The 72,089-nt window shown below is 37.3% G+C and overlaps 2 protein-coding genes across 6 annotated transcripts; one reads left to right on the forward strand and one right to left on the reverse strand.

Moving 5' to 3' along the window:
- Positions 1–9,122: 9,122 nt before the first annotated feature.
- On the forward strand, positions 9,123–50,236 carry LOC149815499 (histone deacetylase 6-like). 5 transcript variants are annotated; one of them, XM_089989373.1, is made up of 6 exons: positions 9,123–9,707; positions 12,071–12,511; positions 12,604–12,746; positions 40,296–40,386; positions 40,487–40,626; positions 50,052–50,232. In XM_089989373.1, the coding sequence occupies exons 1-6, from the start codon at positions 9,153–9,155 to the stop codon at positions 50,080–50,082; spliced, it is 1,401 nt and encodes a 466-aa protein (XP_089845499.1). In that variant the 5' UTR covers positions 9,123–9,152; the 3' UTR covers positions 50,083–50,232. The 5 variants fall into 5 exon arrangements, with proteins under 5 accessions (XP_089845499.1, XP_089845500.1, XP_089845501.1 ...); XM_089989374.1 differs by lacking the exon at positions 50,052–50,232 and adding an exon at positions 48,392–48,877; XM_089989375.1 differs by lacking the exon at positions 50,052–50,232 and adding an exon at positions 45,987–46,134.
- Positions 50,237–52,613: 2,377 nt separating this feature from the next.
- On the reverse strand, positions 52,614–59,030 carry LOC149815500 (pyrophosphate-energized vacuolar membrane proton pump 1-like). Its single transcript, XM_089988932.1, has 8 exons — positions 58,756–59,030; positions 57,171–57,745; positions 56,371–56,750; positions 56,189–56,275; positions 54,828–55,158; positions 54,279–54,689; positions 53,664–53,723; positions 52,614–53,091 (listed from the first exon to the last, which is right to left on the reverse strand). The coding sequence occupies exons 1-8, from the start codon at positions 58,997–58,999 to the stop codon at positions 52,885–52,887; spliced, it is 2,295 nt and encodes a 764-aa protein (XP_089845058.1). The 5' UTR covers positions 59,000–59,030; the 3' UTR covers positions 52,614–52,884.
- Between the last annotated feature and the right edge of the window lie 13,059 nt (positions 59,031–72,089).

Consider the following 72,089-nt stretch of genomic DNA (forward strand, 5'->3'; position numbering starts at 1 on the left):
TGTTTTGAGTGGAGATAGCATTTTTCTTCGGCAATTCATGCTTAATGCACACAAATTGGAACATTCAATAATAGAATTTGGCTCGATATCAACGAAATCTCATCATCCATACATAATTGACTGATATATTCATATTATTCTAATAATAAGATAGAAACAATGTTAATGTAATGATGATAAACACATTTTTGCTATGCTACTAAGACTTGCTCTTCTATTCTGCCTAAGCCTAACTAAGGAAGAGTTATGGAGAATGAAACACACATATGTTGATTCAGATCGGGTGTATTATATTTAATTATTATCGATAAATAGTAAAGTCATTGCATTTCAATAAAAGATCTACACCCGAGTTTGGTTGGATGTATAGGAATTTGTTTATGGCAAGAAGTAATGGAGGTTAATATATAATCAAAATGGTTAACCCCATCTATGAAACTTGTACATTGAGCCCTATTTTCTCCGTAGTTCACAAAGATAAAATGTAGGACTCGTGGCAACCGTTCATCATGGAAGAAAGGATTCACCAAGAAGGGATAATAGAAAGAATTGTCTTTTCTATCTACTTTTCCCGATTTTGTTGCTACCATGAGCCTTGCATAAAAAAAACTAAGGGTGTCAATGGGTTGGGTTTGGTTCAGACCTAGGTGAAACCAAACCCAAACTTGATTTAAGATGATGGTACCGTGTCCGAACTTGGGTTTAATTGGACTCACCATAAGAGAAACCATACTCAAATCCTATAAGGATTTCATGAACTAGACCTGAACCATACTTGATAAAATAAAAATTTTAATCTTTTTTATATTAAAATTGTGATGATCTTAGTCGAAACTCGGGTTGGGCTCGGGTTTGGTATGAAATTTCAAAAACCATACTCAACTCTATATATTAATCGGACCCTTTGGGTCTAACCCAAATTCTAAACGAACCTTCTTGTTTATCACCAAACCTCGCTATAAAGTATGGTAGGGGTCAGGTCCGGGTCAAAACCCGACCCATTGACATGTTAGGAAAGTTTTAAATTATTAATGGTTACTACCAAAAGTGTTTTGAAAAAGTTTAGTCCCATATCTAAGAGAGAAAAGTTTTTCAAGAGGTTTAAATAGAGAGTTTGTAATCTATTCTTTACTTTGGTAAGCCTTGAGTATTTAGGTGGATTGCGGACGTTGTTGCGCATCATGCAGCAACGAACGCGCCGTTCGCGCACACGCGCGCGCGCGTGCATGCGCAAGGGCGCTTGAGGCGCAATGTGGCATTTTGATGGCGCACTTTGCACTTTGCACTTTGCACGCTCGCAGCGGTGCGAGGTGCATATGAGGCGCAAATATCCATTTTGATTTTTCGGTTTTGAGACATCTGGCCCTTTGAAAGGTTTTAATAGCATTTATATTGAGTTTAAGGCGCTTTGTGACTGTTGGACGGTTTTGGAGGCCTTTGATTGACAGTCAAAGGTGGGTGACCGTTCAGGTACCTTTCATCCTATTTTCAAACTGTTAGATTTATGGCCTTTAATCTCATTTATCGCAAAACGTTTTAGCCTCTCTAAAAGGTTATAAATATCTTCTATTTTTCGTCTTTTGGATATCAGAATTTCCGACTCTCCAGTTTTCTCATTTCTTTCTTCTCAGTTTGGCTTGCAGAGTTCATGTGTGGGAGAGGTCATCTGTTCTTGCGAATCAGTGACTCTCTTGAGGTTCAAGCCTAGTTGTATCCTGGGAACTCAGTCGTAACAAAACCCTTTTTCGCATCTTCGGAATTTTTGGAGTGGGGCGATTGAAGTTCTAAAGATAGCGATCTTAAGAACGTGCCTCTAGGCTTGAAATCTCTTTTCTGAAATCCAATTTGCACAAGGTTGGAATAACAATTTTAGAACTTCATTATGGCCTCTGGTTCGACATCCAACTCCATCAATTTGCTTAGCCGTGACCTTGAAAAACTTGATCGATTTGATGGGTCAAACTTCAAGCGGTGGCAATCAAAGGTATCGTTCTTGCTGTCTGAGCTGCATATCGACTATGTCCTCAAAAAGTCATGTCCCACTGTCGTTGCTGGAGAAGTTGAGACAAAAGAACAGAAGAAAGAGCGAGAGAAGTGGCATACTGACAACTACAGATGCAAAGGGCATATCCTGAACACTTTAGCCGATTCACTCTTTGACCTGTATTCACCATTGGAGTCGGCTGGAGAGTTGTGGAATGCTCTCGAGATCAAGTACAATGCAGAAGATGCTGGTAACAAAAGGTTTATCGTAGATCAGTATGCTAATTTTTCTATTGTTGATGATAAGCCTATACTTGCTCAAATTCATGAGATGCAAATACTGGCCTATAAGATCAAAGGAGAAGGTATGTATCTTGATGATGACTTCCAAGTTGCTGTCATCATTGGGAAGCTGCCAGATTCCTGGAAAGAATATAGGAATCCCCTAAAACATAAAAATGAGAAAATCACTTTAGATGGCCTTCTTAAGGACATCCGAATTGAGGAAGAGACTCGTCTTCGTGACAAAAAGAATTCGAGTCCTAAAGAAGGTTATCCTAAAGTGAACTTTGTTAGTAACAAGGGTGGCAAAATCATGAAAACCCAGAAAATCAAAAAGAATTTTGTGAAAGGGAAAAAGCCAACTGATAAAAAGAAAATTAGTTGTTATGTTTGTGGCAAGTTTGACCATTTTGCTAGAGAATGCAGAGAACGGAAGATGACTGGTCCTAAGCCAAATGAGTCAGAGGAGAGGCTTGTTGCTGTAATCTCTGAAACCTTTATGGTTGCTGCAAATAAGGACTGGTACCTGGATACTGGAAGCACTGTTCATGTGGCAAACGACAGGAACTTGTTCAAGTCGTATGAAGTAGTGGGGGAGGGATGCAATCTCTTTATGGGAAACTCTTCCTCAACTAAAGTGCTGGGAAAAGGGAGTGTGGAAATTAAGTTCACCTCCGGGAAAGTCCTAACACTTGAGAATGTCCACTATGCTCCAGAAGTTCGAAAAAATTTAATCTCTGCAGATCTTCTGTCACGAAATGGTTTTAAGATTGTTATTGAGTTTGGGATTGTAACTGTGACCAAAGGGAAAATCTTTGTAGGAAAAGGGTTTGCCACTGGTGGTATGTTCAAGATGAGCATAAATGAAGCTACTACTTCTGTTTATATGGTTGACTCTTATTTTCTTTGGCATTCAAGATTAGGACATATAAATTCTCGTTGCATTCATAATATGAATAACTTTGGTCTTCTTCCGTGTCATGTGAAAATAGAACATAAACATAAGTGTGAGACATGCATTCAAACTAAGCTAACTAGACTCCCGTTTCCTAGTGTAGAAAAGAATTATAAATTGCTTGAATTAGTGCATTTTGATGTGTGTACGATGGATAATGTTTTGAGTCGTGGTGGCAATAGGTACTTTATTACCTTTATAGATGATTACTCAAAATTTTGTTATGTTTATTTGTTGAAATATAAATCTGAAGCATTTTCCAAATTTCTTCTTTATCTAGCTGAAGTACAAAATAGGTTTAAAACAAAGATTGTACATTTAAGAACAGATAGAGAAGGTAAATACTTAGGTGGAGAATTTGATAAATTCTGTGAAGATAATGGTATTATCCATCAAACGTCAGCTCCTAGAACTCCTGAACAGAATGGAGTAGCAGAAAGGAAAAACAGAACACTTGTAGAAATGATAAATGCTATGCTTCTTAATACGGGTTTGCATTCCAACTTATGGGGAGAAGCTATACTTTCTGCTTGTTATATTCTTAATCGAGTTCCTTATTCCAAATCTGATAAATCACCTTATGAATTGTGTTTTGGTAAGAAACCTAATCTGAGTTATTTTCGTGTTTGGGGTTGTTTAACATATGTTAAAATTCCAGAAAATAAAAGGAAGAAGGTTGGACCTAAAGCATTTAAATGTGCATTTGTTGGGTATGCTGAACATAGTAAAGCATATAGATTTCTGGACATTGTTAATGATGTTATTGTAGAATCTAGAGATGCATCTTTCATAGAACATAAAAATGCATTTGATTCTCTTCTTGATGGTAGCCGGATTATAGTAGATGAACTTCCTGTAAATGACTTGATTGAATATTCTAATGAATGTGTTGATGAACCAGAAACAGAAGTTAGACTCAGTAAACGCATTAGAAAACCAACTAATTTTGGTTCTGACTTTTATACATATCTAATTGAGAATGATCCTGTGTCTTTTCAAGAGGCTATGTCTTCTCAAGATGCTGCCTTTTGGAGAGAAGCTATTAATGATGAAATAGAATCAATTATGTCTAATAATGTTTGGAAATTAGTGGATTTACCAGTTGGTTGCAAAACTATTGGCTGCAAATGGATTTTCAAAAAGAAATTAAAAGCTGATGGTACAATAGATAAATTTAAAGCTCGTTTGGTTGCAAAAGGCTTTAAACAAAAAGAAGGTATTGATTATTTTGATACTTTTGCTCCTGTAACCAGAATATCTACTATTAGAATTCTGATTGCCATGGCTGCCTTATATAAGCTTCAAATCCATCAAATGGACGTGAAAACAACCTTTTTGAATGGAGAATTAGATGAAGAGATATATATGGAGCAACCTGAAGGTTTTGTAGTGCTAGGGCAAGAGCGCAAAGTTTGCAAACTTGAGAAATCCTTATATGGATTAAAGCAAGCCCCTAAGCAATGGCATGAAAAATTTGATAGTTCTCTAGTGCATAATGGTTTTAAAATTCATGATGCGGACAAATGTGTCTACAGTAAAGTAGATAGTAGCTCAATTATTATTATTTGTTTATATGTTGATGATATGCTTATTTTGGGTAACAATAGTGAATGCATAAATCAAACAAAAAGATTTTTATCTTCCTTGTTTTGTATGAAAGACTTGGGGGTTGCAGATGTTATTTTAGGAATCAAAATAATAAGAAATAAAAATGGCATTGTATTATGTCAATCATATTATATTGAGAAAATTCTTACAAAGTATGGATATCTTAATAGTTCACCATCATGCACCCCATATGATCCAAATATGAAATTGACTCCTAATGATGGTGCTAGTGTTCAACAATTAAAATATGCCAGTGTTGTAGGTAGCCTTATGTATGCAATGAACTGCACAAGGCCTGACATTGCCTATGCAATGAGTAAAGTGTGTAGATACACTAATAATCCTGGTCATCAACACTGGAATGCAGTGAACAGGATTCTTAGATATCTAAAGCATACTTTAGACTATGGAATTCACTATACCAAGTTTCCTGCTGTTATTGAAGGGTATAGTGATGCAAGTTGGAATACTGACTTTGAAGATTCCAAGTCTACGAGTGGTTGGGTATTTACCCTTGGAGGAGGAGCAGTTGCATGGGGGTCTAAGAAACAGACCTGTATAACTCATTCTACAATGGAATATGAGTTTATTGCTTTGGCATCTGCTTGTAGAGAAGCTGAATGGCGTAAGAATATGCTGGTGGATATTCCACTAGGTGAGAAGCCTATACCTGCTATTTCAATGTTTTGTGATAACCAATCAGCTATATGTAAAGCAGGTAATATGAAATACAATGGGAAGTCTAGACATATTAGTCTAAGACACAGTTTTATAAGACAAATGATTGATGACAATATCATTTCATTGAAATATGTGAAGTCATGTCAAAATTTGGCAGATCCATTTACGAAAGGCCTTTCGAGAGATGTCATCAATAAAACATCGAGGGGAATGGGAATTAAGCCAATTAATTCATCACCTAAGGATACCCAACCTAGAGCGCTGGAGATCCCACATGCATAGGTTCAATGGGAAACGAATTGGTGAATGACAGATATTGAGCATATTTATGTAAGCCCATTACTGATGTGTGCTCATGAGCTGTAACTAATATGAGGGTTGAGCTAATAGCTCTTAATGAGTTTGTAGGCCTTAAGGCTAAGGTGTGTGTTACAGTACACCTAGACAAACTCACCTATATGAGTGTAGAAATGTGAGCCGTTTCTTATGAGAATTGACAATTCTCTAGTGCACTCATGAATCCAGAAAAGCACAAGGCTCTAAATGTGCCAACATGAAATCCACACAATCGAACTTTTGGAAACCTATGTATGATTGAAAACTCCGTTAACAATATAAGGAGCTAAGTTCAAGGTAAGTCCACTTAGCACCTTGGTTAATTTAGGTTTTCTTTCAAATAGTGGGGGTTCAAGTCATGCAGACACTCTCACTAATGCATAAGTTTCTATGCAAGCCAAATATATTTTAAAACTAGTGGGGGATTGTTAGGAAAGTTTTAAATTATTAATGGTTACTACCAAAAGTGTTTTGAAAAAGTTTAGTCCCATATCTAAGAGAGAAAAGTTTTTCAAGAGGTTTAAATAGAGAGTTTGTAATCTATTCTTTACTTTGGTAAGCCTTGAGTATTTAGGTGGATTGCGGACGTTGCTGCGCATCGTGCAGCAACGGACGCGCCGTTCGCGCACACGCGCGCGCGCGTGCGTGCGCAAGGGCGCTTGAGGCGCAATGTGGCGTTTTGATGGCGCACTTTGCACTTTGCACTTTGCACTTTGCACTTTGCACTTTGCACTTTGCACTTTGCACTTTGCACTTTGCACTTGCACTTGCACTTTGCACTTTGCACTTTGCACGCTCGCAGCGGTGCGAGGTGCGAGGTGCATATGAGGCGCAAATATCCATTTTGATTTTTCGATTTTGAGACATCTGGCCCTTTGAAAGGTTTTAATAGCATTTATATTGAGTTTAAGGCGCTTTGTGACTGTTGGACGGTTTTGGAGGCCTTTGATTGACAGTCAAAGGTGGGTGACCGTTCAGGTACCTTTCGTCCTATTTTCAAACTGTTAGATTTATGGCCTTTAATCTCATTTATCGCAAAACGTTTTGGCCTCTCTAAAAGGTTATAAATATCTTCTATTTTTCGTCTTTTGGATATCAGAATTTCTGACTCTCCAGTTTTCTCATTTCTTTCTTCTCAGTTTGGCTTGCAGAGTTCATGTGTGGGAGAGGTCATCTGTTCTTGCGAAGCAGTGACTCTCTTGAGGTTCAAGCCTAGTTGTATCCTGGGAACTCAGTCGTAACAAAACCCTTTTTCGCATCTTCGGAATTTCCGGAGTGGGGCGATTGAAGTTCTAAAGATAGCGATCTTAAGAACGTGCCTCTAGGCTTGAAATCTCTTTTCTGAAATCCAATTTGCACAAGGTTGGAATAACAATGACACCCCTTCCAAAAACTGCTCAAGAATAATTTGACAAGTGGGTAAAAAGTTTGGGTACAGATGGAACTAAATGTTGGCTAGGTAAAGAAGGCCAGTGAACCATTCCCTATTGAATGATTGGCTGAGCATTGAAATTCTATCGTGAGTATAGAAGTTTGGTGAATTTACAAAAAAAGAGTTAGAGGAATCATGAACTCATTTCAAACAATTTGCTTTTGCGGAAGAATAAAAAAAAATAATTCAGAAAATCAAGTTTAATAAAATAACTACTGTCTGACAGTGGTCAGTTGACTTGTTCAACTATAACTAGCCTTTTTTATGAAGTGGTGCAACTTTGTCAAATAATTAAACTTCTGTAAGACATGCATATATAGAAGGAGGAACAATTACTTACACTAAAGAAAGGAAAGTAGCATGGCCTGGAACCACTAGGCAGCACCATGGTAAAGGAAATTAAGGTGGCAAAGAAAAGAATCAACAAATGTATAGAAGAATCAGACGCAGTAAAGGGACAACAGATAACCTTTGGATAGCGGCACACATGACTATAAGCTCAATTCAAAGGTTTGATTCTCCATCCATGACTCCTATAGATTATATAGATCATGCATTCACTTCGTTATTTGTTCACCTACAGTTTCAAAACCTTGGAATGGAATGGATGAACCACATTTCCACGCGGATCTATTTTTCTTTCAGCCCATGACTCTCCACTCCACAACCCCAATGTATATGTTTCCTCTTTCATGGACTTTCGATCGTCTCTTATTCAGAGGAAAAGGATAAATCCATATGCCACTGACTAAAAATTGTTTGTCCATGAACTGTCACTAGTAGCTAGGGGTGGCAAAATCTGACACGACCCGCCAACCCGCTTCTTATTAGCCGGGTTTGGGTTTGGCTTAAACGGGTTCATGTCGTAAACGGGTAGACCCGCCTAACCCGTTTATTAAACGGGTCGGGTTCGTGTTAGGGGTATGCCAACCCGCCAACCCGGCTGACCCGTTTAATAAACGGGTAGGCGGGCGGGTCAACCCGTTTACCCGACCCTAACCTGCCCACCAACCCAACCCGTTTACCCAACCCAACCGTGTCGTGTCGGGTTACCCGTTTAATAAATGGAGGTATGCTGACCGATTGCCACCCTTACTAGTAGCTCTATCTCTTAATAGCTATATTCTTTAATAGGAACTTTTTTTTTTAATTTTACTCAGAGAAACCACCCCAGGTGCATAGACCTAGCTGCGTTGTCTCAGCTTGCCATACTATGATCTCTGTCCGTGTTGGAGTAGAACTCTAAGGGCTTACGCCTCAACCCCAGGGAGTTGCCAAGTTTACGTAGGGGGTTGACGCTCATAGAATCTGAACATAAATCCATATGCCTATGACAAATTTATATAATTTGGGTCGGACTGGATTTGCTTAATTGGTTTTTATTTTAGATTTTGACCAGATTCGGGTCAGCATTTTATATCACACCACTATTTGGATTTGGATTCAACGGAACCACTTTGATTTTTTCCAATAAAAAGCTCTTCTTGTCGTGTTTTTTTATTGGATCTAGTCTAGTGCTAGTGCTACCATGTATATTCTAATCTCGGATTCAACCCGACCTCATTAGATACCATTATCTAAATCACTAAGATTCAGATTTAGCATGATCCGATCAGTTTGCCCCCTCATCCCCCAATTCTTTTCTCTCTCCCTCCCTCCCTCCCTCCCTCTCTCTCTCTCTCTGCAAAAGGCTTAAGAGAGACAAACGGGGGCTCCGCGTGCTTGGTAGGAGCTGTCAGTGCACGACTCTTTATGGTGTGACGTTGCAGGTTCAAAACCCAGTGGTAGGTTGAATAATAACTGCTGGGTCTGACCGACTAAACCCCAGCTGGCCTTTAAAAAAAAAAGGCTAGAGAGAGAGAGAGAGGGAGAGAGATGACGGTGACGGCGGCGGCGGAGGACCGGAGCGGGGCGTCGCTGCCGAGCTCGGCTTGCCCGGACGGTGGGAAGCGGCGGGTGTCGTACTTCTACGAGCCGGGGATCGGGGACTATTACTACGGGCAGGGCCACCCGATGAAGCCTCACCGCATCCGGATGGCCCACAACCTGGTGGTTCACTACGGCCTCCACCGCCGGATGGAGGTGAACCGCCCCTTCATGGCCACCTCCGACGACATCCGCCGCTTCCACGACCCCGACTACCTCTCCTTCCTCGCCAACACCACCCCGGAGACGCAGCACGAACACTCCCGCCACCTCAAGCGCTTCAACGTCGGCGAGGACTGCCCCGTCTTCGACGGACTCTTCGCCTTCTGCCAGGCCTCCGCCGGCGGCTCTATCGGCGCCGCCGTCAAGCTCAACCGCGGCCTCGCCGACATCGCCATCAACTGGGCCGGCGGCCTCCACCACGCCAAGAAGAGCGAGGCCTCCGGCTTCTGCTACGTCAACGATATCGTCCTCGGCATTCTCGAGCTGCTCAAGGTCCACAGGGTGAGTTTGCTGCAACTCCGACCCACCTTCCTTTCCCCTTCACCTTTTGAGCTTTCTTGAGGATTTAATTTTATTGGGGGTTTCCTCTTGTTCTTATTATAGCCTTTTTCTGTTCTTTCTCTTTTATTCTTAGCACAATTCTCTTTATTTAGAATGCTAAGAAAGCAAGACATCAAACCAATATCCACCATGATTGTTTTTTTTTTCCTTTTTTTCTGTTGTTGATTAAGATTAGAATGCTAGCAAAGTAAGTCATAAACCAATTTCCGTTGATATATATATATATATATATAATCATTCGCATGTACCCTTTTAAATCCCATGAAAGGATTGTACTCTTTTTTCTTAGTTTTGCTTTATATTTTATTGTTGTTCTATTTGGCATTTATTGATTTATCTGAAACTCTGAGAAATCAGTGGATGAACATGATATAGTTGCATTGCATAAAGCACTATATAGTATGTAACGTTGACCAGACAGAGCTGAAAGAAAATTATTGTGCTGATTATTGTGACGTGGACAGTTGCTGCATAGCAATAGAGAAGTGCTGAAACAACTTGTAGCGAAAACAGTATAACTTGATTTACTCGATTTACATGAACCTGAATATCTGGTATAACTTAAAACAGGGTTTAATTTAAGTCAGAATCTTAAGTAAAGTTTAGATCCATAAAATGTTTGGACTTCAATCCAAAATTCTAGAAAGAATCGTAATGTCCAAAATGTGAAGTATGCCCATCGAAAGGTTGATCTAATATATATTTATACCATAGTTGCCAATATTGGCCTCAGCTATTATCTTGGTAAGACAATTCTCATGAACTATGATGGGGGGGGGGGGTGAATCCTTATGTTTTTCAAAATACAGAGATATAATAAATTGCTAGAGAAGAAAAAGAATTTTTTTTTCACAAAAATGTCAAGAAAAAGGTAGAGAAGTCTTCAAAATATTGAAAAGATTAGGACAAAAGCCATATTTATGGTAAAAAAGGTACTCTGAAAATACTAGTTTATAACTTTATATCAATAGTAATTCTGTGTTTTTACCTGTACATTTTAAAATAGACGATATTCTGAACATTGTATTGTATCACAATAATATCCTTGTACCACAATTTTGGGAGATAAATGTGATCTCTGTGCTTTATTTAGTAGAAAACATGTATTAGTTTAAATATTTTTCATGTTTAGATGTGTGTTTAGCTCAATAAAAAAACAACAGTTTATATTACACCAAAAACTTGACTAACTAAAAATCAAGAATTCTTGTTAATTTGATTCGATTTAAAACATGGTTTTTAGTAAATAAGTAATGATAAGCACATCTACAGGTTTGGATTAAGCAAAAAACACATGAAAGTACATTTTTAAGGGGGGTTTGGGATGGTCTGGAAGCTACACATCTCTCTCTCTTTATATATATATATATACATTATATTTGAAAAAACATAGGTGTAATATCCACTCAATCTGACCTTATAGATGTGTTCAGCATGGTTTTCTTGCTAAAGATCACACTTTGGATTTTTTTTATATAAGAATATGATCTTTTGAGTCATGAAATTTTGGTACATTGTGTGCCATTGATTTGTGAAACCCTTGAAAAACCAACTTACATGTTGCAAAAACGTGATCCAAAGCTTGTTTTTAACTAAAGAAAGAAACTATGTAGGTCGAATCTATAATGTTAGATCTACAAAAAAAGTACAAAAATGTGAAAAAAATAGTGTTTCCTACTAGATTGCATGTAAAAAGGGCTGTAGCAAGAGAGAGAGAGAGAGAGAGAGAGAGAGAGAGAGAGAGAGAGAGAGAGAGAGAGAGAGAGAGAGAGAGAGAGAGAGAGAGAGAGAGAGAGAGAGAGAGAGTAATATGTGGACAGACGTGTAAACTGCATGCTGACTGAGCACTTCTGGTGAGTTTTTTTGCAAATAGAACCTGTAGATGTGTTCAACATGATCCATTTGCTAGTAATTGACATTGGATCATGTTTTTCTCAATGAAACAGTACGATTGCAAATAGACTTGTGTATTTTTGTTTATTACTTATAAAACAATAGCTAAAATACAGTCAAGCAGGGCCTGAGGGAAAGAAACTGTAAAGATGCAGTCCATGAAGAATATTTAGGTCATCATTTGTCATTAGTATTACCTCTTGCAAATTTTTTTGTCAGCTTTTATCCTTCTTATGTTGATGATGTGGCTACATGGTTATACTTGTAAACACGCCTATAGGTGGAGTTTTTGCTTTCTTTCCTTTTTTTTTTGTTTTTTTTATCTTTCTATATTTGAATGTCTTGCGAGGCTCTCTGTTGTTGCCCTCCATTTCAATAATGTATTTAGTTGGGTCAATGACTTTGTACAGCGTGTGCTATATGTGGATATAGACATTCACCATGGAGATGGGGTTGAGGAGGCATTTTACACGACTGACAGAGTGATGACTGTGTCTTTCCACAAATTTGGAGACTATTTTCCTGGGACAGGGCATATAAAGGACACAGGATATGGGAAGGGAAAATATTATGCAATGAATGTCCCTTTAAATGATGGGATGGATGATGAGAGCTTCAAAGGTCTGTTTAGGCCTATTATTCGAAAAGTTATGGAGGTTTATCAACCAGATGCAGTTGTCCTCCAATGTGGAGCTGACTCACTATCTGGAGACAGGCTAGGATGCTTTAACTTATCGGTGAAAGGACATGCTGATTGTCTTCGCTTTCTTAGATCTTTCAATGTCCCATTGATGGTTTTGGGAGGTGGTGGGTATACCATCCGCAACGTTGCCCGTTGTTGGTGCTATGAGGTTTGTTGAATCAATTGTACCTTTTATTTTGCTATATCACAATTGGTATTTATGTTTGTCTTTTTAAAGCTTCTTGAAAAAACTTTGTGCAGACTGCAGTTGCTGTAGGGGTAGAACCTGAAAATAGATTGCCCTACAATGAGTACTATGAATACTTTGGTCCAGACTATACCCTTCATATTGAGCCCAGCAACATGGAGAACCAAAATTCACTAAGAGATCTAGAGAGGATGAGGTAACTTCAGTTACATAATTTCACTTTCTATTGGTGCGCTGCAACCAATTTGCTGGAAGGGGGTTGTATTCTGCAGTTTTGTATGTTTTAATTGCAATAAAATTTTCTAGTTTGTGATGCCATAGAGCTATTCATCCCTTTCTACTCTTCAACACATGAAACTATTCAAGATTTTGAGAAATTGTAGTCCCTATGAGAGACTTACTGTCTGAACCCCTCTTTTTGCTGTTTCTCGATATTGAGGTTGTTTTGTGTCTTATTTTTATGATATATATGCCTAGAGCGGTAGATAAAAGAGATATCCAGCAAGATTTAACTGTTGGTCGATTTTCATCCTGGGTAATGTCCATTTTGTTGAGATGAGAATGAATGGGAATAAATAAACTTTAGGTAATGCAATGAGGAGTTTAAATGTTTTCCCAAAGGCTTCATTAGCTTTATTTATTTCAAAAACTTTAGGAACCTCGGGGGCAGGGGTCCTAGCCTCGAAGTTTTATGCTGTCAGCACGACGACCGTAGGTATGGCAGGCTGAGCCAGCATGACCAGGTCTTCGTGCCAAGTGCAGTTTCTTTGGGTAATGCAAAAAAAAAATGTATGTATATTGGAATAATGAAGAAACTAGTAAATTTAGGTTATAAGCAAAATAAAGTAAACCAAGTTTAATACCTGAATATTTAGTGTAATAACCTGCTACTAACTCCTCCTTGGTTTCTGGCAAAATCAAATGACAATCTCTCATATTTTGCTAGTAAAAAAATTTGTATAAACTATAGCTAATACAATGATTCCAACCCCAAAACCCATATTTTGACTGTGCTTCAATGTTAACAAAATTTTTTTTGAATGGGGAAAGATGGGACTTACGCTGATTCGCTAAAGTTCTTTTTGAAATTGTGGGGGACGCTGTCTATGAGCCTCGATCATCCTTTGCCTGACGAGAAGGTAGGATCTAGGCAAGTTTTCCAATCTTCGTAACCCGAATTGCATCGTCAAGATGCTCGAATGTGCAATGAAGATTGAAGTGTATTAGTATCTGTTCCAAAATAATAAAAATTGAAATAAAAGAATGAATACGAGTGAATGATCTGGAGAATCACCTTTTTCAGACTCTAGGGTTCGTTTTTGTTTTTGGGTTCTTCCTTGATCCTAACAATGCTCCCTATGCTAGGATGGAAATGATTATAGCTCCGACAATACCTCAACGCAGGTAGGGCAGCTCTAGAGAAGAGGGTGTGAGTAGGTTAAGCTTGTTCTCTCTAGGGTTAGGGCTCGGACAAGGAAATTCCATATGTCTGGGTCCTAGGAGTCAACCCCTATTTATAGAGTTTTTAGACGGGATATGGATCACCAGGTTCTCGGGTCCGAGTTCGGTCCAAATGGGTTCAAGCTTATCCTTTCATGAGGATTGTTCCTATCAGATAAATCTCGTTTCTGATAAAAGCACAAAGGAGGATCTGACGATTAGGGATGAGATAGGGATAAGCCAAATGGCTTATCCGCACATTCGGTGCAGCGGACGACAAAGCAGTTGTGTTGTCCCATAGCGGATGACACTGTTAGAGCATCAGTTTCCTCCTGGGCTGATCTGCAAAAGAGGAAAAAGTGAGAAGAAAAAGATAAAAAGAAGATGAGACGCTGAGTCATTTTTACTGCACACAGGCTCACGACTTTTTCAATCAATTATCGTGGCTTGGTTTAATGTATTTAAGCATTAGGTATTAGGTTACAACTTAACAAGTTATAATATTACATCCGTGCCCTACTTAACAAGTTACAATATTACATCCGTGCCCCAGTAAACACGTCAATAGGATTTCCCAACTTGGGTCTGGGTCAAACCCAAACTGGATCCAGGCCCAAACTGGGTCCAACACTATACGACACTTAATACTCTCCCTCAAGTTGTGCATGGTCTTGAACCATGGACAACTTGTTCTTCAGGAACCAAAATTTGTTTTTCGTCAAACCCTTTGTAAACAAATCCGCCACCTGGTCTTCTGTAGGAATTAAATGAGGCTCAATCTCTTTGTCTTCAACCTTCTGTCGAATGAAATGCTGATCTATCTCAATGTGCTTTGTCTTACTGTGAAAAATAGGATTAAAGGATATGTTAATGGCACTTTGATTGTCACACACTAAAATAGACTTGGAAATCTGTTCCTCCAATTCATTCAACAAATGCCTTGTCCAAGTAGCTTCAGCAGTTGCAGCAACCATTGATCAATATTCAGCCTCAGTACTTGATCTAGCTATTGCTTTTTGTTTTCTACTGCTGCAGGATACTAGGTTTTCTCCGAAAAAGATGCAATATCCGGAAACTGACCTCCTTTCATCAGGATCTCCTGCCCAGTCTACATCACTGTAGACCATGACATCATGCATGCTTCCTCTTTTCCAACTTTTCTGATACACCAACCCATCTCCAATAATACCTTTTAAGTATCTCAACACCCTCTTGACTGCATCCATATGCCTTGTTCGTGGCTCATGCATGAACTGCGACACTTGATTGACAGAATAAACAATGTCAGGGCGAGTAAAGGTAAGATATTGAAGCATGCCAACTACACTTCGATATTTTGTAGGATCTGGGTACAAATCTCCATCCTGTGAATTGAGCTTTTGATGTAAGAAACTCGGTGTGGACAAAGGCTTGTAGTCTTGCATACCAAATTTCTTCAATAAATCTAGTGTGTATTTATGTTGTGTCAAGGTCAGGTAACCATCCTTTCTGTCTACCTCGACCCCAAGGAAGGAAATAACACAAATCTCCCAAATCTTTCATCTTAAACCTTTGACTTAATAGTCCTTTTATTTCTTCAATGTGATTCATGGAATATAATATCATCAACGTATATCAACAACAAGGTGGTTATGCCTTTATCCTTAAAGATGAATAAGGAGTGGTCTAAGAGAGATCTACAGAACCCATGCCTCTGTATTTCTAAGGAGAAACTCTCAAACCACGAGCGTGAGGCCTGCTTCAAACCATATATGGCTCTTTTTAGTCTGCATACATATGTGCTCAGGTCTCCCTCAGCATATCCTGGAGGCTATTCCATGTAAACTTCTTCCTTCAAGTCTCCATAAAGAAACACATTTTTGACATCTAACTGACTCAATGTCCATCCATGTTTGACGGCTAAAGACAATATAATTCTTATTGTCCCCATTTTGACCACGGGACTGAAAGTCTCATCATAGTCCTGACCATATTCCTGTGTAAACCCCTTTGCAACAAGTCTTGCTTTGTATCGTTCTATAGTGCCATCGGGTCTGTATTTGATTTTATAAACCCACTTGGAATCGACAACATTTCTGTTAAAAGGTTTGGCAACAATTTTCCATGTCTGACATTCATGAAGCGCGTTCACTTCTTCATTTATGGCCTCAATCCATTTGTTTGATTTCACAACATGATGAAACCCTATGGGTTCCTCATGCTTATCAACCTGAGACAAAAAAAGTTGAAGATCCATAGAAAAATTATTGTAGCTGACCCATGATGTCTGATTCTATTCGAACTCCTCAGGTTTCCAACAGGCATATAAGTATTTGATCCAATGTGAGGAGCAGGGGGAGTACCTTTTTCTCTTCGCACATACACATACCCTTTAAATTTGTCAATAGGATGCGATTGTGGGTCTGCCCCTTCTTCAGTGTGTGAAGCTCCACCAACCTGATCTCCAGATTGAGGTAAGCATGCTTGGCCTGAGTCAATATTATTTTGGTCAGCCGAGTTTGTTTCTTGAGTACACTGAGGTGAGCAATCACCGTAAGTATCTGCAAATAATTCCGCATTCATCCACTGATGATAAACTTCTTCTCTGGGAATCTTTTGACAAGTATTAAATGATACATCTCCAAGATTATTCTCGTCAAACACAACATTCCTGAAAATCTTAATACGCTTAGTCATGGGGTCATAGCACTGATAACCTTTATAATCATCAGCATATCCCACAAATCTACACCTTTGGTTAAAATTTGTTCCTGAGAGAATCGTCGATATGAACATAACAAATGCATCCAAACACACGCAGAGCATTATAATCGGGTTGAATGCCGAAAAGAGAACAAAATGGTGAACTATTTTGCAAAACTGTCATAGGCAGACGATTTATAATATAGACAACTGAATGAAATGCTTCTGTTCACAAACTAATGGGAAGATTACTGACATGCATCATGCTCATGGCCGCTTCAACAATATGCCTATGCTTTCTCTGAGCGACCCCATTTTGTTGTGGCGTATGTGGACAATACACTCTACGCTTTATTCCATTACTTTGGAGAAAATCAGTAAAATCCTTCGATGTATACTCACCACCTCCATCACAATGAAAATGCAAAATATTGGTAGAGAAATGGTTTCTAACAAAGGCATGAAAGTTGCGAAATATGGAAAAGGTTTCAGACTTATGTTTCATAAAGAATATTCAAGTATAACAAGAGTAGCTGTCAATAAAGATGAGATAATATCTGCTGCCAGAAGAAGAGCATACAGGCGCAGGACCCAAAACATCTGAATAAACAATTTCAAAGGATCTTGAAGCTCTTTTATTTATAGAATCAAAAGAAAGTATATGACTCTTACGCATCTGACAACTGGGACACTTTTTATTACTGATCTCAAGAGCTAAGCTTGATTTATGAATTAATTTGTTTGATACAAGTTTCTCAAGAAAAGAATAACTGTAGTGACCAAGACGATCATGCCAAAGACTTGGCTTATTACATTTGGAAAGACTAAAGACAGACTTCCCTTTTATGGGAAGCACACTTCCTTTTTATGGGAAGCGCACTTCCCTTTAATGGAAAATGTGCTTCCCTTTAATGGAAAGCGCGCTTCCCATCATGCTTCCCCCACGCTTCCCTCATTTTTTTCAATTTTTTTATATTTTTCGCTTCCCCCTTGCTTCCTAGGTCGCTTCCGGTTCGCTTCCTAGGTCGCTTCCGGGACGTTTCCTGATTCGCTCCTAAGTGGTCCCACGCTTCCCGCTTTCTAAAATTTTGGAAGTACCTCGCTTCCCGCTTCCTGTATCACTTCTCGCTCCCGCTTCCTCAACTGGCAACCATGGTTTGGCTCTAACTGACAATTGTTTGATCTATGGTTCTATGAGTGTGTTGTATCATTGATTTATTTATATGGTCATTATTATGTTGGATGCTCATAATCATGTTTATACGTAGTAGTTATCTATTTTTTGAAACCATGGTGTTCTGAAAGATTGTTCAAATTGATGGCATTTTTTTTTCATTACAATTTTCTTTACCTTTTGTGTTTCTTCCTATTATGTCTCTTATTTAAGTGTCATTTTACGTAAACAAGAAATGTTTATTTACACTTTTTTCTGTTTTTAGCCCATTAGTGGCATTATGATTATACTTTTGATCTAGTCGCTGATACACTTGATTTTTTAATGTCATCATGTGTAGACAAGAGATGTTTATTCACACCTTCGGGGGTAATTTTAGCCCATCATTGGCGTTGTGATTATGCTCTTGTTATAGTTGTTGATACACTTGTGTTGAGTGTCATTATATGTAGAAAATAGATGTTTTTAATGTGGTGAGTTATGTGCACCCATTGGTTATATTCTTATTGTAATCGCGGATACACTTAAATTTTGAGGTTTGGAGGTCTAGTGAGGTGATTGCTTTTAATGGTCGAACTATTGTTGAAATTTGCAAGTATAATTCCCTTTGTTATGTGGGATTTTTTAGAATCTCTCCATGAAATTTCAAAATGTTTTTTACTTGTGTTTCCTTATAGGGAAACATGTTTATTGATAAAAATTTCATGGATTTTGCATACTTGTAATGTTTAATAAAAATCTTATTCTTTATATTGTGAGTCTTCTGTTGATAAACTAGGTTTTGATGACATATAATATGATATACTGTCATATAGGCTTTAATATGATATAATAATATGCCTTCATGAATAATGTTATATTATGACTGAATATGATTTGTCATGTATTTAACGAGTATTTGATGCAAGGTTATTTCACCAAAAAAGGATGGAGACTTCCTGCTCAAGTACAACCTTTGGTACAATCATACTCTCTGAAGAAAAAGCTTGATGGGCCATTCATTCTTAAAGATCATCCAAGAAGATCGGTTACTTCAAGATGAAGATTTTTTTCTTCTTTAGAGTCATATGTAACAGAACCTTCAGAAGGATGCATAGTGCATATTTCATATTGCATGTTTTATCATACAAAGCAATTTATTTACAAAAACTATGTTTCATAAAAGCATACGATATTTCAAAAAGCACCTTTTTGAAAACTAATCATTGTACCTTCTTACAAACTTTTATGAAAAAGGTATTTTCACAAGATATAATAGCTCATAATTTCAAATGCATTTATTGTACCTTCTAACATACATTTATAATAAGACAACTTGAAAAGAAATAAAAACTAATGATTTCAAGTATGAAAGAAAAAGACAAAATGAATTTAAGTCATAATACAAAATCGTCTACCTTAAATTGACAATATAAGAAAACTAATATTATTATATTATGTTTGGAAAAGACTTTAGTTACTTTATACAACTCAAGAATGTCGACTTACTTAAAGTCATCATTCTTTCTGTAAAACATTAAATACCACCTCAAAAGCATTTAAGAAATGACTATTTAATCCCCACTCAAGAATGTTGACTTACTTAAAGTCATCATTCTTTCTGTAGACATTAAATAACACATCATAAAGCATTTTGAGATATGTCCATTTACAAATAAAGGACTCAACAAAGCATTTATTGTACTTACATACATTTAAGTCAAGAAGTGACGATTTGTAATAAAAATATTAATAAACTACAAATCATTAAATTGAATAAAGACAAAACTACATGATGATTTATAAACCAACGTTCAATGTACTACAAATCATTTATTATGAGAATAGACCTTTTACAAAATATATCACACCTAAAATACTCCAACAAATAGTGTACTCCAAAGTATTACACTTATGAAAAGAAGACCTTTTCGAAAAAGCAATATAGTACACAAAGGTGTTTTTGAAATGACTTGACATCTAACAAGGACAATCATTCCAAAAGGCAACGACTATTTTTCAAAGGCTATATATACACTAACAAAATAATATTTCAAACAATGGACATGTGAGCATACAACGAGAAAAATTCCTATTCGATATTTGAAAAAGAGAGCCTAGAAAAAGAAAGAGAAAAGAAAGAGAAAAGAAAGAGAAAAAGTTAAGAATAACTCTTTGACAAAGAGTATTATCTGAGTGAAAAGAACAGAACATTTTGAGAATCCTTCATTCGTGCATTCATATCATTCTGAAGGCTTTATAGGAAGTATTGTAACTTTCTGTTTTTCACTGTACTCCTTTGTTGAAAGAAGAAGACCTCTGAGAAAGAGGGTGTGTTCCTTCTCTGTTCAGAGAAGAAGACCTCTGTGAAAGAGGGTGTGTTCTTTCTCTGTTGAGAGAAGAAGACCTCTGTGAAAGAGGGTCTGTTCCTTCTCTGTTGAGAGAAAAAGACCTCTGAGGAAGAGGGTGTTGTACTATTTATCCGGTAACTCAGATGTTATAGTGAAAGGCTCAAGTGTTTTGCTTGGGGACTAGATGTAGGTCAGTGACTTGACCGAACCAGTATAAATCCTGTGTTTTATGTGTTGTGTCTTATTGCATTTAATTTTTAAATTATCGATCTATTTCATATTTCACTATTCACCCCCCTCTAGTGGAATTTCATTTGGTATCAGACTAGGTTTGCTGGTTTCAACATAACAAGTCTTCCAGCACTTATGTCATCAACCCCTTATGCTCGTGATATTGAAGGTTAACACGCATCTCGTCCTCATTTCTTCAACGGCTCCAACTATGGATACTAGAAATGCAGAATGACTATATTTCTAAAGTCCATAGATTTTGCAGTATGAAAAATTGTTGAACATCCATACACATCTCCATCCTCAGACTATAGCTTATGGTTTGATTAAGAAAGAAGATGGCCAATCTAAATGCAAAGGCTATGAATGCTTTGTATTGTGCTATTGATCAAAATGAATTCAATAAAATATCTATTTGTGAATCTGCTCATGATATTTGGCATTCTTTGGAGGTTATTCATGAAAGAACCAACAAAGTGAAAGAAACCAAAATCTCATCTCTAGTTCGAAAATATGAGTTGTTCAAAATGAACAAAGATGAACCCATCACAGAGATGTTTACAAGATTCACCAACATCACCAACGACCTGAAATCTCTGGGAGAAACCTATTCCCAGACATATAAGGTGAAGAAAAATATCTGGGAGAAACTTATTCCCATACAGATAAGGTGAAGAAAATCTTGAGATCTCTCACAACTGATTGGGAGAAAAAGACTACAGCAATTGAAAAAGCTCAAGATTTATCCAAGCTTACCCTGGATGACTTAATAGGCAATCTTATGGTCTATGAAGTTCATATAAAGGAAAGAAGGGAAAAGGAACAACCTACAAAGAAAACTCTAGCCTTCCCAGCCCTTTCTGAGAATGAGGACTCAGAAAAAGAATCTGAAATTGCGCTACTCACTAGAAAATTCCAGCGCTTCATGAGAAAGAACCGACTTCCAAATAAGCACAAGGAAAGAAAAGACTCTAAGGAAGATTCCATGTGCTATCAGTGTAATAAGCCAGGTCACATGAGACATGACTGTCCTCTTCTAAAAAGAAAATCTAAAACCGAGGAACCAAAGAAAAGGTTCTTCAAGAAAAAGGCTCTGCATGCTCAATGGGATGATTCAGAACCATCCACAAGTGAAGAGTCAAGTGATGATGAAGCTGAAAGCGCCAACATGTGCTTCATGGCAGAAAGCTCTGTAAGTGAATCTCTCGATTTTTCTTTCGAAGATCTTCAAAATGCTTTTCAAGAACTTTTTGAATAATCAAGAAAACGATTCTAAAAAAAAAATTTTGAAATCTGAAAATCTAGAGCTTGTGCAGAAAAATGAAAAACTCAGTTTTGAAATTTCTGAGTTGAAAAAGAAAAATTTTATGATTACTTCTGAAATCTCTTCTACTAGCTCCAAGACTAAAAATCTTCAAGTAGAAATTTCAGAATTAAAAAGTAAAACTGAAAACCTTATGAAAACGGTTTTCAAATTTACCAAAGGGAAAGAGAACCTGGATAAACTCCTATCCTCTCAAAAATTCTCTTTTTACAAGAATGGTATTGGTTATTCTCACATGAATAAACCTTGTTGTATAAATAAAAAGACTGTTTTCATCAAAGGTTTTGCTGAACCTAAGCATGAGCATTACAACTTTCATACTATGTACTCTTCTAAAGTTATAGACAAACCCAAATCAAAATGGATATGAGTTCCAAAGTCTAACAAAAAGGGACCCGATTGGGTACCACAAAGAATTTTTACTTGATGTTTTGCAGGCTTCAAAGAAGAAGAACAGATGGATACTAGACAGTAGATGTTCAAAACACATGACAGGACATCCAAATCTTTTTGCTATTCTTCATCATAAAGAAGGAGGAACCGTCATCTTTGGAGATAACAACAAAGGTCTGATAATTGGTATTGACAATATTGGTAATATCGATAAACCTCTTATCAAAGATGTCTTCCTTGTTAAAGGCTTAAAACATAACCTCTTAAGTATAAGTCAAATGTGTGACACATGTTATAATGTTAGCTTTAAACATGATGCATGCCTTATAACAGACACCAACGAAAATATCATCTTAAAAGGAATAAGAAGAAATAATATTTATGAATTATACCTAGAGAATATTACTGAACACTGCCTTATAGCTAATAATGTCACTCAAAATTTATGGCACATGAGAATGGGTCATGTCAACTCAAAATACATGTCTAAATTAGCTAAAAACAATTTAGTACGTGGGTTACCGAAAATATCATTTAAAAATGACTATTTTTGTGATGCATGTCAACTAGGAAAATTGTCAAAATCATCCTTCAAATCAAAAAATATTGTTTCAAGTAAAAGACCTTTAGAGCTTCTCCACCTGGATCTTTTTGGTCATTCTAGAGTAGCTAGTCTTAATCATAATAAATATGCTTTTGTCATTGTAGATGATTACTCAAGATTTACTTGGGTAATATTTTTGAAAAATAAAAGTGATACGTTTTATGAATTCGAAATTTTATGTAAAAAGTTACAAAATGAAAAATCTTCTTCTATTATAAAAATTCGTAGTGACCATGGAGGAGAATTTGAGAATGATCTTTTTGTAAACTTTTGTAACTTGCATGGTATATCACATAATTTTGCCTTTCGTAGAGATGCACCTCAAAATGGTGTAGTAGAAAGAAAAAATAGAACCTTTCAGGAATCTGCTAGAACTATGCTCCAACATAATAACCTTGCTAAATATTTTTGGCCAGAAGCTGTTAATACTGAATGCTATATATCAAATAGAGTTTTTATCAGACTCTTATTGAATAAAACTCCTTATGAATTATTCTATGACAAAACTCCAAGGATAGACTACTTTAATGTCTTTGGGTGTAAATGCTTTATCCTTAACACAAAAGATAGCCTTGATAAATTTCATGCTAAATCTGTTGAAGGCTTATTCTTAGGATATTCAAGTCATAGTAAAGCATACAAAGTTTTTAATAAGAGTTCAAATACAACTATTTTTTGTGATAACACAAGTGCTATAAATTTGTCTAAAAATCCTATTTTACACTCTTGAACTAAACACATTCAAATTAGACATCATTTTTTAAGAGAACAAGTCCTAAACAATATAATCAAACTAGAATTTATACCCACTAATAAACAATTAGCAGACATTTTCACTAAACCTTTAAAAAATGAAGACTTTATAAGAATTAAGAATATGTAAATTAAGTGATTTATAAAATCAATTCATATGACTAATTAAAATATAGAAAGATTAGTCTACTCGAGTTCACCTTTACAAAATATTAAAATATAATCTTTACTTAACAAAATTCATCTTAACCAAAGATTAACAAGTAAGAACGATAAAAACACTTTATGTGAAATCTTGTTTTCTTTTACAAATTTGTGTCATAATCGAGTGTTTGCATTTCTTACTATTTTTTATTTTGTCATCATTCCATTCACCACCTTTTTCAAAGTTGAAAAAATAGTCTTTCATATTTCACGTACATCATAAAGTTTTACTTTTAAATTAATGCTTTATGTCATCTTTTATATATCATATCTCAAAGTACAATCTACTTTTTGTCCTATCATCTTTCACACTTTTCTATAAAAAAAATTTATATATATATTCCATAAAAAGACTCATTCTCGACAAACTTGTCTTTCATCTTTTTTAATTATTATATGTTCCTTTCACTAGGACCATTAGTACCATCTTTCTCTCTCTCTCTCTCATACGAATTGAGCCTCTATTCTTCTCAATCCGTGACTTTGACTCCTTTACAAGTTTTGAAATACTTAAATCTTTTTCCAAAAACTATGAACTCCCTCCAATCGAGTTTATCTAAAAACCATGTCCTTTAAATAAACATCAATTCATGTCATTCATGACATTACTTTATGTCATTCATCTCATATCAATCATCATTTTTTTTGCCTTTTTGTTCACTTATATCTCACTCTAAAAATTCGTATAGGACATCACATTTTCTTTATGTCTACTCTCACTCCTTCCACGCATATCCATAAAAACCTTCCTATATAAGAAATCATTACTCTTCACTCATGTATCTCTTTTGTCTTCTTCTTAAATTCATCTCTCACGAATTTAGAATACATTCTCATAAAGTAAATATCTTGTTTAAAGTTGTTTGTTTTATTAGGCCATTATTCATCTCACATGATAGGGCTTTATGACACTCTTACACCTTCCTTTCACGGATCACTTTTACTCCTCACATCTCATCACATCTTCACATAAAAACCTTTAAAAACTCACGCATGATTTGATCCTCCAAAGAATGATTTGATCTATCATTCACAAGAGCCTTAAGTTACAACTCACGCATTCTCTTTTTAACTAAAATCTAAATTTCACTCACTTCAAGTGTCACTCACTTCTTATCATAATAATTTTCTTCTCTCTATTTAATGAATTGTTTCATCCCTCTCCAATTCACTCGAAAATCTCTATCATCCTTCAAGTCTTTACTCTCTCCAAGTCCTTACTTTTTTCAAAGTTTCTATTCTCTTAAAACTATTGGAAATGGCATCCTCTTCACGATCATCCGATATCAACATGATTGAAGCATCAGATTTGAGATATCCAGATCTCATTCACCTTTTTCATTCCATTAACTCCATGCCAATTCAAACTAGTAAGTTAGTACACCTTGAAGCTTTCCCCTCATTTGACCTACAAACATCCCTTTCAGATTTTGTTCATGTTCTAGCATTATCCTAATCTATGACCATTTATCCCCATCTTATCAAAATTTTCTACACAAATCTTTCAGTCGACCATGACCATTCCACTATCAATTCCATGGTTCATGAAAAAATCATCTCTTTCAACATTTCTCAATTAGGTTGCATTCTCAATATCTCTTCTTATGGCATTGAACTCCCAAACATAGTTCCTATAAACCGGACTGTGTTTAAGAAGATCCTCCTCTCCACACGTTCAACCCATTTCCCGTAGCATACAAGCAACTTGAAGCCTCATGCTCTGTTATTGTCATAGATCCTCTCTTCCAACATATTCCCTAAACCACCATCCAAGGGATTCATTGCTAATGAAATCTCTCTTCTTCTCTATGCAATCTTTTGTGCTTTTCCCATAAACTGGTCCAGTATCATCTTTAACAACATGATTAACTTTCGTTTTTTTCGCTCTCTTCTTTTCGGGTATTTCATCTCCCTTATTCTTCAATACTTCCAAGTACCTCTTCGAACCGATGTCGTCTACTACTCCATCCAAACTTTTGATGACTCCTCCCTCCCTGAGCAAGGATCAACTCAACACTTATCTGACGACGAAGGCCATGAAGAAGCAGATCCAGCAACAACTTCTGAACTAGACATCTTCTCAGCAATTGTCGATGTCCAGAACACCCAAGATCTCCTTCTGAAGAGTCAAGCCTCTCTGCATCAAGCCTTCGAATCCTTGAAGATAAGCCAAGATGCTTTGCTTCGGAAGTTTCCTCCCACATCCGACTCCGAATGAATATTTTCTATTCATTGGTCTGTAATAACTTTTTTATACTCTGATCCCCTCCTTTTTGTCCATGACAAAGGGGGAGAAAAACCTGTCTCCTACGATGGAGAAAAATACTCTGATTTATTTTTTTTAAACTTAAAACTTTTATGTTTTATGCATTTTTTATATATTATGCATATGGCTTTTTGACAGGGGAGCATATTTTTGTCATCATCAAAAAAGGGGAAAATGTTGAGAAACTAGGTTTTGATGACACATAATATGATATACTGTCATATAGGCTTTAATATGATATGATAATATGCCTTTATGAATAATGTTATATTATGACTAGATATGATTTGTCATGTATTTAACGAGTATTTGATGCAAGGTTATTTCACCCAAAAAGGATGGAGACCTCCTGCTCAAGTACAACTTTTGGTACAATCATACTCTCTGAAGAAAAAGCTTGATGGGCCATTCATTCTTAAAGATCATCCAAGGAGATTGGCTACTTCAAGATGAAGATTTTTTTCTTCTTTAGAGTCATATGTAACAGAACCTTCAGAAGGATGCATAGTGCATATTTCATATTGCATGCTTTATCATACAAAGCAATCTATTTACAAAAACTATGTTTCATAAAAGCATACGATATTTCAAAAAACACCTTTTTGAAAACTAATCATTGTACCTTCTTACAAACTTTTATGAAAAATGTATTTTGACAAGATATAATCAAGGTTTTAAAACCCATGACTCGGAACTCGACTCGTTCTTTATTGACTCGTGACTCGGCGGGTCAACTCGGTGACTCGGACCGGGTTTTGTTAACTTTTGATTTTAAAAGAAAAACAATATATAATTTGTCTGAAACCATGTTTTTGAGTAAACAGTCTCCAAATGTATGTAAGAATATAAAAACAACTGCAAAGAGCTATAGAGGTTTGCTTGAATAATTGAATTTGATATCTATACAAGCACTTTGACTAATTCATGACTTGAATTAGAGGATTTGGTCACCTCTGCTACTACCTAAGGTTCCTAAAATGGCCAATCATATATGCTAGCTTGTTTTAAAAGTTTTAATTCCCTCTCTAAAAAATCCATAAATGTAAAACAAGGATATATGTGCATATTGAAAGTTTACAGAATGCCCAATATCAACATAAATAAGCAATTTTCTCATGTATAAAACTATGCAGGAAATATATTAATGGCACAACTATAAAAAGACTACTACAACAACAACAACAACAACAACTACGCCTTCATCCCAAAACAATTGGGGTCAGCGATATGAACCAAAAAAGAAATTCATTTTGGGTCTTCCACATGAATCATTTTCCTCCAATCATTTCTATCCAACGCCATGTCCTCGGTGAGGTTCAAAGCATTCATATCCTTTCCTATCATCTCCATCCAAGTCTTCCTAGGCCTACCCCGACCTCTTTTAACTAATATATTTTCCCATTTCTCCAACCTTCTAACTGGAGCATCATTAGGCCTTCGCCGAATATGTCCAAACCACCGTAAACGATTCTCTCGCATCTTATTTTCAATGGGTGCAACACCTACCTTCTTACGTATCTCTTCGTTCCGAATCTTATCTTTTATTGTATTTCCACACATCCATCTAAGCATCCGCATCTCAGCTACACTCATTTTTTGAATATGATGTCTCTTGGCAGCCCAACATTCCGTACCATATAGTAAAGCGGGTCTAATAGTCGTCCTATAAAACTTTCCCTTCAACCGCAATAGCATTCTACGATCGCACAGCACTCCAGTAGCACTTTTCCATTTCATCCACCCAACCTTTATCCTATGATTTACATCTCCATCAATTTCTCCATACTTTTGAATGATGGATCCCAAATATTTGAAATAATCATTCACCGGTATATCTTGCTCACCAAGCTTCACTACACTCCCATCCCTACTTCGTTGCTTACTAAACCGACATTCCATATATTCAGTCTTACTCTTACTCAACTTAAAACCTCTAGCTTCCAATGTCTGTCTCCATAATTCTAACTTAGCATTAACCCCAGCTCTAGACTCATCAATCAAAACAATATCATCAGCAAACAACATACACCACGGTACATTTTCTTGAATTGATCTCGTAAGCTCATCCATCACTATCGCAAATAGGAAAGGGCTTAAAGCAGATCCTTGATGTAACCCAACCGTTATCGGAAAATTGGTTGTCACCCCTCCACAAGTGCGGACATTGGTTACTACTCCTTCATACATATCTTTAATTATACTAATGTACTTGAGAGAAACACCTTTCTTCATCATTGTCCACCAGAGAACGTCCCTAGGTACTCTATCGTATGCCTTCTCTAAATCAATAAAAACCATATGCAAATCTTTGTTCCTCTCTCTATATCTTTCAATAAGTTGTCTAAGAAGATGTATAGCTTCCATAGTTGATCTTCCAGGCATAAAACCAAATTGATTCTCCGATATCATGACAACCTTCCTCAACCTAGACTCAATCACCCTCTCCCAAAGTTTCATAGTATGACTCATGAGTTTTATACCACGATAGTTTGTGCAATCTTGTATATCACCCTTATTCTTATATAAAGGCACCAAAGTACTTTTCCTCCACTCATTAGGCATCTTATTTGTTCGCCAAATCAAGTTAAAAAGATTTGTCAACCATTCTAAACCTTTCTCTCCCAAGCATTTCCAAGCCTCGATAGGTATACCATCTGGGCCAACTGCCCTTCTTGATTTCATTTTCTTCAAAGCCTCTGCAATTTCTTTCTTTTGAATCTTGCGCATGAAGTCACGATTTATCTCATGAAAAGGAATGGAGAAGTCTCCAAGATCTTGAGCATGACTATCATTAAATAGCTTATCAAAATAATCTTTCCATCTCTCCTTAATCTCCTCATCTTTGACTATAAAAAGACTACTAATATTTGAATATGTAGAATGTTTGTTCACATAACAAATGGATGATGAAACCTAAATGTGACTTCCCATAGGCACAGTTGACCCGCCATATATAGTGAGAATCATTTCTTTAAAATATTTTGCTAGAATAAGTTGATAACACAGGGTGAATAGTAGTTCGAACAACATGGCGATTTTATTCTATGGATTTAAATGCTTTTTTATCTTTAAATGATTTTTATTTTCTTTTTTATACAAAATCTGGGGGTAACCATTGTTAAAATAGATGTACTTATATATTTCGAAACTGTAATTTGAAACTCAAAAAACAAATTTCAAACATCCCAAAACTCGCCCGAGTCAGGCCGAGTCAAGCCGAGTCAGGCCGAGTCAAGCCCGAGTCAAGCCCGAGTTTGCCTTGTCGGGTTGTCTCGCTGGAGGGCCGAGCCGAGCCGAGTCAGCCGAGTTGACTCAGCGAGTTTTAAAACACTGGATATAATAGCTCATAATTTCAAATGCATTTATTGTACCTTCTAACATACATTTATGAATAAGACAACTTGAAAAGAAATAAAAACTAATGATTTCAAGTATGAAAGAAAAAGACAAAATGAATTTAAGTCATAATACAAAATCGTCTACCTTAAATTGACAATATAAGAAAACTAATATTATTATATTATGTTTGGAAAAGACTTTAGTTACTTTATACAACTCAAGAATGTCGACTTACTTAAAGTCATCATTCTTTCTGTAAAACATTAAATACCACCTCAAAAGCATTTAAGAAATGACTATTTAATCCCCACTCAAGAATGTTGACTTACTTAAAGTCATCATTCTTTCTGTAGACATTAAATAACACATCATAAAGCATTTTGAGATATGACCATTTACAAATAAAGGACTCAACAAAGCATTTATTGTACTTACATACATTTAAGTCAAGAAGTGACGATTTGTAATAAAAATATTAATAAATTACAAATCATTAAATTGAATAAAGACAAAACTACATGATGATTTATAAACCAACGTTCAATGTACTACAAATCATTTATTATGAGAATAGACCTTTTACAAAATATATCACACCTAAAATACTCCAACGAATAGTGTACTCCAAAGTATTACACTTATGGAAAAAAGACCTTTTCGAAAAAGTAATATAGTACACAAATGTGTTTTTGAAATGACTTGACATCTAACAAGGACAATCATTCCAAAAGGCAACGACTATTTTTCAAAGGCTATATATACACTAACAAAATAATATTTCAAACAATGGACATGTGAGCATACAACGAGAAAAATTCCTATTCGATATTTGAAAAAGAGAGCCTAGAAAAAGAAAGAGAAAAAATCAAGAATAACTCTTTGACAAAGAGTATTATCTGAGTGAAAAAACAGAACATTCTGAGAATCCTTCATTCGTGCATTCATATCATTCTGAAGGTTCTATAGGAAGTATTGTAACTTTCTGTTTTTCACTGTACTCCTTCTTTGTTGAAAGAAGAAGACCTCTGAGGAAGAGGGTGTTGTACTATTTATCCGGTAACTCAGATGTTATAGTGAAAGGCTCAAGTGTTTTGCTTGGGGACTGGACGTAGGTCAGTGACTTGACCGAACCAGTATAAATCCTGTGTTTTATGTGTTGTGCTTTATTGCATTTAATTTTTAAATTATCGATCTATTTCATATTTCACTATTCACCCCCCTCTAGTGGAATTTCATCTTCTTGTGTGTGCTTCTTTGTGGATGTTGAGAGTGTGTTTTTTATGAAACACTTGTGTGTTATCCACTTGATATTGGTGGATACTTTTGTTTGTAATTGAAGGTTATTTGATTCTTTACATTAAAATCATGCATTTGATGTCATTTTATTGATAAAAATAGTTATTTTTATTATCGTCTTATGTTCATTAAATATGCTTTAATTGCATGTTGGATATATGTGTGTGTTTCATAGTGATTATCTTGTTCACATTGTTGCATGCATAAATTTAGTTAACTCTACTTTTCTTTAGGGTTCTTTTTTTTTGTTATACTTTATATACATGTTTTTAGTATAAATTGATTATTTGTTTTAATTGAAGGTTTTTTCTAAATCTTTATAATATTATTAATACATCATTGTTTATCTCGTCTTGATAATTGATATATTTTGTAGTGATTAAGTTCCCTTATGATCAATATTTATGTTTTCTTGAATACTATGTTGATTTTGAATTTATAATTGTCTAAATTTGATATCATAAAAAAAATCTCTGTTGAGGTATGCTCCTCTTATCTTTCTTAATGGTTATTTAATATTTTTAAAAATTATCACTATTTTGCTTAAAAAAATTTCCTTGAGTGTTATTCTTGTTCAAAAAATGTATATTTGTTTTGAAACTGTTAAAATATTATGTCTCTTTTAACTGTAAACTGAAATACCCATAAGGGGTATTTAAGTCCTTTTACTCAATAGGTGTCAGCCACCCTAATGGGCTAACATTTTTACTTTTTCTTTTTTTTATTTACTTTTGCTTTTTACACTTTTTTTCTTTTTGACTGTTGTGAAAGGGATAGCTCCATATAGCTGTTGGAGCTGCCCCAACAGTCACAAATGTGACCGTTGGGTGCAGCTCCAACAGTCATATTGAGCGGCACCTGTGGCTTCTTTTTGCATTATAAATAGGCCTTAGTGGCCCTTGTAAACATATTCTTTTTTGTGAGTGCATATGCAATATTGTAAAGCCCCTCTTGGGAACTTATGAATTGAAGTTCATTTTGTTTCATGCTTTTGTGCATGTGTATCCGTGCCTTCGTGCACTTAGATTTTCACATGGTATCAGAGCAAGGTTGTTTGGAGAAAGAAATCGGTGTGATTCTTCTCAATATCAAGTGCCTCGAAAAACATGCCTTCAACTTTTTGGTGATTGGAGTGGAGGCTCTTCTTCATTCAATATTTTAGAAGATTACTACAACAAGAAAGATTTAAAATCTTATTGTGGTACATATTCTTTTCTTTCTTCTTTTCTCTCTAATGGGTGAGAAAGACTCTCATTTTTCTCTTGGTTTTAAGCTAAATGACTCAAATTATCATGTGAGCCGGAAATATGGAAGCTCACATCAAAGGGAAAGGGCTTTGGGGTTACATTCAAGGCTCGATTCCGGAACCCGAGCCTAAAATTACTTTGGTTAAAGAAGGGGAAATCAAAATCCTTGAGGGAGATGAAAGAACTAATGATCTTGAGGAATATAGTAGGAAACATGAGCAATGGGAAATGAAGAATTTCAAGATCTTGTCTTGGATTTTCTCTTCCGTTGAGACAAGGATTAATGCCAACATTATAAAGTTTAAAAAGACTTCTCAAGCGTGGGAGTATCTTGAGAAGATGTATACTTCTAGGGACTTGTCCCATAAGTATTATCTTCAAAAGAGAGCGTTAACTCTTGTTCAAGGTGATATGTCTATAAGAGAGTATTTTGCGGAACTCTCTTCAATTTGGGATGAGCTTGCCATGCTTGAACCCAAGTGGAGTGGAGAAGCCATAGAGCTTCGTCATAAGCAATTAGAAGAAGTCCGATTCTTCAATTTTTTGAATGGGCTAAGGCCTGAGTTTGAGCAAATAAGATATTCTCTCCTATCCTCTTTTACCTCTCCTTCTCTTGAAGATGTCTTAACTAAATTAAGTGGGGAGGAAACTCGTATGGGCATTAGCAAGCAAAATTCTAGTGTGCTTGCAATGTCCACAAATCAAGAAGAATGTAATGGTGTTAATGCCGTTTCTAGACCTGGTAACAATTTAAGAACATATAGACCTCCTTATTTTAAGAATCAAAATCAAGGAGGAAGAAGAGATTATAGAAAAATCTCGTGTCACTTTTGCAAAGAACCGGGTCATATCAAACCGGTTTGCCCAAAATGGAAGAAACTTCTAGCAATGACAACTACATCTCAACCATCCAAAGAGGAATCTTCAAAAGAAGCTCTATCTCTCAATCAAATTGTGGAGGCACTTCAACCTCTTTTAAAGGGAGCTATTTCCGGTGCCGCCGTATCCACCTCTTCTCCTCCAGGTAAAACTTCTTGGCTCTTAGATTCAGGTGCATCCTTTTATATGACCCCAAACATTTCATTTCTTTCCGAGTATTCTAAAAATGTGTCACCTTCTTTTGTTTTGACCGCGGATGGTACTTCTCTAGAAATTAAGGGAATTGGAAATTTTAAAACCCAAAACTTCTTTATTCCAAAAATTAGACTTATACCAAAATTAAATTTAAACTTGCTTTCCGTTTCTCAACTCACGGACCTTGGGTGTAACATTCAATTCTCATCTAATAAATGTTTAATACAGGATCACCGGTCCGAGAGATTGATTGAGGAAGGCTCTAGGAAAGGAGACTTGTAGTATGTGGACTTTCTTCAAATTCCTATAATGTGGCCCAACATAAAGACATAAATGTTTGGCATAAGAGACTTGGTCATCCCAACATTACCAAGTTATCCTATCTACATTTTGTTAAAGATCTTTGTAAAAATACTTTCTCTTGTAATGATTGTATTCTTGGAAAAATGAGAAGTATACCTTTTGAACCAATAACTATGTTTAGTACTAAACCTTTTGAAATTATTCACTCGGATGCTTGGGGACCGGCACCTGTCATATCCAAAGGTGGTTTTGCTTACTATGTGATTTTGTAGATGATTTCTCACGATATTGTTGGATACATTTTAACAAACATAAGCATGACATTTTTTCATGTTTTAAAACATATCATATGATGATTAAAAATCAATTTAATAGTAATTTAAAGATATTTAGGACCGATTCCGGAGGTGAATATCTCTCTAATGAGTTTAAGAAATATCTTGAGGATTGTGGCATTGTCCATCAAAGATCGTGTCCTAAGACCCCACAACAAAATGGTTTGGCCGAAAGAAATCCTAGGCATATCATTGAAACCACTAGAACCCTTCTCATTTCCCAAAATATTCCTAAAAATTTTTGGGCCGAAGTGGCTCTTGCTTCCGTCTATCTTATCAACCGACTTCCATCCAAAAATTTAGGTAAAATTTCTCCCTTTGAGATTCTATATGAAAAAGAACCTGATTATAATAGGTTGAGAGTTTTTGGTTGTAAGTGCTTTGTTTTTACCGATAAAAATGATAAACTCTCACCAAAAGCCATTCCTTGTGCTTTCCTTGGCTATTCGGAAACTCAAAAATGATTTCGATGTTATGACTCTAAGAATGATAAATTATATGTTTCAAGGAATGTAACTTTTTTGGAAAATGATAGTGGTTTTGAAAAAAATGAATCTCATTTAGAAAATGCCGATTACTCCTTTCTTTTTTACCTTTTATCTAAGGATGATGATATCTCTAGTGATGATGAATCAACATATAATAGTGAAAATGAAATGGTTGTGATAAAAAATAACTCTAACCCTTCTACCCCTCAAGAAGAAAATGTATCTAGAGAACCCATCACTTATTCGCATAGAGATAGAAGCACATTTAGGAGTGCTATTGAACTATATAGTGAACCTAGTGAGACTATTTTCACTTATGATTCTCATCCTAGCAGAACTAAAAGAACTAGAAGGACTCCCTCTAGATTCGTATCTTTTGATTCTCTCTCCTAAATATCGAGCTTGTTTGAGTGCCATTCACTCTTATTTTGAACCAAAAAAATTTGGAGAAGCCAAACAATGTACTGAATGGAGAGAAGCCAAGAAGCCATGGAGAGTGAACTCAAAGCTCTTAAGAAAGCTAACACTTGAGAATTTCAATCTCTTCCTAATGGCAAGAAAACTATAGGATGCCGATGGGTGTTCAAGGTCAAGACTAAGAGTGATGGTTCTCTTGAAATGTATAAGGCTCGTCTTGTAGCTAAAGGGTACAGTCAAGAATATGGGATTGACTATGAAGAGACATTTGCTCCAGTAGCTCGTATGGTTACTGTCAGATGTCTTATCACCATTGCTTCAATTCGAAAATGGAATATTTACCAAATGGATGTCAAAAATACCTTTTTAAATGGAGATCTTAATGAAGAAGTTTACATAGATGCTCCACCTGGTATGGAAATCCCTAAAAATAAAGTTCTTCGTCTTCGTAAAGCTCTTTATGGACTGAAACAAGCACCCAAGGCTTGGCACGATAGGTTTAACAATGTAATGACTGAAAATGGTTTCACTTCATGCTATACTGACACTGCATTGTTTGTTAAGAAATCTGATGTAGGGATTGTTATATTATTGTTATATGTTGATGATATGTTAATAATAGATGATGACATCAAAGGAATCAAGAACATTAAATCTATTTTGACTTCAAAATTTGAAATGTCAGACTTAGGATTTTTGACATATTTTTTGGGAATTGAGGTTGCCTATTCTCAGAGAGGCTATTTTTTGTCTCAAACTAAACTTGCTTGTGAGATTCTTGATAGATCAAAGATCACAGATGACAAGGTTTGCGAAACTCCTGAAATAGTAGGTTCAAAGATGAAGATTGATGATGGGATTCTCTTAAAAGATCCCACACCTTACCGGCAACTGGTTGGATCCCTAACGTATCTCAGCATTACCAGGCCTGATATTTCTCATGCAATACATGTTGCTAGTCAATTTCAACATGCACCTACTACAGTCCATATGAGCGCCATCCTTCGCATCATCAGATACATAAAGGGTACAGTAAACAAGAGAGTATTTCTATCTTCTACGTCTGAATTAAGTTTAATTGCTTATACTGACTCTGATTGGGGAGGTGACACAAATAATCGTCACTCCACCACTGGTTTATATATTTTTTTAGGTGAATCATTAATCTCTTGGAGATGCAAGAAGCAACAAAAAATATCGCTTTCATCCACCGAAGCTGAGTATAGAGCCATGGCATCTACTACCATGGAGATTGTTTGAATTCACAACTTGTTGGAAGATATGAACATTAAAGTTCAAGGGCCCACAAAATTATGTTGTGATAATAAAAGTGCAATCTACATTGCCAAAAATCACACATTTCATGAGCGCATGAAGCATATCGAGATGGACTGCCACTATGTTCGTGAAGAATATTTAAGAAAAACCATTGACCTTCCTTATGTTACATCATAATATCAACTGGCAGACTTCTTCACCAAGGCGCTATGTTCTCCAAGATTTAACTTCCTTCTTGGCAAACTTTCGGTCGAGACACCCTAAGCTTGAGGGGGAGTGTTAAAATATTATGTCTCTTTTCACTGTAAACTGAAATACCCATCAGGGGTATTTCAGTCCTTTTACTCAATAGGTGTCAGCCACCCTAATGGGCTAACATTTTTACTTTTTCTTTTTTTATTTACTTTTGCTTTTTACACTTTTTTTCTTTTTGACCGTTGTGAAAGGGACAACTCCATATAGCTGTTGGAGCTGCCCCAACAGTCACAAATGTGACCGTTGGGTGCAGCTCCAACAGTCATATTGAGCTGCACCTGTGGCTTCTTTTTGCATTATAAATAGGCCTTAGTGGCCCTTGTAAACATATTCTTTTTTGTGAGTGCATATGTAATATTGTAAAGCCCCTCTTGGGAACTTATGAATTGAAGTTCATTTTGTTTCATGCTTTTGTGCATGTGTATCCGTGCCTTCGTGCACTTAGATTTTCACAGAAACTTCATAACTACTTGGTTAGAATACCTTTCTTTTGTTGTTGGGACCTTTGTTTTGTTTTCTCTACACGTTCTTAATGATGTGATGGATTGAGAAAGGAATATTTCCGATGCATCATGAAGATGAAGATAGCCGATGAAGGCGATTCAGGATGATCACCAATAAAAGACATTTGAAGTCTTTTTTTTGCAAAACTCTCTAATATATTATAAAGATGGAGATTTTCGTTGAAGACTTGGATTCTTTCCATTGAGTCTTTGTTGTATTTTCAAACTTTCGGTATATCTCACCGTAAGTTTGAGGGAGAGTGTTAAGTTGTGTGTATATATATATATATATATATATATATATATATATATATATATATATATATATATATAATGATGTAATAGTACCCTCTAGGGGTATTTTCATTATTTTACATGTGTAACAGTAGTGTTTATTAGGAACAACTTTTTTCTTGTTTATTTTTTATCTTTTTATTTGAAGTCTTTTTTGTAAAGAGCATGGGGCTCTATGGTCTTGCTCTATGTTTCAAAGACCATAGAGTTGTTTTTTGACCATAGAGTTTGTCTTTTGACCATAGAGCCCATGCTCTTTAAAAAAAGACTTCAAATAAAAAGATAAAAAATAAGAGAAAAATTGTTCCTAATGAACAAGAATGTTGCACGTGTAAAATGGAAAAAATACCCCTACAGGGTATTTACCTATTACATCATTATGGTTATACATGTACAACTTAACATACCCTTGTCCCACACCTTTCCCCGAAAACCAGTCTTCTCTCATTTCACAAGCTTGAACCGCTTCTTATGGGGTGTGGTCATTGTTCTTCATTCACCAACAACTTTCCACTGTCTATGTGGTCTTGGATGATGTCCTTTAGGATAAAGCAGTCCTCGGTAATCTGACACCTCAAGCAACTTGACTAGGCAGTAAAACCAGGACATGTGATTGAGGCTGCTTGCTAGAGTTATCCATATCGTAATCCGCATGGGAACATTTACGAGACTGGTGAGGGTGTCTTTCTTCGGGCCAAGCTTTGAAATGTGAAGTCTCTAATATTCGTCTTTTGGTAGACTCATCTGTACATGTCTCAATCAAGATCCTAACTTGTTGGAGGTGATATTTTCTTATTTTCTAAGTGGCATGAATTTTCTCCAGCAAGAGTATCTAAAATGTGAGAAGCCCTATGCCTAATATTTATGCATGCATCTAATGCAAGACAACCTATACACGAGATAAAACAATTAAAGAAAATAAACTAAACTAAACTAAATAGAAGATCTAGCAAAAAGAAGCAGAACAAAATAACACTGAGATCTACATCGCACTAGTACAGTCGGCAGAGTCTTCCGGACGACCAGTCTATCAGACGACAAAATCTACCAGATGGTGGATCTTGTCGATTTTACAGAAAGAGCAAACAACATTGTTTGTCGGACTGCATGTCTACCACACGGCAGAAGCCTTGCCAATGTTGCAGACAGAGCAGACGACACTGTCTGCCAGACAACAAAGGTTTGGTAGACGATCAATCCTATCGTTGTTGTAGACAGAGCGAACAACACTATCTGTAGGACGACGAGTCTACCAATTGGATTTAGGTATTTTAATAAAATGAAACGTGTATAAGCATCAATCAAAATATTAAATAAAATCAAAATAAACAGACTAAGTATCTGAAAAGTACCTTTTTCGGACTCAAAGGGTCCGTTTTTGTTTTTGGGTTCTTCCTTGATCCTGACAATGCTTCGTACGCTAGGATGGAAATGGTTGTAACTCCGGTAGTACCTCGCCACAGGTAAGGCAACTCGAGAGAAGAGGGTGTGAGTAAGCTAGGCTCATTCTCTCTAGGGTTAGGGCTCGGACAGGGAAATTCCAGATGCCTGGGTCCTAGGAGCCAACCTGTATTTATTGAGTTTTAGATAGGATATGGATCACCGGGTTCTCGCATCCGGGTCTGGTCCAAATGGCTTCAAGCTTATCCCTTTTTGGGGATTGGGCCTATTAGGAACAATCACGTTTCTGATAAACGCACAAAAGAGGATCTGGCATTTAGGGGTGAGATAGGGATAAGCCAAATGGTGCAGTGGACGACAAAGCAGTTGTGTTGTCCCATAGCGGACGACAGTCCTGTTTTGTCGTCCCCACTATCGGACAACGGTTAGTTTTGCCGTCCTCAATATCAAATGGCGGTGCATGATGTCGTCCCATAGTGGATGGTGGTACAATGAGTCATCCTCTGGATGGACGGTAAAATCCCCCTTGTCATCCGAATTTGAGAAGCACTTGATTCCTGCTTGACTCCTGAAAACATTTGTTTCAAAAGATGTTAGTAATCAGGCATCATAAAATTTTGGTGTCTACATTCAACTATATCAATCATACTTGAACTCTTAAATAATCATAGTCGATGTTACATCATTGTTCCCATCTTCATTTCATAACCATACATGAGACCTCAGATTCATACCGCTCCTCGATGGTCATGATTGAATCTAAGTATGCTTCATTTTTCCTCAACATATTGTAGGAAAGGGTAAAGATGCATGAAAATGTTCATAAGTGAACTAGACCAGTGAGATTCTGTTGATGATAAGATAATAACAACTAAAAAAGAGCACTTCTGAATCCACACACACACATATATATATATATCATTCGAAATGATGGAGAAATTGATGGAGATGTAAACCATAGGATAAAGGTTGGGTGGATGAAATGAAAAAGTGCAACTGGAGTGTTGTGCGATCGTAGAATGCCATTGCGGTTGAAGGGAAAGTTTTATAGGACGACAATTAGGCCCGCTTTATTATATGGTACGGAATGCTGGGCTGCCAAGAGACATCATATTCAAAAAATGAGTGTAGCTGAGATGTGTATGCTTCGATGGATGTGTGGAAATACAATAAAAGATAAGATTTGAAACGAGGAGATACGTAAGAAGGTAGGCGTTGCATCCATTGAAAATAAGATGAGAGAAAATCGTTTACGGTGGTTTGGACATATTCGGCGAAGGCCTAATGATGCTCCAGTTAGAAGGATGGACAAATGGAAAAATATATTAGTCAAAAGAGGTCGAGGTAGGCCTAAGAAGACTTGGATGGAGATGATAGGAAAGGATATGAATGCTTTGAACCTCATCGAGGACATGGCATTGGATAGAAATGATTGGAGGAGAAGGATTCATGTGGAGGACCTAGAATGATTTTCTTTTTTGGTTCATATCGCCGACCCCAATTGTTTTGGGATGAAGGCGTAGTTGTTGTTGTTGTATATATATATATATATATTGTTGTGGAGCATTAAAGATTATGAGAGCGACCAGGTTTTCATTTGCCAATCAATTTATTGTTTGAGATGAAGACAACATAAAGATGAGTTGAAAAGGTGGAACTAATATGAGCATTAGTTGCTTTTAGCTGGGTACATCGGTTATTTTGACATATAAAAATTGGGGGGTATTTCAAAAAGGCCAAGAACTTTGTTTTATATATTAATTAGGACTGAAAAATTGGTGATCATATGAAAATTACTATTAACTTTTTACATATTTATTGTGTGCATTTTTTATGGTCCATCAGAAGAACAAGTTTGATCTTTTTTCTTTAAAATAATCTTGTTTCTCTTTCCAAAGCTTTATTTTTTCCAGTTTTGCTGAGATTTATTTTGTCAGGAAATGGCACATACACGTGCATACACACACGAGAAGTTTGAAATTTGAAAATCTATACATTTTTAATATTTGCTTCCCTTTGTGATTCTCTTTGAATGCTGGATTCTTGGTAAAATAAATTTGTTCTCTCTTTTAAACCACTCATATATGTAGTTATTGGTGTGCTTACTTTGTCAGGAATGTGTTGCTGGAACATCTTTCAAGGATTGAACATGCTCCCAGTGTGCCATTTCAGCCTACCCCTCCTGAGACAGATCCTCCAGAGGAGGTAGGCCTTGGTAGGATTACATGGCATGGATGGCATGATGCTGTTGCATCCATTTTGTATAACAAGTTGATCTCTTTGATGGAATTTCTGAAAATTGTAGGAGGAGGAGGAGATGGAACAAAGACCTAAATGTCGTATATGGGATGGAGAATATTGTGCATCAGAATCTGAGGAAGAGCCGCATCCGCGAGACCATAGTTCTGTTGCAGTTGATAAATCCGCGGAAAATTCTGATGCAAGGTAGCAAATTTAGCATTACTAAATCAGATTAGTATCTCTTTCACAAGTTTGGAATTGCCAATATGTACGTTATTTTAGTTTATGTATTTGAGTGAGATGGTTTTGTGATTGACCAGCTTGTCCTAATTGCTAACTGCAACAAGGACAATTAGTTTTGGCGGCATCAACATATAAAGATTAGATATGCTTCTAAAGATTATCAGAGAAAAGGTTGGGCACTTTATTTTCGTTATAACTAGTGATCAGAAGCATGTATTGGTGTAAAATAGTGCTTTTGACAGTTTCAGACAGAGAACACCTGAACAATAGCAGTACGGAAGGAACAGAGGTGTGGTGTGCATCAGTAAGAGTGTTGTATAAGATTAGAATCAATATTTGAAAACTAGAATTCAACTTGGGTCTTAGAGCTGTAATGAGACAACCCAAAGTTCGAGCCTGTTACTGAATGTGTTAATCAACAAATTTTCAAAAACTTAGTTGGCAACTTGGCAAAAACATCTCCCTTCTGTTAACACAAGTTGTTCCAAATAAATTAAGATTCACGAAATCATCCAAGTATTGGCCGAGTCTTTTACTTCTGCATTCTCCCAGTAATACATCATTGCTTTCAAGGCTCAGCCTGACAGTTAGCTTGGAACGTGTCTGAGGTGGGATTCAGTTCTGTCAGTAATATTCATTCATTTAACCAACTTGTATAGCTTAATGGGTGTTATGTGATCCACATTGACTCTAACTTTGGCCCGAGTATTTCTTGGCATTGATTCTAAGTTTAGAAATAAAAGAAATCACCCGTTTCCTTGCTCCTTGCTCATTATAATCCTGGTTTGCATTTCAAAAATAAAGGACACAATCTTGGTTGATCTTGGATTTAAATTTTCTGCCCTATTAAACTGAATACTTTTAACTCTATGGTAAACTCAGTCTTTGCCTGGTCTTGGTAGACTCAAGACCATTTCTTTGTTGATTCAACTCAAGCCCAGGATGGTTTGGATTTTCTAAAGCAGAGTCAATTTGGTTCATTTTGTTACATTGATAAGGAATTGGAGTATTTAAAGGATATCTAGCGTTAGACAGACTAAGCCCATTGATATAGTCGTTTCATGACAAAACAATTCGACAGGGTGATTATTGAGTTTGGATTTTAACTCAAAGATAAAGAAAAAGTGGAGGTTCTTATTGGAGAAACTATGATCTGAAGAGCTGCAAGTCAATATTTCAAGCGCTGTAGCAACAATTATTATTGAATTTACTTCTAATGGTATGGTTCATAATTTGGCAGTCAGCAAGGATCTATGTTGTATAGCACAGCTAAAAGGATGGGGGCTATTCTTTTGTAGTTTGCATTAAGAAGAGTATATGAGGGGACCAAGCTTAGGAGTAAACAGCAGCAAATAAGACAAAAGCACTTGCCATTTTGTATTTTTGCACTGAATTTAATATTTGAAGCAATGCCCTGAACCAATCTTCAAAAAGATCATTCTTTATTTTCACTTTTGTTTCCTCGTCTTGCTTCTAGGATGAGCCTCACATGACCATGACCGTTTGAGGGATATAGAATATATGAAGTTGACATATACCATAGGAGAAAAGAGAGTTCATGTTGACACAATCTAGATTCACTGTTTTGTTGATCAGAAATTCAGTTGGGATTCCTCAGGTAGATGCTAAGATCATCTATGTAACATTAGTCTTCAAAAGATCCATTTTACCTGCATCAATGCTGGTACTTCTGGGTGCAGGTGCTTGCTGCTTCTAGTTGTTGCTGCACAGTGCATGCTATGTCACATGGATACAGCTGAAGATACGGGGATACAGTCATTTTTATGAAGCTTTCAATGTAACTAGTATACAAGGGGATACAGAACGGCAGTCAAAATGGAGTATCCATGTGACATGGGTGCATAGTGATATGCATATTATATTTTATGCAAGATACACTGTATACTTCTGTGCATATTTTATGCCTTTCTATTTTCTTCTTTGTACTTCAACAAAAATCATATCTATATATATCTGTATGTATGTATCACTGTCACCGATATCGGCGATATTTTGAAAATATCGTAAGAAATACCAATATTTTAAGGTCGCTGATATTAAAGGTAATATCTCACGATATTTTCAAAATATCTCCAGAATACAAAATATCGCCATATTTTTGGGAAAAACTCCTTTTTTTTATTTTAAGTTTGCATTTTCTTTTTTTGTTTATTTTATATTTTAAACGCTTTAAAACATGTTTATTTATATTTTTGGAAGAAAAATAATCCCAAACTTATTATTTTCTTAGTTTTTTTGTTGTTATTTATATTTTTTCAATTTATTAAACTCTCAATATATTCCCGAGTTTTTCCTGAGATTTATCAACTTTTGAAAATCTCTCCGAGAAATTACCTTTAACAATACAGGTGATTGTGGTATTTATTTATTTATTTATTTATTTATTGGGGTGTGTCTACTTTGGTAGTAAACCACCGTAACTTATGGTGATACACTTTTGGTTTATGTAGATTTAATTACCAAAAGAAAAATCTAACCTTTGAATGATGTTTAACATGTTTTATTTATTATTTTTATTTGTTGAATTTGAACCCAACATGATGTTTGGCCATTTTACATCATCCTCATCTTCAAGAATTATTAGCCGTTGATTTTTACTATAATGAAAATTGAATCTTATGGCATATTGGAGATGACTAAACCTACTAAGTAGTAAATGACCTATGCTAAATGCATCTGTGTGGTTAGATCGAACATTTGGTAGCTTGATTCGTGTAAGCATGTGTATAACTGCATGGGATTGTGGTTCAATACCACAATAGATTTTCTACACACACAGATGCACCATGTTATACAAGGTGCACCCATATGTCACAGGGACACTCCTCTAGGTTCCTTGTACCCATGTTGACACTTCCGGACATACAGGTACTGGGTGTGGCACAGGTATGTGCTAGCTCTAGGTCCGAGTTGGATCAGGTTAAAACCCAGCCCAAAACTCACGTTTCTTTTTTTTATTCCTCATGTGTTCTTTCTGAGAGAGAGAGAGAGAGAGAGAGAGAGAGAGAGAGAGAGAGAGAGAGAGAGAACCCGCCCTCTGCGCCTACCTACCTTTTTCATTTATGAGGAGGCAGAATTCTCAAAATTACCCCTCTCCTTTCCTTTAAAAGAGAAGGAGAAAGTGTGAGACAGAGGGCATTTTCAAGAACCCCTTGCCCCCACCCTTCCTTTTTTATTTATGAGGGGGCAGAGGTTCTAAAAAATACCCCTCTTTTTCCTTTTAAAAAAGAAATAGACGGGGTATTTTCGAGAACCCCCTGCTCCGCTCCTTCCTTTTCATTTATGAGGGATGGGGGGGAAGGCAAGGTCATTCTCGAAAATACCCTACTCTTTTCCTTTTACGAAGAGAGACAAAGAAGGATGAGAAAGGGGTTCACCACTTTCCCATATTTTTTGTTTCAATTTTGATCCAATCCGAACTCAAAACATTTCATTTCATAGCCGTACCCATATACCATGTGACATAGCTGCTCCCATATACCATGTACAAGCACCCATATCCATGCACACAGCTGCTATCGGTCAGTCTGGCACCAGCCTCATACAGGTTCTCTTTAATTTGGTTCCATCAGGCTTTTCAGGCCTTAAATCTTCATCTATTCATGCATTTCTATCCCTTTCTCAAGTTAATCTCTTTCTTTATAGATATGATGGTCTCATACGTATGGTCTTATGGACCTTGAATAGTATTTCTTAGAGGAATTTGGCTTCTCAAGCATAGCATAATTAAGAATTCATAAAAACTTATAGATGTGGGATATTTGAATTTGAAACAGAAAAATTAATTGTTGGTATGCCATTTGGGTAACTAGTTTGTATCCTTTAATCGTCTTACTCTTTCTTGCCCCAATATAGCACAGGTATTTAGGGCAATTTTCATTGAGAAACCATCCTTCTCAGATGAAGATTTTGTGGCAGATGATTCTGCACAAAAAGATTTTGCATGAGGTTTTCACAGAAAAGGAGGGAGAGAGAAGTTTCCCATGGAGACTACCTCCATATTTGTGTTTCCCTTTGTTGGCTCCACAGTAAGCAGACTGCTTTCTACAGGCTGAAGACACATCATCTTGCAATGTTGGGCCGGCTATGGACTCATTGACTAGTCTGCTGCTTTTAAATCCTAGATATGCCAATATTTCTCAAAAGAATTAAACTTTTCATCGTGAAAATTTTCCTTAGAGAATCAGGATACCACAAATTGACTGATTTCTTTCAAGGCTTTAATATTTTATTTTTGGCATGCTGATTAATTAATGTGTCAACCATATAGATTGGCTTTAGTTGGCAAAATAGGCTCCTTTTGACTACATAAAAAGGGTTCTTTTCTTGCTTGATTGTTCTTTTGTGCTTATCTTTTGATAAAGATTTATTTTTTCAGGATTTCAGTTAAAGTTAGAGGAATGTGTCTTTCTTCAAAACTCTTGTTTAATTGATCTCTTCTCCCCAATCTACCTTTGAGATTTTTGATGTTGTCGCACATCCGATCATTGATGTTTGTTTAAATTCATCACCCTTTTAATTCCTTGTATTGCTTTGTTTTCTTTCTGCTGCTGGGGGTGTTCATATGTTTGTTGATATGTGTTATCATTCACTACTTGCATGAATCTCGCCATTTAGTTTTCTGGATCAAGCAGTGAATAATCTTACTATTTTTTAGCCTATATGATGTTAACCTCTGCTCTGGTGAAATTCCTTTGGTTGTATTGTCATTTACTTGAGTATATCTATTGGTTGGTCTTTTTCCTTATTCTTTTTCTTCCACCATTTGTTTCTACCTTATACGAAGGGGCTGTGGATGTTAAAATATGTAATCTATGTAATCTTTTTGTCTTTTTAGTCTAGTTATGTATTCTAGTTAGGTTTGGTTAGAATCTAATTAGGATAGAATTTACTTTTGCTTTTTGGACCTTTTTAGCCATTATTGCTTTTTGACCAAAGTCAAAAAGCAATATACTAAGAGTCGTTGGACTCCCAACGGCTCTATTTGGAGCCGTTGGGAGCCCAATGACTCCCTCTAAAGCCTCTCATGTGTATTATAAATATGGGGTTTGTTCCCCCTTATAAAGCATGGAGTTTGAGGGAGTTTTTCCAATTTGAATAAAAAGCTATTTTCCTTTTTTGCTTTGCATACCCTTTTTCGGGTATATTGGATGAACCCTAGTGGTTCTTGTGGATATTTGTTTGTGAACCATTCGTGGTTCTTATGAGAAGTCTTTTGTGTGTATGATTTGAAGATTCGATCGTCGATCTCATCTTCTTGACAATGGATACTAATTATCATCATCATCATTCTAGTACAGGATTTTTTCATGTTCCTTCTGGTGATTTTCATACTACCAATGCACAAGAGGTTCAATTTAGTGTTATGCGCAAGGTTGCCAAACTAGGAAGCGGAAGCGGGAAACGATACGGGAAGCGGAAGCGAGAAGTGAGGCATTTTAAAATTTATACAAAGCGGGAAGCGAAGTTTCAATTTAAAAATGAAATATGAATAAAAAATGAAGCAAAATGGAATCAAACAAGAAACAAATAAAATTGATCATTCTTATATTTCATGATTTTTCTGTAAAAGAGTTAAATTTTTGTTAAAATCTAACAATGATGGTTTCCAATTTAAAGAAAATACATGGAAAGTGAGTGAAAGCGTGAGAGAAAATACATGAAAAAGATAAAAAGAAACGTGAGAAAAGTATATAGTATGCATAGACCATGTGTATGAGAAGCATAGAAGAAGCATGGGGGAATCAAGCTTCCCATGAAGTTTCGGAAGCAAGGAGTATCACGCTTCCGAAGCGAGCTTCCCACCTACCTAAGAAGCTTCCGGTAACTCTGGTTATGCGTATGTATGGAGGCTGACTACAAAAAAGTGGCATCCGCCTCCACAATGATTGTATTGGCTCATACTGTGTCCAATCAATCCTTTATTTGATCCCTTAAATTGTACAATACATATTCAAGATTAACTTCTATATCCTAAAAGAAAAGCATGCCCTTTTTTCAAATCAATTGAAAAACTGTAGTGTTTAGAAGCAAACATTTATTTCATCACACATGCAATTGTATCTATATAGACTGGAAACCAAGCTTGTAAAAAGTGTATCATAACCCGTATCAGCCTGGCCTAAAATACGACACATATCGTAAAAAATCATACTTTTTAATAAAAGAAAAAATCAGAAACAACACAAGAAACAATAATTAATTGCATAAGATAAAACTGTGATATCACATATCAAACAATTATGAGATGTATAAAACATTGAACATCTAATAATCAAGATAATATATTATGAATGACACATCTCGCGTGAAAAATGCAAACTATAAAATAATATGCATATTAAACAATTAAAATAAGCTAACATGTCACAAGATTCATAATAGTATGTGTTCACAAAACGAAAACAAAGTTATAAAGTGTTTTCCAATGCTTAAAATTTTTACGTAATCATGTTTTTTCAAAATTCAAACAAAAATGAACTAGATAATGTCAACCATGATTATCATAATCATCTTCTTTTTTTTTCACTTCCAAATCACTCTCAAGCTCTTTAGGAACGAGTGGTCTTACATGTTAAAAAAATAAATAAATCGAAATCAATGCAACTTAAATTGCACTAACTGTGTATCGTAAAATATGCCCCCTATTAGAATGAGGGTTTGGGTTTTTTTTTCTAGGGTTAGAATGAGGGTTTATTTAATTGTATTTTTGTCGGTTTTTGCATAAGGACCTGATTTCGGTGGGGTTCCCCCCTTCCCCCCCAACCCAAGGTGGTTAATAAAAGATATTATAATCAGTTTAAAATTTAACTGTATACTTTATATTCAGTTTGTATTCATTTTTCATTTTAAATATAAATGTGTACTTTATATATTTTAGTTGAAAATTTAGATATACATTTTTACTTTATATTCATGTAGTCAAATATGTACGCGAAATTGTTAATTAGCTTGTTATAACTTATTTCTTAAATTGTTAATTTGTTAGTTGTTTGTTGCTTCTCAGTTCTTACATGTTATTGAATTTTGAATAAACTAATCTTGTTAGATGTTACTAGTTAATTTGGTTGTTAAATGATAAATTAAGTTATTGTTGTTGAAATTTGATTCTATGAATTTTGTATTTATGTGTTGTAATATATGTATTTAATATATATAACATGTCTTTGTACCCACATTTTTTGGAATTACCATGTCGTACCCGTACCCATGTGACATAGGTTGTAGCATATTATACAATACGCTACGAATCAATACTTACAACATTGCTGGAAACCCTTTGTGTTGGTAATATTGTGTGAGCATTTTGATCCTAGATGTGTCTAGAGTTAGCAATGTTCAGTGAATCCCATGCAAACATATGAAAATAAAAATTCATTTGGCATGCACTATGCAGATTTGGATCTGAAAAAAAAAACAAGAGAACGATGGTTCCTGCACGAAATAGCATAAGAGTTGGAAGTTTCAGCTTGTTCATCTAGCAAAAAAATAAGTTTACTTATGGAACCCTATGGAGCTCCTTAAATATCTATAAATTGTGGGCACCTTGTTCTGGTGTCCATACCTGCTATTAAAAAAGTAATATTAAATATCTATAAATTGTGGCCACCTTGTTCTGATGTCCATACCTGCTATTAAAAAAGTAATATTGATTTTTGTTATGGTTAGATCAAGCAGTGTGACTGCCATTATTATTTCTGTGTAGAACACTTTCAGCAGACAATGCATAACTAGCAAAACCAGGTGGGAATGAAGAACCGAACAAGGGTACTTCATCAAAAGTTTGAGCCTTCCATCCAGTCAAAATATCATGCATATTCTTTTTGTTGTATACATTGAAAATGCACGACTTTATAGAAAGCACCGTTACATTTCAAAGCATCCTGTTTCATCAATCCTGTCAAGTCATTGGAAGCCTGTTTTTCTTTCCGGTCATGCTGAAGAAAAGTAGAAAGGTATACAATTGGGTGATTGCAGTCTCTAATACCAGATCCAAGAAGTCATGGTAATACATATTGAAGATGCAAATGGCTGGGGATTCCTATACCTGACTGAATTTTATTGAGCCTAGCATTGATGAATTTTCGGCATCATTTATTGAGACCGTGTGGTTCATTACAGATTTTGTTGTACTTTTGACATTTGTGGAGTTTTTTCATGATTTCATCAATGGAAATATAAAATTTCCTTCTAATATGAGTGTGATTTTGTTTTCCATCTGTTTTTTGCTATTCTAAAAAAAATGAATATTTATATGCCCGGGAATTAATGAAATTTTTTATCCACCATGATCAGATTTGTGAAATGTATCCGACTGCTCCAGATGGTTTTGTCCTTGTTCTACCAACCAAATCAGATAGTAGTGGCCTTTGGATTCTGGGAACTTTGTTTTTCCTTCCCCTGGCTTTCATTGTGAACTTTGTTTTTTCTTCTCTTGGTTTAACATTGTTTAAAGTGGTGCAGTATCTCGGTTGATCCTTATTATTCCTTCAGATAATAGTCAGCAAAACTAGAAATCAGCATTGGAAAGCCCTTTGTTTGGTGGAGTTGGTTCAGTCAACTCGGTGGTTGGACAAGTTAGGTACTTGGGGTTTTCATATTTATAAAGCAAAAAATTCATTAAGGCCTTGTTTGTTTCATCCAACTTTCTTGGGAAAGTGCTGAGCTAAAAACCCTGATGTAATCCTTTCCCACTATGAATGGAAAAACATCAAATCATCATGATGGGAAAGTGTTATGCTGGCACAAGTAGGCCCCAGTTCTTTTCACTACCTGCCACTTTTTATATGTAAATCCTTTCATATCTCCCTCTATGAAAGTTTTCACATGTAAAGGCTGAGCTGGCAGGATTTTTTAGAAATTCGTACCCATTCTCATGTAAACTCTTTCCTTTAAATGGGAATAAAACAAAAGAAGCCTTAACAAATAATAATAAGCAATGTTAACAACAATAAATTGTGAATGCAGAAATCTAATAATTCATTTTAGTTCTTTTCAGTTACACTGGAAAGCAAACAATTAAATTAACATTATTTGTAAATAATGATAAAGTGATCAATCATTAATGAAGGCCAAGCTCTTATTGGCCATCTAACTTTTTACATGAGTTTAGACTTTGAACTGGAAGTCCTCAAAGGTTTGGAAAAATAACAGATGTTAGGAAGGAAGAACGGCGGAAGCATTTACACCAGTTATTAATGTTTTTTAACCATGTTTTAGAGCTTGACTAAAATCAAGTAAGCAAACAATTCACTAGCATAAGTGTTTGATCTTTTTACATGATAATAACTGGATATATTCATATTTCTTTTCATGATCCAACTCGGTTGAGTTATCTTAACTTGATGGACAATCTAACTTGCAAGGTTCCGATCAATAAGAATTGGCACAAAATGATTTTTGCATGAACTGTTACAAGCTTCATGGTGGAGTTGGATATTGTGGGCGACCCCGATTCAGAACCCTCAATTTTTGCCCATGTTCAGTATATTGAAACTATAATCACAATGTATTGTTGGGTCTGGTATTTCACACATAAATATGATCTATGGACTACAGCATATCATGACATAGAGTATTTTTTGTCCAATTTATGTTGGAAACTTTTTCCATGATTTTTGCTGAGGCTGTATGTTGGTTTTTGTCTGTGGTGATGCAGATGCTAAGAGCAAAACATACGATAGAGTTTGTTTATTTTATGCCTATATTTCACCCTTTATATGTTGACATGTTGAACGGATATGGATTTAGCATCCTATGCAATGGTTACTCTCACCTTGTTCACCTTTAAAATTCCTTGACAAGAGCATGGTTTTAGTGATGGGTATCTTTCAAATGCCACAAAATATCTTAATCAAATTGTACCCACCATAGTCTCCATGTTTTTCAAAGTCCACCAAACTTTTACCACCTTTAAGCAAATGTTTCATTTCTCTACCATCCTTGATTTCGTATTGGTTTAATGTTGATTATGAAGTTGAAATTATCATGTTAACCCTAGAGAATGTTGACCATCTAAGATTTCTAAAGACAAGGTTTTATTTCTTGATCACTACTATTCTTTGAAATGAAGTCGAGAGAGGTATGAGTTTAAGAGGTTGAAACTACAATGTTCTGTAGTTATTTTTGAATGTGCAAATTAGTCATTTTGACATATAAGTTTAATGAGACTCAACTCATGGGTGCTATTTGTTTAACCCAAGGCAAAAGTTTGGGTAGTATTTGCAAAATGAAAAACTCTGGTGGATACGTTAATTAGGACAAGTTTTGGTGGTTATTCAAAAAATTTCCCAGATCCTGCTGTGAAGCTTCTACCAATACCAGCTTCAATTTTTTTTTGTGCAATGATATCAACGACCAAGCTAATAGATGTATGACCAAAATTTGCCCCATTTCCCACATTCAAGCAAGCGTGAGAAAACAGGCAGTGAGATTCGGAATCGTGTTCGAGGCCCATTTTATTCATTTCTCATGTGATTCCAAATCACATTGTCCACCCTATGATTTTAAATCATATGATTCTCGTTCACATGAGATGGAAGCACATGTGAATTCGAATCACATGAGATGCAAGCAACCATGCCCTTGATCCCGTTTCACTCTCAACCGTCAACTGCTGGCATGAATCGAATGCTAAAACTCTTCGGTGCTGCCCAATGTATGAAACACCTATTGTCTCTTTTTAATGAGACCCTAAATGAGCTAAGGTGGATAAGATATGGATTAGTTGCCTTCTAAACAGTACTATTCATCAAATGTATATGAATTCTCATGGGTATAGCTCGGATAAGGTGGACTGGTTAGAATCATATTATCCTGACTGAGGTGTCTTAGCTTCGAATCACAATGGGGCTACCCCTAAATCGACTCAAGATTATCATCAAGCTTTGCCCTCATGTATCCGGTTGGTAAAACCCTTGAGATCCCCCGAGGAGTATACCCAACCTTAACCTTGCAGCAATTGATGCCCTCGGCGGCTTCCAAGCTCGTTGAAATCCCCGTAAACTTGGTGGCATTCACAAGTCACCTCTACCAGATGAGCAGAGCCCTTGTGGGTGCCTTGCCCTCATATTTATTACTTAAAAACAAGGGGAAAATGAATGTGTGATATATGTCGAATACAGATTCTGGAAGATACTTGTCAAATATGAATCTCTCTCTCTCTCTCTCTCTCTCTGTTGCATGTGCCATGCATGTATGAGTGGACCTTTGTGCAATGGGGGTTGGGAGAGAGAGAAATACAATCTGGCCGACATCAGATCTGCAATTATACTATGTTATGTGCCGTATGTAATAAGTAGTTATGGCATGGTATTTGATATAAATAGAGATTAATGGAGTTGGGTTCACGTCTGGTATTCGTCCCCTCCCCTCTCCATCATCTACCATTTAAAGTGCCAAATTTATAATACTTGCAACAGAATGAATTACAATATCTCAGCTCAACAAAGGAGAAAAAAAACAATATCAGGCGACTGCATGTAATAGCATCACTGGTAAGAGGCACATGGGCCACACTAGAAAAGAGGGGGAAGTTCCCCCAGCGGAACTTTTCCCCTGGCGTCAAACGCGCCCTTATTAACTACTTTCATTACCTTTTGACATGTATTTACATTTTTTCCAATAATCATAGTCCTGATAAAGTACTACTAACCTTAGCTTATTTAAAAGAGAACAAGATCCAAGGATCATGCATTAGAATTTAGAACTATTGCATTTTTTCCAACAATCATAGTCCCTATAAAGTACTACTAACCTTAGCTGACTTCCAGTTAGCCCTCAGATACAATCATCTTCGAACGTGATTTTTATTCAAGTAGTATAAGGCGTACAAATGCAGTGCAGGCTTGAAAAGAACTATTGCGCAAAGGAAACTTGAAATTGGATAAGTTTTACAGAATTGAAAACTTAAAATTTAAACTCTAATAGAGGCAGAAACTGAAAACTGCAACATTTATTATGAAGTACATGTCTCTGGATCACAAACTCAACAGTGACTTTCTTTCCACTAATTTCTAAAGACCAAAATGCTTTTCACACAGGAAAAAGAACAAACTCATCAACACTTGGCAATGCCGCTGTGAGCTAGAGTGTTTCTTTATCAGTAGCATACATAAAAAAGTATGACTCTCCTATCCCAAGAAAGGAACAACAGGACTCTTATATTTGAAGCACAACTAAAAAGGGCAAACATGAAACTTAGAGGTATTTGAAGAGCAACCCTCCATGTGCAGCAAAGAATGGCGCAAATACCAATGACTCAACTGCCATAAGCTTGATCAAAATGTTGAGAGATGGACCAGAAGTATCCTTTAGCGGATCACCAATTGTGTCACCAATAACTGCAGCCTTGTGTGGATCTGAACCCTTTGGGCCCAAAGATCTAGCATGATCAGTTGAACCAGCCTAGACATGAAAACCCAAGCATTAATGACAGCATTTCACAGCAAGAAGCAGAAAAGCGAGAAAATATTAGTTTAGAAAGCTACATCAAAGCAAAAGCAGGATGTCAACTTGTAATTATTAGATTTCTGATGTTCAAAGAATTAAAACACGAGATATGGATCCAGAAGAACCATAATAAGAAACTCCAAAACAAAAAATGATGAGGTACTGTCTATCAATGACTTTATTTCAGAGTAGATATCCAAGTATGTGACAGTGTTTCAGGCTGATTTACCAGGTTCTGATGGGGATATTTGAGAAACATAATGCCGTATTAGAAAGAAATGTCAAGATGGAGATAATGGATGCAGCATTTTGAAGTGTTAACAATGAACAGCAATTCATTTGTGATGAATTGTTTGGCATTTATTAAATCTTTTCTGAAAGGAAAGAACGTGTAAGAGAACTGGAGGTTTTTTTAAAGAGAAGAATAATAAGCTTCAGGCAAACCAGACATCTGCTATAGAGGAAAAAAATCAGGTAGATCTGATTCACGATATCAGAATTCAGATAAGGAGCAACTGATAGGATACCTCTATATACTTCTTTGCATTATCCCAGGCACCACCCGTGTTGGAAGCTGATATTGCAACCTGCATGCGTAAATAAGACAGATATTATCATCAGAATAAGATTTGTAAAGAAATATACATGCATAAAGTAAATGCCCTAAAAGAAGACAATAACAGGACTAATTTTGGCTCTTTGAGTTCCCCATATTGCATTTAGCACTTCTATTTCATAACTCTCGTACCTAAGATGAAATCAAGATCAACCAATCTATTGACAAGCTAAATTACAGGGTGTTTTTTGTTGCTGAAAAGTTTATCGAGATATTTGAAATTTTGTTGGTTTGTGGCACAGATTTCTCCAAGAAATGTAAAAATAAACAAAAACAAAGAATGCTAAAGAAACAAAGAGAAAAAACAGCCAGAAAATGAAGGCGGCATGAAAAGTCTTGGAGAATACTACACATGAAGTAAAAGGAACACTCATATCATGTCTTTTAAAACCTCAGAAAGCTTTCAGTTATGTGAAAAAATTGTGATACATGTCATATTATGGATATTTGTGAAATATCAGCATTTTGTTGAGCAAATATCCCGAAAAAAAAATAAAGTGGAATGTATGCATTTGTAATTTTGTACCTGCACGCCAGAAACAAGAGCACCAGCCAAAAGTCCAGAAAGAGTTTGCACTCCAAAGAAAGTACCAGCAATCAGTGGCGAGAGTAAGACCAGTGCACCTGGTGGAATCATTTCTCTAAGTGAAGCATCAGTAGAAATCTTCACACAATTTGCATAATCAGGCTTTACAAGGCCTTCCATTAACCCTGGGGTAGTGTTAAACTGCCTGCGAACTTCTTCAACCATTTTCAGAGCAGCACTTCCAACACTTTTCAGTGTCATTGATGAGAACCAGTAAGGAAGCATAGCACCCACAATTAAACCAATAAAAACCTTAGCAGATAGAAGGTCAACTGTCTTTAAACTGGCTCGACTTACAAAGGCTCCAAACAGAGCGAGGGACACGAGTGCAGCTGATCCAATAGCAAAACCCTGAACTCAAAAATATACTCCACATCATTTAGTGTTGAAAACTGCAGATTCTCTGCTGGTTTAGGTTATGGAAAGATGAATAAAAAAAAACTTATGGGTAAGTTTCATTATGTCCAACTTAAGCAATCAAATATTCACCTTTCCAATAGCAGCAGTGGTGTTCCCGGCTGCATCAAGAGCATCAGTACGTTGGCGGATTTCGTGGCTCATTCCAGCCATTTCTGCTATCCCACCAGCATTGTCACTTATTGGACCATATGCATCTATTGTAAGCCCAATAGCTATTGTGCTTAGCATTCCTAAAGCAGCCATAGCAACTCCATACATTGCAGCCAAAGTGAAACTAACATAAATTGCAACTGCAATTGCAAAAATTGGAATTATTACTGATTTGTAACCCAGAGCCAGCCCGAAAATTACATTTGTTGCAGCTCCAGTTCGGCAGGAATCAGCCACATCGCGCACAGGCCTGAAAGATTTTGTTCACAATTGGTTTAAGCACCAAATACAGCACTAAAAATTTCCAGATAAATATAGAATAACTAAATAAAAATATATGTATGTACGGAGAGAGAGAGGTCGTAAGTCCTAGTCATCCTAAACAGTTTAAAAAAAGCATACTTGTAGGTGTTTGCTTAATCTCCACTTACAGATGTATTGTATATAGCTTAGTTACTAGAAAGCATGCATTAGATGAGGAGTTTTCTTGCTAGCATGATAAAAACTCAAAGGCTCATATTGCATCAAAACTTGTCGATAAGAAAGTCAAATTTTCTCGTTAAAGCGCACACGCACACACACACACACATATATATAATGAGCCAAATGGACCCTACTGGTATTTTAATAACTTATCGCATGCTCTGTATTTCTGACCCTACAAATGTGATCTCTATAGTTTATTTAGTGGAAAAGATATACTAGTTTAGATGTTTTTTATGTTTAGACAGCCCACATTGCACCAAAACTTCACAATGAAAAAAATAGGGTTTTTCATAAAAATTATTTGATTCAAAGCATGTTTTCTAGTAAACAAGAACTGATAAACACATCTACATGCTCAAATTAAGCAAAAAAGACATGCAAATATAATCTTTTGAATAGGTCCATTCTGGTCCATTCTCTCTTCAATGAATTTTTATTTGGTTACCCTAAGCAACTAATTACTGACTACGTGTACAGTGAGCCCCTTCCAGATCCAGTGTGTTCCAGTCTGCCACATGGTGGGACCTGGATTGGGATTTTCACATCCAAAGAAAATCAGGATCCAAATAACATACAAAACCCTTTATATGTAAAGCCATATTCAGAAAGAGCTAACACCTACTTGGATCCAGATATCATAAAGGCTTTCTTTATCTGTCTCCAAATCTGAGTTACCAAACCCATTAGGCTAAGTCTAATTAATTAAGATTCAATGACGCCCACATCTGAACTGAGCCAGCCCGTTCACACCACTTCCTAAATAGGCAAGAAAAATATATATGTACTTGTCTTACGTGTAAGCATTGCTTGTGAAGTACTCCGTTATATACCCAATGATTAGGCCCATCCATAGTCCGATTGAAACAGAGAAGAACAGATGCCTGTAAACCATAGAATATGAGACAATAGATATGAAACCATCACCAGCTTTCTTATGTAAAAGCTATAGATAGAAACACAATCACCCAAAAAGTACCAGTTCTTCACAGTCTTCTTTGCTCCAAGATCAAATAATTCAAAGCTTGATGGCAGAGCAATAAAACTAACAATAGCAATGGCAATAGTCATCAATATGGTGGATATAATAAGCTGACGCTTCAGCATAGGTTCAATTTCTTTCTCAGACTTTATCTCAAAGACCTGCGTAGTAAGCAATGTAGTGATCAAGCAAACCAAGATACCCATAGAACTGATGATCAGGGGATAGGACATAGCAGTGAAGTCATGGTCAACACCAAATGATGAGATTGAAGCAACAAAAAGGGCAGCACAAGAGGACTCGGAATAAGAGCCAAACAGATCAGAACCCATCCCTGCAATGTCTCCTACATTGTCACCAACATTGTCTGCAATAACCTGCATATCACCAGTAAAAGAGGTAAGTTGAATACACAGCCACATCTGATGGCAGCAGATTGTACAGAAAAAAGCTATAAAAAATTTGATATGCCAGAAAATGGAAAAGCAGATACTGGAAAATTTTGAGATATAATGAAGCAAAAACCAAAGAAAACAAAGGAAGAATACTTTGACAAAAATTGCATCACAAATTCTCAGTGGCACTCTAACAAAACCTTTATTTTCGTAGATTGCATGAATAGCCAACACTGGTCACAGAGAAAGTTCAGAAGTACAAAAACAAGAATGGAATGACAAGCCCATGGAAAATTTTCCATGACAAAAAAGACTAGCAAGAATATATCACATGGACTACTATAAACTCATGAAAACCCGCTAAATTCTAGGGGAGAATGACAGGAGCTCCAAGAAACTTACAGCTGGGTTTCGTGGGTCATCTTCAGGAATGTTTTTCTCCACCTTCCCAACAAGATCAGCACCAACATCTGCAGCTTTAGTATATATTCCTCCCCCTACTCTGCCGAAAAGCGCCATTGAGGAACCACCAAGACCATAGCCAGTAATTGATTCATAAAGCCCCTCCCAGTCATCCCCATAATACAATTTAAATAAACAAATAGCAACATAGAGCACCAACAATCCATTAGCAGCAAGCAAGAATCCCATAACAGAACCAGCCCTGAAGGCTACCACGAAAGCCCTATTGACCCCCTTTCGTGCCTCTAAAGTCGTCCTTGCATTTGCATATGTTGCAATTTTCATGCCAAGAAAACCAGAGAACACAGAGGTTAATGCACCCAGAAGGAAAGCAACGGTGCTGAATAATGCATTTGCAAGAGCAGGTTTGCAGAGCTTCTGTTCATCGTAGGCACATGGTTCCGACTGCGTACTAAACCCTTTGACTGAACCCAGGAACAAGAATATAATTCCACCAAAAACAACCATGAAAACAGAAAGATACTTGTACTGGGTGAACAGGAAGGAGGTTGCTCCTACAAAATAGCAGAAAAGAGCCAGATTCAGAAACTGAAAATGAAGTTGTAAGCGATCAAACATTTCATATTCTACCTGCTACCAGATGACTAACGATAGTAACAATAACTAGTTATTCAGCAAATATCTAGTTTCTGGTAAAAAAGAAAAGTTTCATGATATAAAATTTAATAGAATTGATTAATCTATATATGTGTTTCACAAACAATTCACATAGAACATAGGACGGGCAAAAACAGGTACTTGAAAATTTTCAAGTATCACCCATTTGCAAACATTTTCAAGAAACTAGAAGCTATAGAAACACACACTTCATCGTAGAACTATAGCACAATATGCATAACATCATTGTCTTTAAATTCCAGACCACCAACAGTATGGCCCATAAACAGAAAATTGGGAAAGAAAAAATTTGCGAGAAAGAAAGAATTGCAAGTCTAACAGTGGCAGGAGACTAGTCCAACTGTCCAAGGATGAATTAAGCTAAAGACATTTAACAGCATTTATAACAGAAAATCATGATTGTTTTTCCTTTCATTTTCGTTCATATAATATATTTCACTAAAAACTTATTATAGCCAGAAGGCTAGAAGCAATTACCTGTTTCATATAAATAAGAATTATAGATAGAAACAAGGTAAAAAAGTTCTCAAAATTTATCATGGGATTACACAGTAAAGAAAAAGGACTATTGAATGCTAGAGAAAGATACCCTTATAAGCTAATGACACGATACAAGTAAAACAAAAAATTAAAAGCATCAATGGAAATAGTTATATTTCTGTATGGAAGTAAACAGTATCAACTCAGAGCTCTCATAGACGAGGCAAACAGAAAAAGCAAAAAGCAAAAACAAAAACCAGAATATCTGCTGAACTAGCTCATCACACCACCTTCAAATTTATGAGCTGATATTTAACAAAGAACATGCTAACCATTGAGGAATTGAACAGGAGGGCCAAAATATACCTGACAGTTGACAAATATAAACTAAGTGAGCTGTTCATACCTACAGAAATGGCATTCTGAATCTCACAACACTTAGACACAATTGCCTTGCCATCCACACCCTCTTCTGCTTCGTTTTCCAACAGACCCTCAAAAGGCCCGCCATTCAAGGGTTGACGCGAATCCGGAGATACCCTAATTCGGGACACCAGAAACCACTGGTATAGAGCAAAGCCGATTCCGATGATCGCAGTCACCGGAACGAAGATATAGGCGAACGATTCGCCGACTAGAGCAGAACCCATTTTTCCCCAGACACCAGAAACCAACTAAACCAATCGCAAACTGCAACACCCACATCTCAGAATTTATAGAGCTCACAGAAAACGTCAACAGGATGCGAAAATTTAACTACGCAAAGGATGATTTCACTCGAATAAAGAACTAACACGGTGAGCAATGACGAAATCAGAAGAGGTAGAGAGAGCGAGAGAATCAGGAGAAAGGCAATCTGTGTGCCAATGTATTTGACTTACTGTATCAAATTGAGTTTGAATTTTCAGGTGGGTGATCCTGCATTGGTTAAAAAATGCGTTTTTTACGTAGTTTGGACTAAAAGAAGAGAAATTAAAGAAAAATAGGAAGACGGGGTAACCTCAGATAGCCCATATGTTGATTGGGGATAGGACCCATCAGGGTTAGGAGGTCAGGGGAGGCGCCAAAATGAAGCAGAGGAGCTGTCAACGTGGGAAGAGCAAATAAGAAAGCAGGCAATTAACGGTATCATAGAGGGGCCATGAGCAAAGAAATCATTAATTTAATCGATATGTCAAACTAGTTAAGAAATTAACTACGACATCTTTATTCATTAAACTAATAACGCATGAAACAAGCAATGCGTTAATGGAGCAGAAATTGGCATGTCACTTGAGGTAGGCTTGAGAGCCACCAGTTTCCATGTTTTCTTATTGAGAAATGATCCTGTGCCCACCAGTTCACAAGATTCAAGCTGCTGATATGGATACTAAAGCATATGCTGTGTAAACGGGTCGGGTATAATTCAGATTTATATATAATAAGGTTTAATAAGCATGGGTTGTGTTTTGCCCGTGCTTTTGCGAGATATATATATATATATATATATATGGAAAAATATTGGCTACTAATGAAGGTAGGGAACTAATGAATAAAAATCACTTTTCTTCAAAAAAAATTTAATTTTACATGATATATATATATATATATATATATATATATATATATATATATATATATATATATATATATATATATATATATATATTAAAACCTTGTTGGTCATGGGCGATTATGGTTTTGATTTGACATGGGACAACATGGCTCGAAACCTATGGGGTGTCCCTTGCAGCAAGGTAGGGATGGCAGTAGATTGGGGGAAAATGGGCCCCCGCCTCGCCCTGTTTGGACCGGAGATGGAGGACATGAAACGGAGATGGAGGCAGGGATGGACTTACGCTTTTTCCTGCCCTGCCCCGCCCCATCCCCATCTCCATCTCCAATCCCTGTCTTGCCCCGTCCCGCCCTGTCTCTAATCTTTCTTTAGGGATGGTAGTGGACTGAGGGAAAACGGGGCCCCGCCTTGCCCCGTTTGGACTGGGGATCGAGAACATGAAACAGGAATTGAGGTGGGGATGGAGGTTAAAATCAAGACCCGTGCCAGGATGAAGGGCAGGATTTTGAGACGGGGCAAGGGTAGAGACCTTGTCCCCCCACCCCGGTACACTGCCATCCCTACAGCAAGTTGGAAGTTGAGTGTACTATCTGCAGCAAGTATGGGAGACCTCAAGGGTTTTACAAACCAGAAGTTTTTTTTATGGGGAGGAACCCTCAAGGCGAACCAGATCACTTAATAATGAGGTGCGATCCGGATGGAAGGTTTTTTCCTTAGCTTAGCCTAAAAAAAAAATCAAGATATTACCTACTTTAAAAATGTCACACACATATATGGTGATCTTTTTAGTGAACACTTATATCGTCATATTAACACAATAAAAACACCATTTATACTTTGTATTTTGTTATAGTTAAGAGTGTTTTATATTTTAATTGTTTACATATGCCGATACTTTCTTGAGATTTTTTCAGATAATTTTGAATTTACCACAAGATTTTCTTGCCAAAATCTCCCCAATAACGAGATTTGCGACATTGCGGTTAACCTTACTTTGCTAGAGATAGGTTTGGAGTTCGTAATCGAGTCCAATCTATCTTGATCAAGTCCAAGATTTACGTTATAAACTGGTATGATATTTCCAGAGTCAAGCATGGATCCAGATATGGTTTCAAGAAGCAGTACTAGATCCATTCATGATATAATTTGCATTGTTGGGGTTTCACCAAATTCAACTAATGAGATTCCGGACCCGCACATAGACTGATCTAAAGCCATAAGTTCCGTAGTCAAATGAGTGGGGCTTGAGACAAAGTAGGTTCAGTGTGTTGTTTATGAAATCTAAGATCAACTAGTTGAAATTTGCACCTGCCTAAGTATAGAATATTCTTTACTCTTCTTCTTCAACGTTTCATTCCATTTTATACACTTATCTTGATATGGTGGCCCTCAATGTCAGAAACAGAACAAGAAAAAAAATATGCACGCTCTTAAGTTTTGACCTTCTTTAATGACTGAAATGGCCTTGACCTTATTGGTTATGTACATTATTAAACATATGCAACCTTTAATTAAAAGAAAAGAGTTAGTAGGAACAAATTGAACTTAGATATACATGGGATTAAGGCAATAAATGTCAAAGATTAAGGCCCTAAGATTATAGAATGAAAAATTATGTGACTATTTGTGCCAAAGCATGGTTTGGTTCAATAATATTGCCAAAATTGAAACCAACAGGCGTGTTCTTTTTATTTATGTTTTGTGATAATTATGATTTTTTGTAATTATAGTTTTTAAGCAATGAATTTGCATTTTAGAATTTAATTTAACTTCCAAGTCATCATTTATTTCATTAATGTATTTTCTCTTTTCAAATAAATTTCCTGGTTTTTTATTGTATTGGATTTTCATGGTTTTAAAAATCATTTCTTCAAAACAAAACTGATTCTAAACAATTCAATTTGTTTCGATTCAGGCTGGTTTTCTGAATCTTTTTGAAAAATGACTGACAACATTGGATTGGAGAAGCTTCCCATAACGATGATATCAACACTGCGTAACGGTTAACTTTTTTCTGTTTTTGTTAAATCTGAAACCATGCAAAATTTAAAAGGTTGACGGGAGAGAAGTGCCCTACTACTTGCCATCACATTTGTGATCAAAAGTGAATGTGCTCGCATGTACCCTAACGACATTAATTTGTATTTATTTATGTTACATGTCAAACAATAAGCAGACAATCAAATGGCATGTGTTGAACCTAAGGGATTTGTGTTGAACCTAAGGGATTTGAGTCCAACCCATTGAGTGACCCGATTTGACACTATTAGTGGGCCACTTAGTGGGCAACGTAATGGGGATTTAGTAGGTGGGAGTTACGTCAATGTGAAGAGCTCACATTCACGTAACTTGTAACGCCCCAAAATTTTGAATTGTGATTTCGAAAACATTATCGAAAAACCTTTCAAAGATTTAAAGTTTTTAAAAACGACAGCGGAAGACCTTTAAAAAGGAGCACAAGTCAACAATCCAATCCTGGGTACGTTAGCTGAAAAACCATCATTCACATGAACAACAACTTAAGGAATTGAGGAAATAAGGCAATGGATTAAAAATTTACAGTTTATTACAAAATAAGCATTTTCTCAAAGTTCAATAATCTAAAGAAAAACTCCAAAAAGATTCAGAGCCAAGCCGCCAGCAGAAAGAAGGTAAATCTTGAGCCATATTGCACCACGCCATCGGCCGCCTGTGAAGTCTTACTCCTCACCTGCCCATGAAATGGGTCAGTTTCATAACAAACCAGTAGGTGCACAAATAGATAAGTAGAATGAAAATAAAGCAGGACATTCATGAGATAAACAGTTATGATATTAAAACAATCAATACAGTTGTAATCTATTCTAACAAGTGTAATATGTGCAAAGAGCTATTGTTCGAAGCAGTTCGAGCAGTGTAAGTCTCAATCAGCTACAACTATTCAAAAAGATATTCTTTAAATTCTGATATTAACTGGCATGTGGGTACGCACAGATGCGAAACGTAGAAACAACCGAGACCGGTCCGGGGGTATATTATGTCAGGTGTTTTCATTAACCCGGATGGCTGACTGAGTCCGCTCCTAAGGGGATGGTCAGTGACCAAGAGAGTAAATCCCCAAAGACATTTGTGGCCCATGGATGCATCCAACTTCTGCAGAAGTACCTGGGAGTTACCACCTAGAATAATTTATAGTAATCTCAATTCCCCTAACACCGATGACTGGGGAAGCTGAGTCTTTTGCCTATGGGGTGATTGTTAACAACCTGTCCATCAGAGTTTTTGTACCATCCATCCTCTCTCTTGATGAACCGTGAAGGGTCAAATGGGTACGACGGGGGTTTCTTAACCGCCGCTCCATCCTACATGCTCTAGTCTATTTGACCCACTCGAGCATCTTGCCTGTGAATGCGAGTTGTCACCATTTATGTGATCTCAGCATTGTGCTACAAGCACGTTTCGAGGTTGCTACGACCTCATCCCTCAAACATCGTAACACACAAGGGATGTACTTGTCCAAAAGTACGGTCGTACCTTCCTAGAAGTACGACTACGATGAGAGAGCAACAATAATGTCTTGTGATTCTTTTGGTTCATACATGACATGTATTGCTCTAAGAGCAATTGGCCTGTGGAGGCCGGCATTGTCTCATTGATATCAATAAAGTGTTGATGGTTCACTTTGAGGTACTTAATGACCTCCCATACTATTTATATCATACCTGTCTTAAGGTCTGATTACGATAGTAAGTTCGTGGGTTTCTCGATGGATAACCCATCACAGTGTTTTATAAAATCAGTATTATACTTGGCATGCTCGAATACTAAGAAGCAATAAGTCTCATACAAGATTCATCAGGCAATATCCAGTAAGGCATCTACAATAACTTACAACAGTGAGCAAGGCAGAAATACATCAATAAGATCTTTCTAGCAACAAGTCTACTCGTAGAGCTCACAATAAGCATGTAATTTCAAAAGAATACGGATGCGGAAACACAACATAGACAATCACCAGTTAAGTAATCCTATAGGTAAGCATGTATGCCAAATAAACAATTTGATCATGAAATCCTTATATCTTATTTCATTCATACAAACTCTTCGTGCGACTTTCCCCTACCTCGGGATGTCGCGCAACTGTGTGCGTCTACGAGTGTAGATGATATGACGGTCGGGCCGTGGAGCGCGAACGGGACCCGTTGCGTAAATCTACAAGAGTGTGAAACATTTAATTATGATAATCTAATTAATGGTGCGACGAGGGCATGGGTAGGATTAGGCAACATGGACGAGCCACTGCCGAAAATCAGCAAGGCAGCAGGGGTATGCCCTTGTTGGCCGAAAACAGAACAATGACAGGGGGCGAGCCCCTGCTTGCCGACAATAGAGGGGCGACAAAGAAAGAGCCCCTGTCGAAAACAGCAAGGCGGCAGGGGGCCAGCCCCTGCCGACAGCAACAAGGCGATAGGGGGCGAGCCCCTGCCGATAGCAACGAAGCAGCAGGGGCTGAGCCCCTGCCGACAGCCATGAGACGGCAGGGGGCCAGCCCCTGCCGACAACATCGAAGTGGCAGGGAGGCCAGCCCCTGCCGACAACCATGAGACGGCAGGGGGCCAGCCTCTGCCGACAACATCGAAGTGGCAGGGAGGCCAGCCCCTGCCGACAGCACGAGACGGCAAGGGGCCAGCCCCTGCCGACAGCATCGAAGCGGCAGGGGGGCAGCCCCTGCCGAAAGCACAAGACGGCAGGGGGGCCAGCCCCTGCCGACGGCATCGAAGCGGCAGGGGCTGAGCCCCTGCCGACAGCACGAAGGTGGCAGGGGCCAGCCCCTGCCGACAATCGAGAGGCGGCAGGGGGCCAACCCCTGCCGACAGAGAGAAAAAGATCGGAACGGGGGGGGGGGGGGGGGGGGGGGGGTGACAGGGAGGGCAACTGACCTCCCGTCGGTCGCCCTATCATCCACAGGGGAGAGGGGATGTCGCATGGGCCATTGGTTCCCTGCCGGCACTCCGGCGAACCCCAGAGGGAGAAGGGAACGACAGCGGCCTCATAGGCCACCTGTCGGGCCCCCGATGGGCACAGGGGAGGTGGGAGGCCGCAACAGGGGCTGTGAGCCGCCTGTCGGCCTCCCGGCAAGGTGACAGAGAGGGGGAGTGAGGAAGAGAAGAGGGAGGAGAACGGCGTACCTGGGAGGCGTTGGCCGACGTCGATGGCGTGCACAGCAAAGGAGGAGGGGGGGGGGGGGGGGTCATCGCGAGGGGATCAAAGGCTTCGAGAGGGAGGCGTGCCTCCCCTCGCCCTCCCTACAATGCTCTTAAAGAGCTCGAGGGGCAAAAAATCGGGGAAGCCTCGATTGGCTTCCCTTATCGGGTCGCAGGCGCGGGAAGGGTTGCGGCGCATAGGGGAAAGGGTTTTCTCAAAACCCTTTCTCCTGTGTCGGGTTATTAAAACCCTATCTATGACGGGCCCAGGTCGGGTCCCGACCCAACCCAGCCCGGGTCCGATACAAATTTTTTTTTTGAAACGTGGGTTTTACATCCTACCCCTCTTTTTTACATCCTACCCCTCTTAAAAGAATTTTGTCCGCGAAATATTTATTGCCTTCAAGAATCAAAATACAGGTCAGGATATTTTTCCCTGATATCGCTCTCAGGTTCCCAAGTACATTTGTCAATTCCATGATGTTGCCACTGAACCTTTACAAAGGAAATGGTCTTTGATCTTAGCACTTGGTCACGACGATCGACGATCTCCACTGGTCTTTCTTCGAATGTTAAGTCCCCTCTAATGTCCACATCATCATAATGAATGATGTGCGATGGGTCATGAACGTACTTCCTCAACATAGATACGTAAAAAACATTATGGATTTAAGCATACTGAGGAGGTAACGCCACACGATATGCTGCTTCTCCAATCCGCTCCAGGATTTCAAACGGTCCGACATATCTAGGACTTAGTTTTCCCTTCTTTCCGAACCGAAATACACTCTTCGTCGGAGATACCTTAACAAAAACCATTTTGCCAGTTTCGAAGGTAAGCTCTCGTCGGCGTCTATCTGCATAGCTTTTCTGTCGACTCTGAGCGGTACGGAGTCGCTCATGAATCATTTGCACTTGCTGAGTATAGTGTTGCAAAACTATAGGTGCCTCCAATCTTCGTTCGCCAACCTCGTCCCAGTAAACAGGGGATCGACATAGCCTCCCATACAAAGCTTCGTATGGGGCCATCCCGATGCTCGCATGATAGCTGTTGTTATACGTGAATTCCGCCAGACTGATGTGGGAATCCCACTCTCCCTTCCAATTCATCATACAAGCTCGAAGCATGTCTTCCAAGGTCTGAATCGTACATTCCGACTGCCCGTCAGTCTGAGGGTGAGACACAGTATGAACTTCAACTTTGTGCCCAAAGCCAACTGAAGTTGCCCCCAAAACCTTGAAGTGAATCTAGGTTCACAATCGGAGATAATCGAGACCGGAACACCGTGCAGTCTCACAATCTCTCTAACATAGAGATCAACGAGACTATCTAACGATTGGTTGAGGCAGATAGGTAGGAAGTGAGCAGACTTGGTGAGTCTATCGACGACCACCCAAATCGCGTCATGCTTCCTCCGTGTCCTCGGTAAGCCGACTATGAAGTCTATAGTAACATCTTTCCACTTCCATAGAGGGATCTCTATTTGCTGCATGACCCCACTGGGTCTCTGGTGCTCGATCTTGATCTGCTGACACGTCAAACACTTTGAGACATACTCAGCCATGTCTCGCTTCATACCGTTCCACCAATAACTCCGTTGTAGGTCCTTGAACATCTTCGTGCCGCCAGGGTGAATGGTGTATCTAGACTTGTGGGCTTCCGCAAGAATTTCATCTCGTAAGACCGGGTCATCAGGAACCCAAAGGCGTTCCTTCAACCATATACTTCCATCCTCCTTCAGACGAAAAGGTGTATCTGCCAGTATCGCTTGAGCCTTCAACTTCTCGTAGCGTGCATCTGTTTTCTGCCCATTGATGATCCTCGCTAGTAGCTCAGGTTGAGCAACAAGGTGGGATAAACCGATTGAACCCTGAGTGATCGCGAAAGGTTCCCAAGAGGCTAGGTCTTCGACCAACCTCCATCCAGCAAATAAGGCATTAATCGACACTTCCGGTGCTTTGCGGCTGAGGGCGTCAGCCACGACGTTCGCCTTTCCTGGGTGGTAGGAGAGGGTGAAGTCGTAATCCTTGAGAAATTTTAGCCAACATCGCTGCCTCATGTTCAATTCTTTCTGCGAAAATAGATACTTAAGGCTCTTATGATTGGTGAATGCCTCAAACTGCTCCCCATACAAGTAGTGCCACCATATTTTCAGTGCGAACACCACCACGGCTAACTCTAAATCATGAGTTGGGTAGTTTTTCTCGTGAATCTTAAGTTGCCGAGAAGCGTAAGCGATCACTTTTCCATTCTGCATCAGCACGACCCCTAGGCCTGACCCAGAGGCATCAATATAAATCACGAATACGCCTTTACCAGAAGGTAAGGTCAAAATAGGAGCACTGGTAAGTCGCTCCTTCAATAACTGAAAACTCGCCTCGCACTTCTCGTCCCATAAGAATTTAGCCTCTTTCTTCAGCAACTTCGTCAGGGGTAGCGCGATTTTAGAAAAATCCTGAATGAATCTTCTGTACTAACTCGCTAGTCCAAGAAAACTCATGATATCACGTGCGTTCTTTGGTTGCTGCCAACTAAGTACAACCTCAACCTTTGCAGGGTCCACAGACACTCCTTCCTTAGAAATAACGTGTCCCAGAAACATGACTTCCTCGAGCCAAAATTCACATTTAGAGAACTTCGCATACAAACGTTCCTTTCGCAGGGTCTCCAACACGATGATTAGGTGCTCCCGATGTTGCTCTCGACTTTCTAAGTACACCAAGATGTCGTCGATGAACACGATCACGAAAGTGTCCAAAAATGGCTTGAACACCCTATTAATTAAGTCCATGAAAGATGTTGGAGCATTGATCAATCCGAACGGCATGACTGTGAACTCGTAATGTCCGTATCTCATCCGAAAAGCCATCTTAGGAATATCATCATTCCTAATTCTGAGCTGATGGTATCCAGACCTAAGATCGATTTTCGAGAAAACCTTAGCCTTCTGCAATTGATCGAACAAGTCTTCGATACGCGGCAATGGGTACTTGTTTTTTATTGTGGCCTGGTTAAGCATTCGATAGTCGATGCACAGACGCAAGGTCCCATCCTTCTTCTTCACGAAAAGCACAGAAGCTCCCCAAGGAGATACACTTGGGCAAATGAATCCCTGATCCAACAACTCCTTCAACTGCTTCTTGAGCGCCTCAAGCTCAGCTGGCGCCATCCTGTAAGGTGCTTTAGAGATTGGCGTCGTACCTGGTAGCAATTCAATATTGAATTCTACCTCACGAGATGGTGGAAGTCCCGACAGCTCTTTAGAAAAAACGTCAGGATAATCGTGAACCACATCCAGCTCACCGATGGGAATAGGCATTGGATCCGATTGGATAACACTAACCAAAAAGGCAGTGCATCCCTTCCGCAAAAAGTTCTGCGCCTTAAGCGCCGAGATCATCCGGCTTGCTCGAACAGGTCTGGGAATTCTGAATTCTACTCTCGGAGAGCCTAGAGGTGATAAAACAATCTTGTCATCACGACAAAATATCTTGGCATGATACTTGTGCAACCAATCCATGCCTAGGATGACGTCAAATTTTGTCATCTCAAGCAAGATAGCACAAGCAGGCAAGTGCCGCTCTACCACAACTACGTCCAATTCAGGTATGTAAGTGGTGCAAATTGTGTTCTTCCCAACAGGGTTATACACATCTAAATCATTGTCAAGTGGTTTTTGTAAACACCCCAAATTTTCACCCTCATCCAGTACTTACATTTTATGAGTAATTGCATATCATTGCATGCATTCGACATACCATTTCATTGCATTGCATAGCATTGCATGTCATTGCATCCCATTTTCAAGATCCAACACTCATGTTTTCAAAATATTTAATCCAGATTTGAATTTTAAAACTTTTTCTTTCAAAATCAATTTCAAAACCTGGGTTTTTATTTAACATTTTGTCATTTTCCAACCCCAGGACTTTATATTTTGAAATATTTTCTCAGAAAATAATCTGGATTCATTTCAAACTCAACTTCAATTGATTTCAATTCTCAGATGAGACCCATTTAGGTGGTGTCGCTTCTGGATTCCTTCACTTATCAAAAATCTCAAAAATTTTAGAGTCCTAGTTGGATCAGGACTCTTTTTCCGGAGTCTTAGTCGGATCAAAACTCTAATTTTCACTACCTTTTTACCTGTTTTTGAAGAGAACCTTTCAAGATCTTCTGTTATGGCCAAAATTTTAGAGTCCTAGTTGGATCAGGACTCTTCTTCAAGAGTCCAGTCGGATCAGGACTCTTCTTCAAGAGTCCAGTCGGATCAGGACTCTTCTTCAGAATTTTAATCGGATTAGGACTCTAATCTTTTACAGCTATTTTATCTATTTTCAATCAAATCTTTTAAAATGAGTCAGAAACTCAAAGTTTTAGTCAAAACAAGACTCTGTTCAGAGAGTCCTAGTTGGATCAGAACTCTGATCCCGATTTTAATTTTGAGAGAATCTTTCAGAAATCTTTCAATCTACCAAAACTATTACACTTTTATCAAAGAATTTCAAAATTCTGAGGTTTAATCTCAGAGTCCTGATCAAATCAGGACTCTACCCTAGAGTCCTGATCGAAGTAGGACTCTATCCAAAATTGGTTTTCATACTTCATTTTCACTGATTTTCAAAAACTTTGCTTAAATTTCATCATTTACTTATCGGAAAACCAAAATTTCTTAGAGTTCTGATCGAATCAGGACTCTTTCTCAGAGTCCTAATCAGATCAGGACTCTAAACTAAAGCTTCAATTTCATCCTGTTTTTAGCTATTTTCTTAAAATTCTCTCATTTGTTTTCTCAGAAAATCCAAAAAATCTGAGAGTCCTAGTTCAATTAGGACTCTGTCCTCAGAGTCTCAGTTGAATCAAAACTCTATTTTATTTCAATATTTGTTATTGTTTTCACTGCTTTCACAAGTTCTTTCATCCGTTTTTCAGAAAAATACCAAAAAAAATCTAGAGTTTTAGTCCGATCAGGACTCTGTCCCGGAGTCCTAGTCCAGTCAGGAGTCTGTTTTGAAGTCTGCTTTTATTCCATTTTCATTTATTTCCATTTGTTTTCAAAAATTAGGTCATTCAGAACTCTATTTCAGAGTTCGATCGAGTTAGGAATCTAACCCTGACTGTATTTTTCGACTTGTTTTACCAATTTCTGATAAATTCTTTTAAAAATTCCTTCAATTGGCTTTTAAAATTCCAAAATCTCAGAGTTCTAAAAGTTCAGGACTCTAACCCGGAGTTCCAGTTCGCTTGAGACTCTACTTTCAAAACTTTGAATTTCAACTATTGATTTTAACCCCTTTTCAAAGCCATTTTCAATATTTATTTCAAATTTTCAAAACTCTGATGTAGGGTCCACTCAGTTGGAGCCATATCCAGAGGAGTTCTGACCCAGTTGGAACTCTATGCCATTTCAAAACTTTTGATTTCAAGTCTACTTTTGAATCTCTTTTCAAAAACCTCTCATTTTCAAGTTTTAAAATCATTTTTTGAAAATTCAAGTGGAGCCCACTCAGGGTGGTGCCACATTTGAAGAATTCAAGGTTAGACTAGGGTTAGTCATTGTCCTAGTTAGGTTAGGGGTTTAGACGAGTCAAAATCAATTTTAAAAATCCATTTTATTTAAGTTTTAAACCATTGGTTTTTAAAGGTTTTAAATTCAGGTTTTAAAAACCAAATGTGGGTCCATACTAGGTGGTGCCACATTTGGACTTTTTAGGGTTTAATTAAGGTTTAGTTAGAGTTCATTTAGGGTTAGGAAACCACAAAAAATCGTCCTCCCTTGGTGGTTTTAGATAGAGTTTAAAAAGGTCAAAGTTAGGTATTAATTAGTCCTAATTACATGGGTTTTGAAAAACTATAAAAAGGGGGACTTCAAGAGGTCAAAAGGAGCTCTTTTTCTCTCAAATTTTCGTGGCTTCTCTCTCCTCTCCAGCACCTCCACCTTTCTCCATTGCAGCTGCAGCCCCAAGGTGAGTTATTTTCAAAATCTTTTTCAAAGGTCAGTTTGACTCGCAAAAAGTTAACAATTTTGCGATGATAACAAGTTTGGCGACCGTGATGGGACCTGTCTTCGTCTGATCAATCTAATGCTCTACTTAGTTCAGATTTCAAAATCGTGTTCCATTGAATGTTAGCTTTTATTTCATGATATCATGTGAACCTAGGAGCCTAGACCTGAACCCAGCTGACATGGAATTGCATGTAGACTAGGCATGGTTTGGTAGGACCATATTGAGGAAAATTATTCATGCTCACATAAACTTAGGTCAAATACAACACTCCTCAATCTAGGAATTGTATGAAAACAATGCTTGCTTCTTCAAATATTTCAAAATTCTATCTCTTTAGGACTTAGAGTCATCTATTTTCTTGCATGTGCTCATGTTTTCAAAAAACCACCTCACCTATCTTTACCCGGTCTTCACATTGCTGGGCTCTCTTCCAGAACCATAGTTCGGGACAGAGCCTCACAACTGGGCCATCTATTTGGGTGAAACCCCCCCTGCCACGTACCAAGGGCCATAGTCCAACATATATCGGCAGGTGCTCAAGGATGTTGGAAAACTTGAACCTAGAACCAGAGAAATTGATTTTATGCCACGTACATTGAGCCTTGGCTTGAGTATATAGGCATAGCATGATTGGACACAGATGATCTGAACCTTAGAGTTAGGATTAAGGTCCTACAGCTATTTCAAAACTTGTGCATCTAGAGTCAGCTTTTAGGGAATGTTGTATGTGCATACTTGTTTGTGCAGAATGTGTTATAGTCATTTCCTTTTTATTTTCCATATTTTCCCAATTTTCTAAAATACTGAACGATTTTTCAGAAATCCTCAAACCATTCCCATATACTGTCCATGCTTTAAACCTTGGACGATTTTTTAAATGCTTCATTTTCCATTTTATGAAGTATTCCTTCATATTTCATCAAACCCTGGATGATTTTCCAAATTTCTTTCAAAACTCCAGGTGATTTTTCATCCTTTCTCTCTTCTGGATCT

This window comes from Nuphar pumila, chromosome 15, assembly GCF_984573655.1.
Source record: "Nuphar pumila chromosome 15, dmNupPumi1.hap1.1, whole genome shotgun sequence".
Taxonomy (NCBI): Eukaryota; Viridiplantae; Streptophyta; class Magnoliopsida; order Nymphaeales; family Nymphaeaceae; genus Nuphar; species Nuphar pumila.

Coding starts and splice junctions, on each gene's coding strand:
- LOC149815500 (XM_089988932.1), bottom strand. CDS start 58,999: ATGGGTTCTGCTCTAGTCGGCGAATCGTTCGCCTATATCTTCGTTCCG. Junction 56,276..56,370: donor AAGAAGACTGTGAAGAACTG/GTACTTTTTGGG, acceptor TATGGTTTACAG/GCATCTGTTCTTCTCTGTTT. Junction 53,724..54,278: donor CTCTTGTTTCTGGCGTGCAG/GTACAAAATTAC, acceptor TTACGCATGCAG/GTTGCAATATCAGCTTCCAA.
- LOC149815499 (XM_089989373.1), top strand. CDS start 9,153: ATGACGGTGACGGCGGCGGCGGAGGACCGGAGCGGGGCGTCGCTGCCG. Junction 9,708..12,070: donor AGCTGCTCAAGGTCCACAGG/GTGAGTTTGCTG, acceptor GACTTTGTACAG/CGTGTGCTATATGTGGATAT. Junction 40,627..50,051: donor GCGGAAAATTCTGATGCAAG/GTAGCAAATTTA, acceptor CTAACTTGCAAG/GTTCCGATCAATAAGAATTG.